Source organism: Branchiostoma belcheri, unplaced genomic scaffold (assembly GCF_001625305.1).
Source record: "Branchiostoma belcheri isolate BF01 breed outbred unplaced genomic scaffold, Haploidv18h27 scaffold1, whole genome shotgun sequence".
NCBI lineage: Eukaryota > Metazoa > Chordata > Leptocardii > Amphioxiformes > Branchiostomatidae > Branchiostoma > Branchiostoma belcheri.
Window position 1 is genome coordinate 5,844,497 of NW_017802379.1, and position 71,341 is coordinate 5,915,837.

Consider the following 71,341-nt stretch of genomic DNA (forward strand, 5'->3'; position numbering starts at 1 on the left):
CTATGGGAGAGAGTGAGTGAGTGAAGTTGAAAGTCTGAGAAAAGTCTCTGAGTCTGAACGTAAATTTTGCACACAGTTTCAGGAAGTGAAATAATAAGTTTCTACTCTGAGTCAGATTCAAGTTCTTCCAATCTTCTGCCTGCATCTTAATCTTTTGCTAGACAGTCACTTTAAAATTTGGAACTTTTGAACCCCCCGGGATCAAAGCAAGTAATTAGCTGCCGGATCTCTGGTCTCTGATGCGACATGGCTTCAGTCTGACTCCACGCGGCCAGGGGCTATCATGGAATAAAGGAATTAGAATGGTGTAGTGTGATCTTATTTATATATCAACTAAGATGTCAAATGTAATGAAATTTCAAGTTTAGGTTATTCCTAAATCTTGTTGTTTTCCAGGCCCTTTGCTGTCCTTTGACATTGACAACATGTCTGCATTTGAGATCCCGCTGGGTAACGTCTCCCACTGCGCCACGTCCAAGAACGAGGTCGCGCTAGAGTTCCACCAGAACGACGACGCTGACGTGTCACTCATGGAGATGAGGTTCTACGTCCCGCCCAATCAGGACAACCCAGACATAGACCCAGTCCAGGTGTTGTAGCTTGTTAATTGTATAGTCCTCACAATAGCATTTGTATTGTGTTGTATGCAAATTGACAAGTATGTGACGTAAAGTATTTTTGGCAACACCTCAGGGGTGGAGCTAATAGTATCCCATTCATTGTATAGATTTCATAGATGTCAAATGCTTTCTTAGCAGCAACATCTTTTGCTGGTTTTATGAATTTTTTTAATGATAAAAATATGGATTTATGAAATTTTTTATGATAAAAATATGGATTAGCAAGAAGACAGGTAAAGCAGTATGTTCAGATGTTGTTGTTAAGTCTACTTAATTATACACAAGACATTAGAGCAGATTTTTGAGATGTAACTTGTGTCTTGATCCTTAGGCTTTCCATGATAATGTGATGGACAAGGCAGACATCATCCAGGCCACTGGAGATGCCATCTGTATCTTTAAGGAACTCCAGTGTCTTACACCAAGGTAACTTCTTCTTCAAACCCTTGTATCTTGTTTTGAAATGTATTGTATTTTTTTTATGTTATGTGCTTATGGCATCTTAATATTCCCAAATAGATAAGTTTTTTTTTGTTTGTGTGAGTAAGGTTGATTACTTGAGGGTGGTAGAAAAACAGCTACTTCGAATTCAGTGTGCTTGAACTAGTGTAGAATGATGGTTGATATTTTGTTGGCTACAGAGGCAGATATGATGTGCGTATCTACCCCACCTTCCTCCATCTCCATGGAAAGACGTTTGACTACAAGCTGCCTTACACAACAGTCCTGCGTCTCTTCCTTCTCCCACACAAGGACCAGCGACAAATGTTCTTTGTGGTAAGTCCACGTAGAAAATAGGAGTTTTTTTTGCCCAAACTATGTTTTTCACACTTGGTCTCACTTTCACACTTCTCAAACTATGCCAACATTTCAGGAGAGAGATATCTAAATCTGCCATACATCAGCTCCAAATGCCCTGAGAACATTTCTGCATCTTTCTACTACAATTAAGAAAGTGTTAAATTAGAATTCTCACAATGTGACTTCTAAAGCCTGGGCCACGTACATGAACATTGTATGGTGTACTTAAAATGTATTTTCCACAGTACATGTATCATTCTATATTGTATGTTTGAGAAGAAACGATAGTTTAATTTTGCTCCTGTTTCTTATCAAATCTACTTTGTATGTGTACAGCACAATCATTGTGAAAACCCCTCCATCGTAGCTGTATCATATGATATGTGTTCCATAATCCATGTTATCCGTGTAGTCTATATTTACAGTGTAATCTCTCTTGATCCACAGGTTAGTCTGGATCCCCCCATCAAACAAGGCCAGACCAGATACCACTTCCTCATCCTGCAGTTCAGTAAGGATGAGGACATGACCTTGGAGCTCAGCCTGTCAGAGTGAGTCACCTTGAAGACCATGATTTTAAAAAAGTACCTGAAATGCTGCTTAGTGTAAAGTCAGCAGTATCAAAATACTGCTGTGTGGATATTTGGTCTCTCAAAGTTCTTTAGGCAAAGAGTCAAACCTGGTAATAATTATATATTAATGGTGATAATTTTGACCACTGTTTATATCAAATTTCTTGCAGTTTAAGAATATTCCATTTGTACATGAGGTATTGTATTACTGTATTAATCACTACAGTGCCTACAGTCTTGGTGCAAAAGTGCACTTTTACTGAAGTATTTGGTGCACTGTAGCAGAGAGAACTTGACTAAGGACTGTATCATTTTCTTGTAGAGAGGACTGTGCGGATAAGTTTGAGGGAAAGCTGCAGAAGGAGATGTCAGGCCCTGTGTACGAGATCGTCAGCAGAGTCATGAAGTCCATGGTCAACAGGAAGATCACAGTACCCGGGGGCTTCAAAGGGTAGGGAGATGTGGTGTTGTATTTAAAAATTGTGCTCCATTACAAGACATGCTCTCACTAATGTTTCAGTACCATGATGGTAACCTGCAGTTATAGGCAAAACTGCATGGTGGTGTCTTTTTTAAAAGAACATGGAAATCTTCTTATCCCTTGACAATTGTTCAACTCTAACAATCAAGTCAACTCCTGCTGTTTCAGTAACTGGTACTGGTTCCACTTTGGTAACCTGTAGTTATAGACAGTGCTGCAAGGTGGTGTCTTACACATTACAATTGTACTCCATTACAAGACATGCTGTCACTGCTGTTTCAGTGCCATTATGGTAACCTGCAGTTATAGACAAAACTGCATGGTGGGGCCTGCCTGAAAGGAACATGAAATCTCCTTATCTTCTTTGATAATTGTTCAACTCTGACAATCAAACCCATTCCTGATCTTTCAGTAACTCTGGTACTGGTAACCTGCAGTTATAGACAAGGCTGTAAGGTGGTGTTTTACACGAAAAAACATGTTGATCATTGTACTACTTGGAGTTTTATGCAGTTCACTTAAATCACCATTTCAGTAACTCTGGCACCAGTGCGGTCAGTTGTTCTCACAAGGCTGGTGCAGGGTTCTTATACCCTCTGGAGAGGGGTTTCATCTACGTGCACAAGCCGCCAATCCACCTCCGCTTCGACGAGATCTCGTGCGTGAACTTCGCTCGAGGCGTTGCCAGCAACAGGACGTTTGACTTCGAGATCGAGACCAAGTCTGGAACCACCTACACCTTCAGCAGTATTGAGAAGTGAGTTTCACGCAAGTTCTGTTTTGTCATTGAGAACCGTGTACACAGAATTCAGTCATGTCACTTTGTCACATTGTTTGACATTCTCATATTTTTCTGCTACAGGGAGGAGTATGGCAAACTGTTTGACTTCACCACCAATAAAAAACTGCGAGTCAAGAACAGAGGAAAGAACCTGGTGAGTAGACTGTCGATCGGGAAAAGTTTTAATTTTCTATCGTAAAAAGTTTCCATCATAGCTTCCCATTGTAATTACTTCAGGGTACAGAAGTATTGTTTTGGGTGGCTGAGCTATGGGTTTGTGTATCTCTTTTTAGTGAGTAGCTGTAGGTTGACAGCATGTGTGTGTGTGGTAAGATTGACAGGCAGAATGTTTTGAGGTGAATGGTCTCAGAATCTTACAAGCAGCAGGAGTCTGAGGTTTACATAAGTGAATTCAGGAAGTCTAAAGCAGAGGATGGGCAGGCACAAACGTAATGAAAATTTAATGATATAATCATATTTATAATATTTCTTATGTTTACTGGTATGACATGTCAAATTAAATGCATGTATTTTTTCTCTCATGCAAATTCACTAATCCAGCTCAACCAGTTGGTGAGTTGATGTTGATTTATTGAAATGCAGCTTGGCAAAAGGTGGCTTGCATTGTAGAAAACTGCCAGCAAATCCATAATGGCAAGTTACAATGTATACAGCATGATAGCTTTATAGATGCTACTAAATGATAAAACTCATAGTTAAATGTGCACATTGTGGTATGGCTGTATGCAACTGCACATCTAAACATGCCAAGATGTAACATGCTAACTAACATAGGTTACATGATGACTAAGATCTTCAAAAGATATTGTTAAATAAATCACTCTAATGAATTGTGTCAAAAAGACCAAGTTATGACTGGCATTTTAATAAACAAAAAATTGTAGGAACTCCAGGTATTACTTTGGCAAATGCTAACAAGTTACAGCTGTTTTAGAAATAAATCGGAATCTTCAAATTCAGATATTTGATTACAATCTACTTAAGAATAATACAAAGTACCCACTATGCTACTTTTTTCATAAAAATATTTTACCAAAGTGCTGTTTTTGCCATTTTTTGCAGGCTCCTTAAAACACTTGCTACTTACCAAAATCAGCACTTACAATTGTACCTTTCAAACCAATGAGTCCTCCAAATTCCCACAGCATCTAATACAACGTAAATAGTTGCTCATTGGCTGATGAAAATGTTTTCCACAGAAGGACAGTGTGAACTATGATGAGGACATGATGGGCAGTGATGATGAGGGTCAGCATGATGCCTACATGGAGAGGGTGAAGGCAGAGGCAGCCGAGGGCATCAGTGATGAGGACGAGTCTTCTGATGATGGTAGGATCAGCAAATATTTCCATAGATACTTTGATCCTTCTAACAGTGTGAGAACGGGTTTTCTGTGTGTGTAGAATTTAAATGTGAAGAACTTGTGAAGTTGTGTGTAAAAAGCCCAAGAAATAGGTCAGAAAAGGTGCAGTACAAATTCTTACAGAAAAATTTGATTATGTGATGTGATTTTTCATATGATAACCTGGATTTTTTGTGTGAAAAACTTGATTTTAGGTCCTTTGGGAATAGGTTGATTTGCATATCTTCCATGAAACCTTAATGTTTGAAATTCAGGTTGAATTAGTCATGAAAATGTGACTAGTATAGGGTTTTGTATTGTAAACTGTAGGCTTTTCTCCATTCTAGAACCTTGGTTTCATATTTTCTCAAACAGATTCTTTCACACGCACTTGTACATGAAAACCTTTGAAAATCACCTAAGATTACTGAAAAATTGACAAAACAAAACCCCTAACCTTCCTGTTATGTAGAAGAGGAGGATGCAGACTTTAACCCAGACGGCAGCGGGAGTGACATCGCGGAGGAGTACGACAGTAACGCCTCCATCTCCTCCAGCGATGATGATGAGGAGGATGAGGAGAAGAAGGAGCGCAGGAAGAAGAAACTGGAGAAGGCCAAGAACAAACCTGCTAAGAGAAGGAAGGCATCAGTGCGTAACGAAGATGTTTTTGTTACAAATGTATTTTGAAACAGCATACGGGATTTTGAGTTTGATTTTCAACAACTTTAAGTCTATCATAATGGAGAACAATTCATGATCTTGTATACTGTTTGTTACTTGAGATATCATTTTACTTCGATTGAAATCTGTTGGGCTCTATGTACAATGTTTACATTTTCTGAAGTTTTTTCTAACATAGCGAATTGAATCTCATGTTACCCAATACCACCATTTGCATATCAATCCATAGTTCTTGCTACTAAACCTTCTGCACAAGTTCTCTAGTGTCACTGACAAAAGGTAGTGGATGCTACATGAAACGTCTGACCGTTTCCAAAGTCATATCCAGTTGCTTGAGTAACTTTTTTTTGACACATGGTCTCAAAAGTTACGTACATTGATAAAATGCATGATTTTACAGGACGGAGGAAGGAAGCGTAAGAAGAGGCAGAAGAAAGACCCTAATGCCCCAAAGAAGGCCATGACGGCGTTCATGATCTGGCTCAACGCCACCAGGAGCGATCTGCGCAAGGAAAATCCCGACGCTAGCATCGGCGAGATCGGGAAAATCGCTGGAGAGAAATGGAGAGAGATGGGTCCATCAGACAAAGAGGTCAGTAGAATGTCTTGCATCAATCCTAAATTTAGGGAAAAAAACTGTAGGAAAAAAGTATGCAAAAAGAACGAATAAAAAAAATTGTTATTGCTTGCATGGTAGATGGGATTGTAATAATAGAAGATATGCAGTGCAATAAATACCTACCAAAAAAGTTTTTGAGATTGCAGAATAAAAATAAAAATTACTTTCATAAACAACTTGCAACTTTTCATTAACCCGAGAAAAATTTACCTTCAGTATTACCAATAACAGGTACTATACACCAGTATTTGAGTCTAGGTTTTGGCAGTATTTGGTGGAAACTGTTGCTGAACAAGCAGTATGACAATGTTGTGTACAGGAATGGGAGCAGAAGGCAAAGGAAGACAAGGAGCGCTACAAGGCAGCCATGGAGGAATACGAGGCCAGGAAGGCAGAGGAGGGCAGCAGTGGGGGGGAAGAGAGCGACCAGTCGGAGAAAAAGAAGAGGTGTGGAATATAATCATTTTAGTACATGTAGTAGCAGCAGTAGCAGTAGTAGTACTAGTAGTAGTAGTAATAGTAGTAGCAGTAACAGTCGCAGTAGCAGTAGTTAGTAGTAGTTACTGTAGTAGTAGTAGTAGTAGTAGTAGTAGCAGTAGTAGTAGTAGTAGTAGTTTAAGTAGCAGCAGTAGCAGTAGTAGAAGTAGTAGTAGTAGCATGCCTCTTAAACATCACAAGGTTGTGGTTTTAGGGCCACTGTTTTGGCGAACAATGTGCACATTTACCTATTTGAAGTGTGCTGTAATTTGATTGCATGCCATCAATTTCAATTGGCTCCATCAGTAAATTGCAGTGAATTAAATTACCGCGGAAGCTTTGTTCACAACCGAAAAGTGTCCAACAAATACATTTGTATGTTGTGAGGCAAGTCTGTCACCAGGCTAGTGTGCATGTGATTTATTGTGTCTTGTCAAAATGGTGTTCTGTCCATTATTATAGTACAGTCCTCAAATTCTTTACTATTTTTACCAACTTAGACTGTACAACCTGTTTGAACGTGACAATACAACATTCGTTTTTTATGTGAGGAGTGGAAGAGTACTACATGTATTAGACAAGACAAGAATAGATGTCAGTTTAAATTAATTGTCCAGTTGCACAATGAATGCCTCTGTTTTGTTGTTTTTCTCAGTCTCACAAACAAAATTTACACTCTTACACTGAGGCACCAAGTTTACAACATAAAATTACATGGTACAATATGTTTCCAATATATGTGTACAAACCTTTTCTTATTGTTCTCAGTAAAAAGAGCAGGTCCAGTCGACCCAAGCCCAGCCCCACCAAAAGCCCAAGTAAGGCCGGCTCAGGGGCTAACTACAAGAGTAAGGAGTACATCAGTAGTGACAGCGACAGTGACTCCAGTAACAGTGACAGTGACAGTGAGGAGAAGGAGAAGAAGTCAAAGAAGAAAGGAAAGAAGGCCAAGAAGGTATGTCTAGCTTTTTGTGTTATGGCCTAGGTTTTCATCTACTGAGAGAACCAGACCGGCAAGAAAACTTTGATCTGACTAAGGTATATTCACTCCCCCAAACTGGGCATAATAGTAAGATACAAAGTGTTCCCCTCAAACTGTGTTTTGAATTTGAACTTCCAGTTTAGCATTATTTAAGTTCATGTATGAGAAGTACCAAATTATATTGGCTTTACCTTAACCTCCTCCATGCTGAAATAGCCTTTTGGTACCAGATCATATTACAGGGTTAGGTAGCAGGGAGAAGGTTAAAAAAAGACTTAGTACTCTAGGTTAAAAAGGGACTTTGAAAAAACAATGTAGGCAGCTAGGACAAACTAATACAACTCTTTCATGTTTTATTTTACTGATGAAGATGTGCAGTCTTTTTTTTTTCAAAATTATTATATTTTTTTCATCTATAGAAGTCAGAAGATGAAGAAGAGGAGCCCATAGCCAGCACACCGCCGGAGTCAGAGGAGTCAGCATCTGGTGGAGAGGAGGAGGATGAAGATGATGACTGAAGTGATGCTTCCTGCACATTCCCAGAACCTAGAGGTTTGACTAAGTAGCCAGTTTCTTCAGTGTGGTATTTTTACTTTCAAAACTGATGTACAAACTAGTTAATGACACCATCAGCTAGCTGGTACTGGGTGGAGATGGAGATTTGAAAAATGTCCACATTTCAAAGTAATGGTGTCAGTTGGTACAGTCGTGTATGGTTTGGCAAACTGTTGGTCTCAATGAAATTGCTCAGACTTTTCCTCAGTATTCATGCTGTACAATGCTACAAAGTAGACATAAAAATGGGATTTAAGTAACAAAAAGCTATTTCTTTTCTCACTTGTCTGTGATGTCAGCGGCACACAAGAATGAGCATTTTCAATCGCATTGGTAAACAGAGAGGCTAAAGATATATTTGTCTATCTGTGTCTGGTGACAAAAAAGTAACACTTTTGTGTATAGATGTTTGCTTCCAAATCTGTTTTAGAATAATCATACAATTATGATCAATGTCAAGACTCAAACAAAACTAAAAGCCCTTACTTGTGTATGCTGAAGAGAAAGTAAGAAAACAAGTCTACGCCTCAGAAAAGTGAACAATGTCATGTATAGAGTGATCAACTTATCCATAGATAGTACGGAGATTGCTGTAACACCATGGTATGATTTTAATGACAGAATAAAGTAAGACTTTTGTCCAAAATCTGTCCTTGTCTGTCTCTTAAAAATGTAGGATATGAGTAAAAGTTGCAATCATAAGTTTTTGTCCCAGCCTTCTGTTCTAACCTAAACCTCTTAGTACTAAATTTCTATTTCACAATGTCAAACCAGGCAGATATTTTGGCCTGGCCTAATAGGTATTTTCTTGCCTTGGGCATGGAAATCTTCAGATATTCAGTTACCATGTAGAGTTAGGACAACATCCCAGTTTAAATCAGGTAACTTGTTAGTTTTAAAGAAAAATTGAGGGAAAACCATTGATAGATTTCTAGACTTCGATATGATGAGGGTTTTGGACCACACCCATTGCAGACAATGTTTTTCCCACGTGAGGTGACAGTTAATACCTGATAATTAGTGTGTGAATCACTCGATCTTTGGGTGTGGCCCCCCTGTATGGCCTAAATCTATATAGACAGGGCTGGCCTATATTTCTGATAAGGACTTAAAAAAGAAAAAGCAGACAGACATAAAAAAGGTTTGAACCATTTGATAAAGGAGAAGATGTAAATGGTCAAACAACACAACTGAAGCACACAAGTATCCATTTGGCTAGTACCATTTCTCAAATGGCATAGGCAGCACAGAGAAGACTAATGCAGTGTACAAGTATATCAGTCTATAGCTGATATCATCACTGTATAGACATGGGTAATACCCACTCGTGCCTATCTAGTCTTCCTAGTATTTGATTCAAGACACCTTTGAACTTATTCGAAATTCCACACGTTCCAAACATTCTATAGTTCTGACTGCCACTGTTTACACCAATCTTACTGGACTCTTTCTTCACTTTATTTTCATAACCCAAGGGTCAAATTCTTCCTGAGTGAAGAACTCTTCAGTCACAAGTGAGAATGAATAATTAGCTTGCTTGAAACATTGTGTAACAGCCTATCTTCCTTGCCTATTATGAGGATATGGTGTGAGTTAACCCAAAGAATCACTTCCTGTTACAGCAATACAATGGTTTTTAGATTTCTAGCCATGACACATAAAGGGTTAAAGAATACCTGTTGCATGTTTTGAGGTGAAACACCGAGATTTTTGAAGCAGATGCATGCAAGAATTTGTAAGAAATTTTAAGTATGTCTAGCAATGTAATGAAAGGTTAAGGTACTTTCACCACAGAATACCCATCCAAAGTACAAAGGAGACTTGGAGTAATGAAGGATTTTGTATTGATTCTTAAAGAAAATATAAGAGGATAAAAGAGATAGGCAACTCGGTACCTCTTCATCCTGACATTAGATTGACAACCAGTCCCTAACACTGCAACTTCTAATAGTAATACATGTACAAATGTGTTTGTGTGCAATGGTACATACATTGTGAGAATTATACTAGTACTAAGTACACAATGTTTTATACATGTATCTAGTTCTGTTGAACGCGTTTGGCAATACGCCCTTACAAGGGGCTTTAGGGAAACAACACAACACTGACTCTTGAAGATGTGCCAAGTGTTTTGATGCATTGTCAGCTCGGTCATGCGAATAGAATGTCTCTGGCATTTTACGGGTAGTAACTTGTCTTTGCTGTCTTCTGTACAGTCAACTTGAGGGTTATTTTTAGCTTGAAGTTGAAAGTCTAACACGGACACTAACCAATGTTGTTTTGAACACTCCTAGATGTATCTGATGTGAAAGCCATCAAATTTATCCCTCAAAATTTGTCGCAAGTAAAAGTCTTCTAGAAAGTGATTGCTGGTTATTATATGTTGCCAGTATTACAGTAATTATTGAAGGAAAGGGTAAACAAAATAGAATCTTTCAAAGAAAATCTCCTTTTCTACAGACAATTTCATAGGTACTGTTACTGTTAGAAGTTACTTTTTTTCCAATAATGTTCTACATGTGCTGATATTCACATCTTTCCTACAAGGAATTTTGGATGACATCTCCATGAAAGAAAGGTTGATGACTGTCATCTTGCTCCCCAGTGTGACACCCACTAATTGGATTAACCATCACTTCCTGCCCCTAAAATACCAGGTATTTTATACTTTAAAAAAAATTAGGACACACCATTCCATCATGATGCAGTCACACACACACATACACAGGTACAACACGCTAACCACGCCCTGTTTATTTTTCCAGAGTTCCACACGTCTGCTCATGTTGATGCTCCTGGGGTAGAAAAGAATTCCAGGACTCTGAGTTTTTACCTTGGGGCAGTTTGCCAATCATTCGTACCTTTGTGTTGACAAAGATGGGTCTCGAGATTTGAGGACATGTTGTCTTATCATGCTCCATTTTTATACTGCCTACAATGTTACTGCACTAGGATGTGTAGTTGCGATAGATTATTTTTCAACTGATCTTCACTTGCACACCGTTGGTTACTGTGATTGTGGTTGGAAACGAACAATTGTAGGGAGGATTCAGAACAGGTTCCCCCAGAAGAAGCTGACCCCAGGAATTACAAATGTTTGGAATTCCGCACGTATTGTGGTGTATGCAAATGAGGCGGTCTGACCACCTGTGCTTCCCTGTGCTGGGGCCATTTATGCACCAGTCTGTCAGTAAGGTGGGGTGTGTCCCTGCAAGCGGCCTTCCCCTGCGCAACCTGCACCTGTGTCGCCTGAACTTAAGCCTCAAACAGGTGAGTGAAACTTTTCTGTACTGTCAGCAGTTTGAAAATGATGTAAAAATTTGTCTGACATGGTTGTTGTAAGTTGAAAATGTAAGAATTGTCCAGTTTAGGACTTTTTGAAAAAAACCTGTTTGCCAATTTGGGTCACAGTTTATTAATAGACAGCTTCAAAACACATGTGCACGAAGAACCACCTGTCCAATAGATGTCTTCCTGAATTATGACAAAATGAATCCTGAATTATGGAAAGTAACTTTGAAATATATTTTTGAAGCTTTGTTAGAGATTGCTTTTCATTTTCTGTCAATATGGTAAAAGTTGAACGCATTGTTTTCATTATTTATGAACTTTAAAAGATAGTAAATTTTGATGAACTCAATTAGTCCAATGTCTCTTTGGTAAGAATTTTTGATGTTTTTGGTGAGAAAAAAGGTGGTAAGTTTAGAAGATTATACTTCTTGTGACTGATTGCTACTGTTTGCAATGTAGAACTGAAAGTTGTCTAACATCTCATTATCTTCTGCATTGATTATATGTCTTTGTTTTCTGAGTAGTGCTTGGCTTGTTTTCAATACAGCACTCACACGTAACCCAGTTTTGTGAGGATTTTTAGCTCAACAACTGAAACAATGTTATGGCAACTTTGTGTTAAAAAGTTTAAATCTTTGTGAAGATGAGTCCCATTTCAATCCTATTGGTATTTACTTTGGATTGCCCGAGAAAACAAGTGTATGTACTGTGGACCATCAGACCATAATTATCTGGTGTCAAAAAGACAGATTTGATCTGTCTGTTGTCTTTTCTTTTTTCACAAATCTCTTTATCTCTGAGGAATGTGTGCATTTTTGTAGGAAGTTCCAATCAATCAATCCCTTACTTTGTTTAGGAAAATTCCAGAAAAAATAGGTTGATGGGGAGATATACATGTACAGTAAAAAAGCTACATGTACATGTACAGGGCATTGTTACAATTATGGAAGTATCTCCTACATGTTGTTTTGTGTTTTGTAGAGCATAAAATGCACCTAGAGCCTTACTTTAAGTCAAGGACATTGTGGACAATGTTGATGTGTAAATACAAGATGACGCTTGAGTATGTGACTTTGTTTATGCACCCAGTCTGGTGACTTTGTTTTGAAGGAGCTCCAAGCTCTGACAAAAAGTGTAAATGATGAATTACCCTTTTTCTTTTAAATGGGTCACTTATTCCAAGTCCTATTTGCTGCATTTAAAGAATTTTATTTTCTATCAGAAATACTGATACTACTAGTAGTAGGTCCAATCTGTCATTTTCAATGCCTAAAGTTCTACAAACCAGTTCTATTTTAGTCATCATAGACATTATAGAGGACTGCACTCCCTGTAGGAAACTATTTTCATTTGTATGTCGTACAAGACTTTGTGACAGTAACTAGTCTTAAAAACATATTGTACCAAAAATGTACACTGTTCTAGCCTGGATGCATGTTTGGCAGTCGGTAATCGAGACCCAGTTGATCAGAAAAAAGAAACATTTTCTAACTTGATTCTAGGCTCTTGGGCCTGGCACCCAGGCTAAAGATGTCTCCACAGCACGTCGGCAGAATGTACTGCACCTGCGCGAAACCCGTAATGTATTGTACATAGCATTTCGGCAGAACGTCTCATATAAGGTTGTATTCCTTCATATAAGGTTAGCATTTTGACAGTAGTTTCCAAATTTTGTGTCGGAAAGAATATCCTCTGCAACAGGCAAAATTCTAATGCAACGTTGACCAAAAACCCAACGAAAAACGCGAAAATACGGGGTTCTGCGCAGGCGCAGTACGTCTGTCGACGTGCTTGTCTCCACAGGGAAGAAAAACCACTTGGATACAATGAAGGGCCGATGAACAGGTGGTTCTGAAGCATTCAGTTCCTAAATGTTATTGTAGTAGTAGATGACACACACTTTCTTCAAATACTCGCAGTGTAGTGAAATAGAGTTATGCCAAGTATTTAGACTCAACAGGATTTGAAGAATTCCAGAATTTCTCATGGTAATTATATTGCTCACCTTTACTGTGGAGTTATGCATTTATATAAACATAAAAGTATGGATAAAACTTGAGTCACGTCCGGTGTGTCCTAAAAACCAGAGGAAGTTATTCGATGTGCCTTTAGGACCCATTTCATGTCCTTTTGCCCAGCAGATGTTCTGGAAAGCGTGTTTTTGTGCTAAGCCTTGTGGCTATACAGGACAGGTCACTTTAAAACAATTCCCCAGAGGGGCCTTCATTCTAGCCAGCATAGCATGTCCGCATACCCCATGCCTTTGTCATGCCAGCCCAATGGTTACTCACCTATGCTTGTCAACAGTAACTATGCCCTTGCCCTAAAATTGTAGGTTTTTATGAAATGGAATGAAAGTTTTCTAGCTTAGAAGTTATGTAAAGTCAGCACTAGTGTTCCTGACCTTTTTTTATGTCAAACAAAAAGTTGTTTGCCAGCTTCTGTAGGGGCGAAACAAAGTTCTTTCTTTTGCTGAAAGCTTTTCGCTAAAAATCCTTTTCAAATCCCTACAAAAATATAACCTTGTTCACCTACAAACCAAGCAACGCTGACAACCAGCGGCACCAAGACAAAACATTCTCCTTTCTTAGAAGTCTGTATTCACAACAGCTGTGTAGTCCACGGCATAGTTCAGGAAACCATTACGTGTAGGACCAGGTATTTTTCTCTTTGAACTTCTCTGGCATCTCCACCTGTGTTTACATTCAAACATCCCAGATAACTGAACTGTCACCGTGAACATCTTTTCAGCTTGAGTCTTAAATATTTAGGAGACTCCTGTTACATTGTAATTGCCAATTTTGATGTTACACCTAAGTGTCTAGTACACTGTCTACATTTTAACAGTTGTGAATCATAAGCTAGAGTTTATCAGCTTTGAAATTTGGAGTAAATTTCAATCTTTACTATTAAGATAATTTTATTTTTTCTTCTGACAGTGATACAGAAGAGGGGCACTGTACAACTGGAGGGTTAAGATGAGTGTTTTCGGCATGGATGAACAGCTCCGAATAGAGCAACAGGTAAGGATCTACACTACTGTAACAGGTTTCCAAATTCTTGACCGATTGTTATGCATAGAAAATTGTTAGCAGACAGTATAACATTGCCAGGAAATTGTATATAGGTTTCAGCTTTGATATTGTCTTTTAAGCAAGCTGGTAATAAAGAAATTCTTCTTCCACTTTGAATGAGAGTGAGGAAAGGTGTTTTGCTATACCTCTAGAAAAATTAGATCACCATTACATGTCATTTTTACACCTTTCCTCTCTTGCCCCTCCAATTATGGTTGTTTGTCTCAGTGTAACAGTTGTCATTCATAACAATGGTTCTATCTGGTGTGGTCTGATAGACTTCTGCCACAGTGAGAGATTATACCACCTGTACATGTATATAATTTAGGTAGCAATCAAGTCGGCTCTAGGGCACTTTCAACACATATTTCTCACCATTAGTTTTGTAATTGGACAGTGAAATCGTTAATGTTTTTTTAATGGTTATGACCTTTTTGTTTTGTTATTTCAGAAGACAGACACAGGTGTAGTATCTTCAGTGAATGGTTGGATGAACAATGGCCTGCCAACGGGGGAGCAGGAGCCAGTAAAGTACAACAAGGATGGAAGGCTGGTGTTGGATGAGCAAGAAGTTGTCTGTGAGGATGGGCGAATGGTAGGTAACCTGTATGTAGTAGTAGTTTTAGTAGTACAGCTGAATGCATAAAAACTAGATTTAACACTTTTCTTGCATTGAAATTTACAAGTAAAAGAACTAACCACTAGAACTTTTTTTGAAGTACAGTGTACAGTGTACAAGTCAGGCAGTCATGACTTCCTGACTTGAACATAGTTGACATACTAAAAGCATATTTTAAACAGATTTGAATCTCATGATTTGCATAGATTTCAATACTTCTTTTCACCCAGTAAGTCTTGTATATTGCATTATATATGTTAAGAAATATGATAATGATATGAGATTAATGAAATATCTGCGCCACATGCAGGTACTGGAGAAATGTCTGCAGGATGAAGTTATGGAAGTGGAGGATTTGGGGCATTTACTGAAAAAGCCGCCCAAAGTACAGGTAAGATCCAATACATCAAATATATTGTGTATCAAATGCTGAGGAAACATGGGAGGAAACAAAGTAATTGAAAACATGTAGAAGTAAGAATATGTGTAATAAGAATGTGCATTATTGTATGCTGTGCAGTTAATGTAGCACTGTGATCATTTTGATGAGTGTGCTTTAGGTCATAATACACGTAGATGTAACAATGAGATCTCTATTTCATGTCACCTACATGTAACATCATTGTATATTTTTGTTTACTTCACAGAAGAAAGAAGAGCCTGTTATAAAACAAGAAGAGGTAAGCCTGATACTAAATCTTAAAGTTAAACTTTTAGCTACATTTTCAACTTGCATACTGATTTCTATGCACATATATCAGATGAGTCTGTTTCCATGGAATGTTTCAGCAAAATGATATACATTTATAGATGTAGACTGGCTGTTATATATATGATGGTGTATTTGTGAAACTAACAGTGGCCTTACCCTTTTTTCAGGAGGTCAAGCCAAGAGGAGGTGGTATGAGGATCATTATCAAGGGACCATTCAAGGTCAAGCACACTGCCCCATCCTTCATCAAGGAAAAGAAGCCAACAGTTCAAGAAGCTCCACCGGTAGAGACACTTGACTTGGATTTAAGACGCAAGTTGGTGTGGGAGGTGGATGGGCAACCTCTTGAGTTAGAGGTGCCAAAGGGGTCAGAGGTCAACGTGTCAGGGTCAGAGTTCAGACCACTGTGGGGAGGTCAGGAATCGGTGGAAGATGTCTCGGGATTGTCTCAGGCAAAATCAGGTGTTAGAGATGGTATTAGGTCCCAGTTTGAGGTGAGCCAGTAAAATTACTGGAAGTATTGCATGAGCAATAACATCATCACCATCATCTGCAGAGTGCCAGGGATGTTTCTGCATTCACCGACATTCACCCTGGCAAAAAACATGGCAACGCATTGAGAGCACTAATTTCTGCTCACATTGGCATGGCATTTTAGGCAGCATGGCATGATAAGAGCATGACCTTCTCAGCAAACCATCAGTGCTGTTATGTTACTACATGTACAATACTGGATCTACTGTCTGTAAGCTTTTCAGTAATTGGTGATGTAGCATTTACTGCATGTTACTGCATGCAGTAGCATTGTTACTGGGGAGTGTACCGTACTATACTCTCCCAAATAATTCTGTTAAATGTTTAACAGTTGTTACCGGCATGGTCACATTTGTTACATGTCTTGTTTTTTTGTAAGGATTTTCAGCAAGGCTATGGCAGTGCCCACCCTCGACATGGATCTACAGAAACCTTTTTTTCATCGCATGACAGCAAATTTTGTATGACACATCTGTGACTGATGCGAGAATGCCCTCAATTTGCTGTAACAGTTGTAAATCTATGACACCACAAATGTGGGCAGGCCCTTAAACGTACAATGTACACTGAAATGCTACTGTTCAATTACTAATTTGTACCGTCAGATGTACACTGCATGTGTTTTTCCCCTTTCTCTAATAATTGCAGTCTTCAATTTTTGTTAACTGCTTGATATAGTGTTTGATTACTGATTTGTTACTGATGCATTACTAGTAACTTAATGATTCATAACTGTGCAGTTACTGTTACAGTAACATGACACTGTTAATAACAGTACTGATGGTTTGTTCAGGAATTTGACTCCATGAAGCATGAGAGTCAAAGCATGAATTGTTACAGCCGTGCATGTACATGTGGAAATTTTCCATCAGCCATGCTTAAAAATGTAATGTAACAGTTACTAGTACATCAGCTTGTTGATCACTGACAATTTGCCTGCGATACTGAGACTTCTTGCACTGACACCTGAGATGCACAATGTGCATGTATAACACTATTTACTGCAGTAACCCATTTACAAAGCAAGTAAGCAAGCCATTTACAAAACCTGACAATATGCTGACCAAATCAATGTAAAGGGAGGATAGATGCCTATCCCATATTGCTTGTTGCCTGGTGTACAGAAGGAGAGTTTGGCTGTTCTGAAGTAAAAAGTCTGAATATGACATAAATGCTCAGTAATACCTCTTTGGAGGAAATGACTGAATCAACTGTAAAATTGTGGGATAGGCCCTTTCCACCTATGTCATCACAACCTTAACGCTGACCCCTAATTCTCACTTTCAAACCCTAACGCCAATCTTTCCTGACCAAAACATTATGATCAACAATCTCCATGTTCAATCTGTTTTCCCAGGTTGTGGAGGAAGCAGAAGACTCGGGTGTTGAGACCACCCCCACCCACCAGCCCAAAAAGCACAAGCTGACTCTCCTGAGTTATGAGCAGGAGGAGACGCTGAAGTGGGCCATGGGGACTGTGCGCATGCCGCCTTATGACATCGCAAGCTGGCAGCACACAGATCCGCTCCACAGGGCCACAGAATCTGTCACCAGGAGCGAAGAGGCTCAGCAGCAGGTCAGTAGAGCTGAAGAGAAAGTGGTAAAAACCCCACTGGAAGAAGTCAAGGGGGTACCAACTAACACGCCGTATTCAAAACCGTCTTATGATACCGTAGGACAAGACGGTTACAAAGCCCTAACACACGTGGTCCCCAGCATGCAAGCAGTGAAGCTCGATACAGCCGAAGAGAAAGAAGTAAAAACGCCATTGGAAGAAGTCAAGGGGGTACCAACTAGCACGACATATACAAAACCGTCTTACAATATGGTAGGACAAGACCGCTACAAAGCGCTAACTCGCACGGTCCCCAGCATGCAAGCAGTGAAACTCAATACCGCCGAAGAGAAAGAAGTAAAAACGCCATTGGAAGAAGTCAAGGGGGTACCAACTAACACAACGTATACAAAACCGTCTTACAATATGGTAGGACAAGACCGCTACAAAGCCCTAACTCGCATGGTCCCCAGCATGCAAGCAGTGAAACTCGATACCGCACAGGAGAAAGAAGTAAAGACGTCATTAGATGAAGTGCAGGGGTTAGTCCCAAAGATAGCATACTCAACACCATGTTATCATACAGTAAGGCAAGACCGCTACAAAGCCTATTCCAACCTGGTCCCCAGCGCAGAAGCACCTAGTATCAAGCTTAACAAGGGCAAAGAGCAAAAGGCACATCTGCGCCTAGTCATGAAAGGTGGCGACTTGGCTCCCATCAGTTGGCACAAGGCAGCAGTCGCTGCTGTAACACAAGAATACGTCAAAGCAAAATACTCCCAGGTCCCCAGTAACCAGCCCATTCATATTGCCAAAATACAAAGTGCCATCTCTGACCTCGAGTCCATAGAAACGCATGTTGAGATTGCTTGGAACACAGTAAAACCAGTGTCGACAAATCATCAATATTCGAAGGCAAAATTCTCCTTCACAAAAAGTAATTCCCCAGTATTCTTTGCTGACACTCAGACAGCTGAAACAAAACTCGAAAAATCAAAAGTTCAGGCTGATCTTGATTGGGTTAAACCAGAGTTGATTCCAGTAGCACCACATTACTACAAGACCAAATCACGGTCTGCTAAGAGTCAAGACCCCCTTTATTCTGGAATACAAGAAAGCATGATCACTGTTCCTCAGTCTGTTGATGACCTGGCCCCCATTCAAAAGGAAAAAGCAAACGTTGTTGATGTAAGCCACAAGTACGAAAAAGCAAAATCATCCCAAGTTTCAAGTAACTTGCCCTTGCACAATGCAAAATTGGGAAGTACAGATGCTGTGGCTGAATCTGTAAATGACGAAGTGAAGACGGCACAGTACAGCAAACCAGAATATGAAAAGGTGCAACAAGTAGTTTTGAAGCATAATACTAATGTTGTGGCCTCAAACACTGCTCAGTACCAACAAGGAAACCAGAAGACCCTTCATCTTGCCGAAGACGAAGTTGAGGGCATCATCGAACCGTTCAGAGCAAGAGGCTGCAAGTTCGAGACAGTTCCGCAACCATACGACGAGGCAGTGAAGTATGAAATTACTCCCTCACAGAAACCCACCTATCAAGCTAAGAGTCAGGACTTGATTCTTAAAACGGAGGTTGTGAAGGAAAACACAGATAAAGTTGAATTCCACAAGCCCGCCGTAGAGCTCACAGGACAAACATTGTTCAGCCATGACACAGCCATTACAAAGTCAGGGCAACCAAGTTACCATCAAGCAAAGAAGAGTCATTTGATTCTGACAACAGAGGTTGCAAAGGAAAGTACAGATGAAGTTGACTTCCACAAGCCTACTGTAGCACACACAGATCAGAAGTTGTTGAGCCATGACACAGCCGTCACAAAGTCAGGGAAACCAACTTACCATGAGGCCAAGAAGAATCATTCAATTCTCACAACAGAATATACAAAGGAAATCACAGATCGTGTTGAATTCCACAAGGCTGCTGTGGAGCTCTCTGTAGTGAAGCTGTTCCGCCACAACACAGCTATCACAAAGTCCAAATGGCGGTACTTTGGGGTCCGAGAGGGACGGATTACACTGCAAACTGAGGGTGTGCACGGTTTGGATACTAACGTTAAGTACGAAACTGCCAATGTACGGAAGGTAGAGCAAGAATTACACACAGCAAACAAGGACGAAGTCCTCGTGGAAACAGCAGACTACTTCCACACAAAACCCCACAGGGCTGCAGTACCGCCTTTAGAAACGCTGGGAGTTGTGGAACCTCTTACCTACGAGACAGCAAGTGTGCAGAATGTCGAGGCAGTTTTCGCAAAAGCTGACCAGGGAGAGGTGACTGTTGAAGCTCCTGAATACCATACTGCCATTACAAACTCAAAATTCCTGACTTTGTCAGAAACAAAGGAAGATGTCACTGAGATCAAATATGATACCGTTACCCCACAGACCGTAAGTGAAGAACCCTTGCACAACGTCATTGTTGGTGAAGGCAAAAGTGAGTGGCATTGGCTACATGCCGAAGAAGGTGAGTTAGAGGAACTGACGTTCGAGAAGACAAGAAAGCTGAAACCGCCAATCATTGAATCAGCTGTGCGAGAAATTGTCGACCCCCAACTGGAAATGCCGCGTCCAGTATTCATCACAAATCAGGCAGCGGTTCAAGCCCCTCTGCCTACCTTCACGGCCAAGGAGGTGAACTCGCTGCCTGAATGGGAGACCTGTGAGACCTTCACAGTCGAGGAGGTGACACCAGTTCGAGCCAAGGCATCAGTAGCCGTGATGAACGTCTGTAGAGCCCAGGCTAGTCAGCCAAGGGTCCAGCTGGCAGAAGAAATGCCAATTGTGAAGGTCGATGCGGTCCAAGCCTTGTCTCCACCTCCTAAAACTCGCCCTGGCTTGTTCTATGTGAAACCCAAAGAGGTCCAACAGCCCCCTCTCGAAGAAGTGGGGACTATTGATGACTTGAACACTGAGTCAGCTAAGGTGAGCGAAGAAGAAACCCCCACACTCCACAAGGTCACGGTCACTCCGGTCAGCAAGCTAAAGCTAGAGCTTCCCAAGCTGGAGATAAGAGAGGAGGAAGAAACCATAACAGTGGATGATCTGGATCTCAGTCCCGTCACAGTCGTCTCTCCAAAGCCAACGCAAATACATGCCAAAATCGAGATGGAAGAACAGACAGAGGTTCCGAGTCAGATGCATGTGTCGCTGCCAGTCCTGCCTCGACCTCTGCTCAAACAGGCCAATGAGGATAGCTTGGAGGAAATACCACTTGGCAGCACACTGGAGATCCCAGAGTTGCCTTACCACAAGGCCAGGACATCCATGTGTCCCCTACTTACATCTCACAGGGCTGGTGCCATGAAGCTTCCCATACAGAGGGCTCCTCTGGGTTATAACCAGGACTGGCGGACTCTGAAGCGGCTGGAAGGACTGAGGGCCAGTCTGATGGTGAATGGAGAGACTGAGGCACCCTACATCAGCAGAACAAGCAGTGTGCAGTCCCTAAACAGCCAGATGTCCAACGATCTTGCATGGACGTATGCAGATGACAAGAAGCCAACCGAAAAAGAAGAAAAGAAAGAGCCATCAGCATCTCCGGAGAAGCCTTCTCCACCAAGACCAGGTTCACGCAAGCCTCTAGATGATAACACTTTCAAGGCACCAGAGGAAGAGCCAGATGCTCCAGTGCCTCCCAAAGATGAGCCAAAAGCTGCACCACCCAAGAAAGGTACTGCCATCCAAATGGTTCGTGAACTGCTCGGATTGCCTCCTAAAGGGAAGACTCAACCTGAGGCAAAACCAGCTGCCCCTGTCACCAAGGAAACACCTCCAGAACCTGTCGTCAAGGAAACGCCTGCCCCAGAACCTGTCGTCAAGGAAACGCCTGCCCCAGAACCTGTCATCAAGGAAACGCCTGCCCCAGAACCTGTCGTCAAGGAAACGCCTCCAGAGACTGTCGTCAAGGAAAGACCTGCCCCAGTTGTAAGCAGAGCACCAAAACCTGTCGTCAAGGAAATGCCTGCCCCAGAACCTCTCGTCAAGGAAATGCCTGCCCCAGAACCTGTCGTCAAGGAAATGCCTGCCCCAGAACCTGTCGTCAAGGAAACGCCTGCCCCAGAACCTGTCGTCAAGGAAACGCCTGCTCCAGAACCTGTCGTCAAGGAAACGCCTGCCCCAGAACCTGTCGTCAAGGAAACGTCTGCCCCAGTGAAGAAAGCTCCAGAACCCATCACCATTGGACCACCCTCAGCAGAGCTGCCAGAGCCTGTTGATTTGCCGACGACTCCCATCCCCTCATCAATGGTCGTACCATCAGGTCCACAGAAGTCTCCACCAGCTGCCAGCGCACAGCCAGGTAAGGCTACATTCCTGTTCCTCCAGTCTCATGTAAGGGAGAAATTAACAAGGACATCACAGATAATTAATATTTACCAGTTGTTACTGGTAACCCTTTTGCACTTAATCTATCCTTAAGATCATGGATATTTGTGCTTTTGTTAGCATCTTAATGATAGTGTCAGTTAAGTTTGCCTTAAGTACAAGTACAGCACACCAGTATGCTTAGCTAAACAGCTATACCATCATGGCCATATTCCATCATACATTTGTACCTTCTCTTGACTTAATTAATTAGTATTTAACATTTGAATCAGTTAGTAGCTACTGTGGGTTGCTATTAATTCACCATACACCACTTAGGGTGCTAGTAGATGTGAGTGTTGAGAGATGAAACTAATTGTTTATGTTTGTTTGTTTTTCCACTTTGCTGTCATTGCTGCATCATTCTGTTGTGTCCTGACACCCACTGCCTGTACTAACGTCTGGTCATATCATTGCTTCAGAAGCTGCTGCTGCCTCCTCCTCTCCACTAGGAGAGGTTTCTCTGACCTTTCTTGTACCCACTTCCTCTGGGATCAAAATTATCAAAACGTCATAGATTCAATGTTACACAAATTTTACATCCACTCATAACAACAAACTAACACAGACCAGAATATACATGTGTCCATTCATCTTTTTATTAAACAAATTCAAGCCCTTTCAGGGGGTGTTGGTACTAGTTTTTTGTTTATTGATATCAAGTGCTAATATTATAACTCTTGAAATCTAGGTGCAGAGCAATTGACAGTCAATACATATTATGAAAGATAAGAAAGGCATTAAAGAAATTACAACTGGAATGCAGTGTATATATTATGTATACCTAACCCTGCCAACTTTCTTGTAAATAGCATTAAACTTAATTTTAGGTAACTGGCAATCTAAAACAAAGGTATCCAAACTTCTCTAACAAATTTGACATATGATTAGGTTTTTTTTCAATTCAGACTGGCTTTGGACAAGCTTTTTTTATTAGCTGAGATACTAGTAAGTATGAAAACAGTCCGATGGTTTTTCAGTTTTTTTCAGACATATTCAATCCAAACCTCAATTTTGGCAAATTTTCCCTCAATCGACTTCCCCAACAAGCCACTAGACTATTGATACAACTGCAGTTCCTATGCAGACTTTAAGCTGCTGCTGCACAGTATATGCTACAGCATACTAGTCTTGCCACGGTGGCTTCCATGCCTACGCACAATTTGCTCTCTAGCTGCGCATGCGTGAAGCTTTGCTCTCAAGTCACAGATTGATACAAAACCCCTCATCATTGCTACCGGTTCAGTCAAGGCTTTAGAAGCTGGGAGACAACTGGCAGTATCATCTGGTATGTCAGTGCTAGTTTGAAGTACATGTATGATTTACAATATGAAAACCAGAGTGTTAGAAAGGTTTGATAAAGATACTTTTCACACAAATATTGATTCACAATTTGACAAACAATGCCCTATAACCACATGTAATGTTATGACATTAGATTTGTTCTCATACGATAAAAAAGTTGCCTGTACATTGTTCTCCATGTTTACTGTATATTTCTCTGTATGGAATTGTCCTAAAAATACTGATATTTTTCCTTTTATTTGATAGTTTCCTACTAATCTTTACTTAAAGTGACAATTGTAGTGGACAATGTTGCATGCATGCATGCAATATGATTCAAAGACTACTTAAGCAAGGAGTCTGAAATATTATGACAAGAAATCAACAATGATTCAAAAAGCCCACAGATAGCACAGGCCTCAGAGCAGTTTGCAACAGCTGGAATTTTCTCTCACACATAATAAAAGCAAAGGTCAATAGATTACAATTACTGAGACAAACCTTGCTTACAGAGAAACTTGGGTTCTGGGATAGTCTGAGGAGGGATCTGAAGAAGCCTACAGCAGCTGCTGCAGTACCGGACGATTCAACTACCAAGCCAACCGTTTCTGACAAACAATCTGAGTCTGACCCTGACTCAAATACGGTGAGTAAAGCATAAACAATTGTGTTTTACTACATTGCACTTCAGTGAATGTTTCTGACTCATCTAAGCTCATGTTTTAGTATGTTAGGACATTTGCTGAACACTCAAATAGTAAGGACATAGGCTTTACTATGTACTGAGGAATTCTATGTAGTTTGTTGGAACATAAATTATGTACAAGGACAATACTTTTAAACAATCAATTTTTGAATTAATACAATCAACTGAAGATGTTAGCTAAAGGCTAACTACTTCCATGTTAATGCCAGGTTCAAGTTAACATTTTATTATGTTAAATTGCAATTTTATAGCAGGAGGGATTAGGACTCCTGTCTGACCATAATATATATGAATGTGTTTGAGTAAGAATTAACAAAGCAGACCACAGGTGAAGGTAAACATTATGCATTTGCTTTGCAAATATTACCTTTCTAGTTTCTTTTCTGACTTCTGTTCTTCTTTAAACCCTATAGGCAAGTAAGCTTGGTCGATACCTGGGATTTTTCAAGAGGGACAGTGAGAGAGGGAGAGAGGAGAAGAAGGATGAGAAGTCTCCGAAAAGGTCCAGTCTGTTCAGCAGGGCACCAGCAGGATCATCAGAGCCACAGTAGGGCAGGTAGGTAAGTACAGATTCTATCATGAGTCAGGTCCTAGGTTTACTCCTAACACATGTCAGTAGAAGCTATGTTAGGGTACGTTTTTCTGAGACTAATACATGTAACATTATATGTGTAAAATGTTTACTACCGGTAAGCACATTGTACTGTCACAGGTTAGTTTTTGTACATAGTGTACACTTGATAATTATAGTGATAATACATTGTGTGATATAGAAATATAATCAACTGTAATTATGAATTGCAGTTATTACGTTCTCCTTACAACTTTCAATATGGTTTGTTGAGTGTTACTATTATATAATTGATAGATGCTATTTTATATAATTTGTCTTCTTAGACTACATTTCAATGTCTGTGATTTTAACTGCAAATTAATTTTTCATTTCTAGACTTGTGAGCTGAGGAAAAGTGAAGGCAAATAGAAGGAGGACCAAGGAAGGAAGAATGAAGGTTGACATTATTTTAATGTAAATATTTAGTCACCGCTGTCCTTTCAGATTTAATTTTATGTTTTGATACCAGTGTTGGTCTTATCTGTGAAAAACCTTTAATTTTAATGAAAGGTACAATCAGTAAGTTAGATCCCATTCATTTGATTGGTTTACAAGTATGTAACTTATAGTAATTGGCACACTTGGACCAATGCTGTGTTAGCAGACTTCTCATCACCTGGTGAAAGACCACTCATGTGTTAATACAATTAACTACCTCAAATACTCAATACTAATATTGTTGGTGGATTGATGGACATATTTGATAATAAGCCATGTTACATTAGGTCAGGTGTAATAAACTGAATGGATATATACAAATCTTATGTAATTAGTACTTGGGATATCAACTACTTGGAATTTCTATCTATAGTATGTTTAAAACAGATACTTTAAACTTTTAAGTTAGAATTACTTATCAACCGGCATGCTACAGCCATCTGTCTCATCCATTCTAGCTGCATCTTAAGGGGCAAAACTTCTGCTGGATCAGTATGCAGCTCACAAGCTAATTCAAAAGTTCTGACAAAATGACATGGACATCATTGGCCTTGTTCTTGTCAGATACTGGCACAATCAATTTTGATTACAACTTGCACCTTGAAACTTAGATTTGTTTTAACCACACTGAAAGGCCGACACTTTTTCTTACCCTAAATGTATGTCAGGACATATGGCACTGTTTCACTGTAATGCACCTTGCCACAGATAACTTTTCTGTCTAAACTGTCTTTGATGTAATTGTAGTTTTATCAATCTTTGAATACACATTTACTTTTATAATTATACTGTTTGTACACGTATTAACAAGATGTAGCAAAATAAAGTATACTAAACCAAATGGCTCAATTGTTTGCTTTTTGGTATTCCTAAACCAAAAGCTGTATACATTGCACTAATTCTGTGCCATCAAGGCTAATATGTTATTAACGTTATACGTGACAGTCTGTATATAATTCCTGTAACCAACATAGATATCTTACATGTAATGTTATGTCTTTGCAAGGAGCTTCCTTAGCAGGCAAAAGATTAGTGTGCTAAATTATCTTGACCTGAGCAGCCTTTGAACAGTATTCCTATGCAGTTGTTTCATGTTGCATTTCTGAACAATGAATTTTGTCAAGTAATAACTGAGTTTATCCAAGGGATTTGTTTGGTTTGCTTGAACCAGTGAAAGACGAGATTGAAAGGATAACTGAACAAATCTGTAGGATATGACTTGAAAGCTTTTCCTTTGTCCAGCTCTGTGCTCTTTTGAAAAAGGTTTGATGAAGTGTAGTTGCATTCTGCATCCTCACAATAGGCAGTTACATCCCTTTTAAGAAAAAGCAGTTTCTCTAAGGCCAGTAGAATTTGATTACTTGTTTAGAGGTCCGCTTGGCCTGTTTTTTAAAACTTTGTCAAAATTATGATACCCAAAAGATTCACCATCATTCTGATAATCCATTTGATTGATTTTTGAAGAAGACTGTTTTATTGCTTTTATCATTATCTTGCGGTTTACAATGAAATCCATTGGACAATAATTATTTGATGATAGATATTAAGAGAAAGTCTTTATGAACCAATTGCTTTATTTAGATACCTGAGATTAAGATTCAGACTGAAAGAAAACGTGATAAAAGGCAGATCCATGCTAAATTGGATGAAAGCCGAGCATAATGTCAGTAATCCTCTACATTGAAAAAATCCAGAACCTAATAGTAAAAAAAGTCAACCACCCTCTTAGTTAATTTGTAGTGGAACAGTCCTCAGCTAATTTGAAGAAATGTCACAAAGACATTAGCCACAAGAATGGCACAGGTCAGTGAGCATTGACAGAAACAAGAGTAAACAATCAGGAGGATGTTGGGTAATATAGAGATGTGCCCAGCTTATCCCCTTTGGCAATCTACACCAAGTCACCCTCTTTGACAGAAAACGCATTATAATTTGACCAAAACTTTGTTGTTGCTCACTGACACAGATTACAAATATTTCTCCTTTCAGGTGTGTTAGAATCCACAAATTTCTTAGTGAAATGGTATTTTTTACCCTCGTTAACACAATCGCAGAGTCCAATCTCATGCTTAAGGCAAGAAAGCGATATTTTTAGTAAAAGTTTGCAGCAGGCCCTTTCAGAAGGTGTAGCCTGGAGTGCGGTATCTTGCCCGAGGGTGATGCACATCGTTAGCATGCCGATGTGCGCTGTCCGTATTGTCAGGATGCAAATGAAGTGGTTGTTCCACCTGTGAACTCCGAAGCAAGAAGGTGGCCTTTCAACTGTGTTACCGCACGCCTCAAGCACCCGGTGGACGAAAGGGGGGACGATTCTTCATGTCAACAAGTTCTTCTAGCATCGCGGGGCAACTCTTCGTACGCTTCTGTTCTCAAATGGGCCTCAAAATCGTGAGTAGACTGTCTGAAGTTTCTGAAATAACTTCCCAGTAGAGTCTCCTTCCACACAGATGCCTAAAACTTTCTTTTTTTTTACCTTTCCACAACCCTGAAATGTGACTTTTGTCTAGTTTATGATGAATCAATTCCACTGTTTGATTACATACAGTTGCTTGACCTTCTAATTCTTCTCTTTTTCGTCCAATGTTCACTTTAAAATGTCTGTGGTTATAAAGCTGACACTCAGTGGCTAAGTTGTAACTATCAAAGGAAAAATTATGAATAATAGTCAAAAAAAATATATTAGTACATGATTATAATGGTGATTAATCTCTTTAATGACCATTGATAGAGCACCAGTTCTGATTGTCATTTTTCACTGCCAGAAATGACTCTTAAAGACATAAGAGTCATAGTATGGAAGTACTAGTAATACATGTACTAGTACATACATGTAGATATTCCTAACAGTCAATGGTTTAAAGGAGATGAGAGCTAATTACAGGAAATTCAATTTTAGGATTACAGGAATTATTCCATAATGTCACAGTGTGTTGTTACCACATCTCAAATGTTCGGAAGACATTTGATCTGTTTGTTTTGTGTGAAAATTGCAAGGTCGATTCAGACTGGTCAGCCGAGGGCTTTAGATAGCTGTGCGTTCTTTTATCCGCTCAGTAACGCTAGCGTGTGACACACCTTGACCTTTTTTGGGGGGCACACCTACAGACATGCACAGCTGAAATCCACACGAAAAATCTGTGACTTTTAGTAGTACTGTCTTGTTAATTTACCACTTGATGATGTTCGGTCTCATTTCTGTTACATTGGCTTGAGGACTGTATACATATAATTATGCTAACTACAAGATAAAGGCATTCCAGAATAGCCTATAATGGTTGACATAACATGTGACCTTGTACACATAATTGTTTTTATCATTCTCAAAACTTTCCATGACATCATGATACGGAATCATAACACATCATAAAGAAGAGACATCTTAGTCATACCTTCTCATCTGTAAGTTATGATTTTAGACAGGGATTTTAAATGAAAAGCTAACCTGCAATTTTGGCATAACTCTGTGATTTGTCATTTAAATTTGTAGGTGTGGCCATGTATACATTGTGGTACTTGACCCCTAAGTGTCAAACTCCTGCCATTTTTCTGTCAAATAACATGACATTAAGACTAAAGATGACACCCGTATGGGGCTTAACTTGCAGCAGGTAGTGCAAATGCTATGTTTGTACTTGTGATTAATAAGAAAAATGCAGTAAAATCCCTCAAAATCATTTTTACCCTGACCCCAAAAGGTGTCTTGAGTAAGGGTTGACCCTCCCCCCAGGACATAAAAGGAAGGACACCAGAAGGTCAAACTAATTTGTTTGTCATGTGCCTTCTGTAGATGTCAGAAGAGGATTATATCACATTTCTCTATAGATTATACTTCAGGCACATGATTATGTCATTGTTATTCCATTGTGTGATTATCAGATAACAGAAACTTCATTTTTTTAGGATATTGGAGTTTTCTTGTGCACATACATTTTTGCCTAGTACCAACATTTTGGAAGTGTACCTTCCTGATGATATCTTCCCTGTTTATTCTGTCCAAAATTATTAAGATTTACCTAAAATCTTGTATCTTTGTACTGTCATTAGCCATTATGTCATGAAGGTCAACATAGGCAGAGATGTTCTTTATAAAACTTCTTTGTTCTATAATATGTGAAATTGCTGAATTTTAAACTACCAGACTAAGCTATGAAGCATTAGATAGTGTACATCACTGAGATGTTAGTCCATTCCCCCATGGGGTGAGTACTGGTACCTCCCTCTTTGTCTAAACACGCTCCTAACATAGTTTATGGGTGAGTCACTCCTGTGTATAGTTGGATCAACTCAAGCATCTCAACATAAAAGAGTACAAGGCTGTATGGAAACATAGTCAAACTTCTTTTTGTTTGGTTGAAGGGTGGCAAACAGACACAGACAACCACCTGTTATCTAGTTTGATATATATGTAGGACCTCCTTTTAATAAACTGCCTATTACACGCATATCCTGGAACTTTGTACTTGAAGTTTTTTTAAAGAAATTTTTTAAGACTAATAAATCTGTTAGAATATATAAGAAATTCCTATTTCGATATTAATTGTGTATCACAAATACATTGTATGGTCAATCAAAAACACCTAAAATACTAAGTGTGCATTAGCTTAACAATATTCAAACAAAGCAGAACATATCTCTTGAACATTTAACTTGAAAAATGTCTTGTCAACAGCACTCCCAGAAAATGTCTCCTCTCCCTACATGTATCTCTCTCCTGATGCTGAGTTAGGACTTTCAAACTTTTTTTGATGCCTTCTTCTTTAAACAGAATTGAAAGCAATTAAGCACGATGTGGGACACAGATGAGCAGCTCGTCATTGAGCAACAGGTAAGCAATTCTTCCTGAACTCTGCCTATGCCAATAATGTTGCATAAAGTGACCCCCCTTTACAAGCTTTAGTAAAAATGAAACTTTTATACTTGGTGAAAAATCCCATGCAGAGCAGCCATTAATGAAAGGGACAATACTCTTTGCTGTTGTCACCCTTCTATCTACCCATGACAATGCCAGACTTTGGTCAGATTTGTAGGACCAAACAAAGAATTGGCTCTGTTGTAGTAGTTTGAATGCTTCGGAATAGGCAAACATGGCCATGGCTATTGGTATGCTATTGTATACAAAAGGTAGTACACATGTACGTTTCTAGCTTGATCTGTACAATAAGCAAGTCAACCTGCCATGGGAGCATCAAGACCTTGTAACAGTTGTCAAATTGTGTTGATGTACATTTCTTTGCATGTTGATTGTTGTATTATTGCAGCAATAATGTCTTCACAATCCCAATCATCTTTGATCAATTCTAATGTGCAATCATCATGATAATGAATTTCCTTACAGAGAGTTGGGAATGGGGTGCAGTCCACAGTGCAGGGCTGGATGAACGGTGGTCTGACAAACGGAACAGAGAAGTACACCAAGGATGGCAAGAGGATCGTGGCAGAGGAGGAATGGTTTTATGATGATGGAAAATGGGTGAGTGTTTTGTCTACAATGTTCTGGCAATATGCTAACAGGATGAAACACAATGATAGTTAAGATCCTAGACTATTAGACAGATATGATCTTAGTCATTGAAAAAGTCGAGCTAAAACTCTGCACTGCACCAACATTAAGTTAAATATCTAATCCTAGCAGACCTTAGGGCTCATAGTATCTATATTGTTGATGCATGGATTCGAAATTTGTAACGATGAAGATTGTGGAGGTGGAGACAGTTTGACTTTTGGAGGTCTTGTGTCTAAATTTGGTAGAAAGTCAACCACTAGTAGGTTTTAAGTCTTAAAATGTATAATTATCATCTTAGTGTAATATCATGTGTATATACAGGTTTGTATGTATGCAGTGTCTTGTAACATATATGTTTACAAAACTAGATTATAGTTGGTCATTTTTCCGCATCACTTGCAACTTGGAATCTTATTGTAACTTGTAAGTGAATGGGCTAGGGGGTGAAAACTAGATCAGTTTTGCCAATACAGGTTAATAACAGTTTTACAGTTGGCTAGTCAAATTGAATACATAACATTACATACACAACACAACCTGACACTGATTTGATATTTTTCCACAGGTGCACATCTGGATATATGAAGACCAGGTCTTTGAAGTGGAAGATGCCAAATCCAGGCTGGAGTTTGAAGCAGCTTCCAAGGAATTGAAGAAGACAACTAAAGTTATAGAGGAGACAGTGGTTAAGGAAAAGGAAGTTGAGGTAAGTAGTACAGAACTAAACATTTGGATTTGATGTACATGTATTTTACACTTTTCTGTTTTTCTTCCTTTGTGTGTGTACATTGAGACTGCTAGACAATATGGTACCTAAGGACACTTGTATTCTGTTGTTTTGATTTCTGTCAGAATAGAAGACATGGAGACTTTTCTGAATTGATATCATATATTTCTCTGGAGATAAGAAATAAGAAAGATACATGTATGACAACATAAGGCCACACCAAGTTTTTAACCTTATCCAGAATAAACAACTTTTATGTATGATGCTGTTGACACAGTTTTCTATCATCTTGAACACAAGATACAACTTTTTCCTCACATATCATGTATAGGAAGAGATTAAGGGTCCTGGCATGCGGATCATCATCAAAGGACCATTCCGACTGCAGCGAGCACCTCCCAAGCCTGGCATCAAATGGAAGAAGAAAGTAGAAGAGGTACTGGGCCTGGAGCCCAGGGTGTGGGAGGCAGTGGTAGCAGGAGCGTTAAAGCATGGGACAGAGAGTGATTTGGGGCCTTGTAGCTCGGCAGTGCTTGAACCAGAGGTGGTAGATGTAGATGCTTTAGTAGTTGAAAGTGACTCAGAGTCTGCAATCCCAGTGGTGTTGGAACAGGTGCAAGCTGGTAGTGGTGATGATGTAGATGAGGCAATGGTGTCAGCAGGACCAGTGGAGGATTCTGTGATGCCATTGCCAGAGGGGAAAGTCAAGGTGCCAACATGGCTAGAGAGCGTTTGGAGCAGTGGGTATGGGCAGCTTGCAGAGGTGAGCAACTGGTAGTGGTACGTTATTTGTCTATGTATAAAATAGTCTTAAATGTTCCTCTTGGAAAATCCCACCTTGCCTGTGAACTATAAGACCATGCATACAGTATTTCGCAACGTTTTTAGAATAGCCAAATAATGTGCCATTGAATGGCCAATTAAAATGAATTGACTTTTTACAGGATACCAATTAGATCATGGTTACTGTATGTCTGTATCCCTCAAGCTTTCGATACCAAAAGTTATCAAACCATGTTTTGTTTTTTTACCTTTTGGCATGTAACATAATTTACAGTTTAAGTTAATCCTTATAAAATCTTGCAACAGTTCAATCATGGCATATTACACAGTGACATTGAATGAAAATCTTGACATGCATTGAGATGTGTACGTGCAAACCTTGATTCATTCAATAACTGCACATAAGGGAGGGTCGCTAGGCTAACCTGGATATTCATCACCACTAGGTCAAAAAGGAACTGAAAACAATAGAGGTCCTGGAAGAGTCAGACTCAGGCATTGAGAGCACACCTACGCATGAGGTCAGGAAACTCAAACAGATCCAATATGGCATCGGTCGCGAGGAAAAGCAACTGGGCAACACAAAGATTGCCGCAGCACAATTTGAGAAGGCCATCCCGGTTTCCCAAACGACGGAAGAGAAGTTCGTCAGACCGTCAGTACAGCAAGTCCAGACAGAAGACGCAGTATACAACCAGGGCACAGAGGAGACGCTGAAGCTAGCATTAGAAAGTACCCGCACAAGTGTGGACTCCTCTACTGCCAACTTTACCCGGCCACAGTACAGCAATGTCGTCCAACAGCTCTTTCAACCTAAGAAGACGACTACAGAGAGCCAAGATCCCAGCTATAACAGGGGAGTCGCGGGAACTGTCTCCACACAAGAGGAGAAGATCACAGGAGACATAGAGAGCTTCGAGTTTCAGAAGGTGAATTATGAGTACATAGACGTGACGAAAAACAGGGCACAAGAATCCATAACAAGAAGTCTAGACCCCAATTACAACAACGGAGTGGAGGAGGAGATCAAAATAGCGCTGGGTGAACTGCAAGGAGTCATCCCAGGTCTTGTGTACACAAAACCCTGCTACGAAGTGCTCAAACAGGACCAGAGCAAGGCATTTGTTAGTCAAGTGCGCAGCGAATCTCCTGTGTTCATAGAAGCTGGCGAGGGGCAGACAAAGATACGTGCAGTCGGTAACGTCTCCGAAATACCCCCGATCAAATGGCACCAAGCAGCGGTGGGAAAACCTGGCCCAGCGCTGTCAACGGCGAAGACATCCGTGGTCAAAACCGAGAGGGCGTATCACAAGGGGAAACAAGAGGAGACATTTGTTGAGGCGGAAGAAGTGAAAGACAACATTAAGAAGTTGTCGTACTCGAAAGCAGCTGTGGAAGAAACAAAGAAGCTACCTTCAGTCAAGCCGGAGGTGTTCCAAGCAGAGATAATTAGTGCGAAATACCTGGAAGCCAAAGAGGCAAAAACGGAATTGAAGCTGGGAGAGGTTAAAGATAACATTGAAAAGTTCACTTACTCAAAAGCTACCATCAAACAAACAGAAAAGCTGAGATCGATTAAGCCGGAGGTGTTTCAACAGACCAGTCAGGAGCCACAATTCATACAAGCCAAGGAGACGAAACGAGAGTTGAAACTGAAGGCCACACTTGAGGAAATACCAGCCTTTAAGTATCAAAATTCACCCATAACAAAAGTCCCGAAGGTGCCATTCCATATGGTGGTGAAGAGTTCTGTGGATGTTTGTGTACCTTTATACCGTGCAGAAGAAGGAAACGTCACAGTTGAACCTGAAGAAGTTGACGGTGAGCTGGAGCCTTTAGACTTCAAGAAGACCACATTTGAACCGCTTAAACAAGTGGTCTGGAAGCACAACACAGATCAGGTGTCGTCCGTCGATGCGAAATACCTCAGTGGCGAAGAGAAGGAAATCACTCTGGAAAAAGAAGAACTTGGTGCAGCAATTGAGCCATACAAGATCGAATCCTGCACCTACTCTACAGTTTCCCAGGAGATGCACACGCCCAACTCAGAGGAAGTTGAGACGGCAGCTCCCAGTTACCACCAGGCCACGGAAGAAGAGGTCGTGGTGACTGCAGAGCAGACTAGGAAGGGCGAACCACCTATTCCATGGGACAAGACGGCAATAGAGAACATAGAAGTGGTGCTGTCGTCTGCCACCTCAGATATAGCAGAATCAAACGAATCAGCGTATCTCGAAGCAGAAGAGGCCGAAGAGCACGTCACTTCCGAGGAAGCAGGAACCTTTGAAGGTGTCGCCATGCAAACGCCAACTTACGAAGTGATAGAGAATCTTGGAGGCAAGGTTGAGAACGTGACACTCCAGAAGACAGAAGCTCCACAGTACAACCAAGCAGTTGAGAACACACTGGAAAAGCTGGAATTGGAGAGAGTTCATAGAACTCAGCCCCCAATCATCGAACGGGCGGAAGTCGACATTATAGAGGTAGACAAAGCTGCTCACGTATACGTCAATCAGCCAGAGGTTATACAGGTCCCTGTGCCTATACATACTGCCGTAGAGGGGGATCTGCCGAAATGGGAGGTTTGTGAAGATGTTGAGTTCGAAGAATTGAAGCTCTTGAAAGCGACGCCAAAGATTGCCCTGGGACAGGTATCCAAGGCAAAGGGAAGTCAGCCAGACGTACAGTTTGCAGACGAACCATCCCCCGTCATAACGGATGAGGTGTACCAAGTAAAGAGACCCATCTCTCCAACTCCAAGAGGAAACTTCAAAGTCAATGAAAAGTTACTAGAGCTGGTGCTGGGAGAGACAGAGGAAATTCCACAGATAGAGATGAATTCATTAGAGGAGAGCCTAGTCCCAGAAGCCGAGGAAGCTAAGGCCGACAGCACCGAGTTACAGACCCTGTACATGGACATCAAGTTCGCAGACGAAAATCAGTATGATCTTCAACTCGACGAAGTCGTGGATCTAGAGGAGTCATACACCATGGACACGGCTGACATCAGTCTGGCTGACATGGACGCTTTCGGAAAGGTAGAGGTGGCGGTTCTCCAAATGAAGAAAATAGATCTCCCCATGCTTGAATTCCACGAAGAGCTGGAGCAGATCACAGTGGCAGACGTTAATCTTTCTCCTATCGTGATTTCTCCAAAGCCAAAACAGTTACGTGCTGAGTACCACGTAGAGGAGGCAGAAGATTACCCTGACTATGCACTGTCCCTACAAGCGGTCCCACGGTCTCTGCTGAAAGAAGCGCATGAAGATAGCATCCAGGTGACCCCGGAAGGCGTGCTTGAAGTGCCAGAATTAAGTTACAGTGATTCCAAGGAAGTGGCAGTGCCTGAGATGGAAACTCAAGTCGCAGAAAAAACAGTTGTTGACACGTTCAAGGCACCTAAAATTCACCACGGGCAAGAGTACGTGGAGACTGTTCGGCCCGAGGAGTCAGAGCCACTTGCCGAGGTGACAAACACCTCCGCAACGTCTGGGGAGGTGGATATATTGGAAATGTGGAAGGCACTTGTCCAAGAATCTAAGGTAGAGCTACATACCTTACAGGCACAGGAGACTAACATCAACATGATAGGGTTGGAAGTGATCTCTGATATCACTCCACTGTCACCGGATATTGCAAAGGAATTTGATGTACCTGTTGAGTCTTTCATTCATGTTGAGGAGGCTCCTAAAACAGAAACGTCAGTCGACGTTCCCCTACCAGAGCTGAAGCACTCCCAAGAGGCTATTCTTTTACTAAAAGAACATGAAATCGTCAACGTACCCCGCAAGAAGGAGACTGAAGGAAAGGCCACGGTTCTCGCTGTGCCGACGCAACGCCTAGAAAACGTTCAGTCGTCAAAGCCTGAGATTATGCAAGCTCAGAACTTTGCAGAGGAGCATATCATCGACACAAGACAGGAGTACATCTACATCATTCCACCTTCTGGTAACGAGGACGCGCAAGTCACAACGCTTCCAAGAATTGACATGGACAAAGCTCATGCACAGTCGTCCAGAATGGAGCAGTTTCCCGAAGAGCACACCATCGACCTGCAAGAGGAGGTCGTCCTTACAATTGATCCCTCCTCTCGGACCGACATTGCAAGCTCCTCCATGCTACCGCAGGATCAAATGGACCGTGCAAACGCGCAACGCTACAGGATTCATCAACTAGCCACTGAACAGGTGATTGACATGAAAGAACAAAGGGTAATCGTGATAGAACCTCCCGAGCATACGACAGCGGACACGTCCTCTCTCCCACACCTAGAGATGGACCGTGCCCGGGCAGAGCGGTACAGGATCCAACAGTTAGCACAAGAAGGGGTGGATAATTTGGAGGAACAGGAGGTTGACACAATTCAGCCCCACACATCGGATGCAGCCAGGAGATCCACGCTTCCACACGTGGATATGGATAAGGCTCGTGCAGAACGATATAGAACGCATCAGATGGCTCAAGAGGCGTCGGTCGATTTTAAAGAGCTCCAACTTGACACAATACAGCCGCATTCGTCGGACGCGGCCAGGGAGTCCACGCTTCCAAACATGGAAATGGACCGTGCTCGTGCGGAGCGCTACAGAATCCAACAGATGGCCCAAGAGGGGTCGGTTGATTTGAAGGAGCGAAGCGTTACTTGGATAGATCACCACACATCGGATGCGGCGAGACGTTCCACACTTCCACACGTGGAGATGGATCAAGCTCACACAGAACGCTACAGGATCCAGCAACTGGCCAGTGAACACGTCATTGACATCAAAGAGCAAAGGGTAATCGTGATAGAACCACCTGAGCCTACGACAGCTGGCACGTCCTCTCTCCCACACTTAGAAATGGACCGTGCCCTGGCAGAGCGCTACAGGATCCAACAGTTAGCACAAGAAGGTGTGGAGGATTTGGAGGAGCAGAGGGTTGACACAATACATCCCCACACATCGGATGCGGCAAGGAGATCCACGCTTCCACACGTGGAGATGGACCAGGCCCGGGCAGAACGCTACAGGATCCAGCAGTTAGCCCAAGAAGGAAGTGTCGATATCAAAGAGCAACAGGTCACCTGGATAGATCCACACACATCAGATGAAGCCAGAAGATCCACACTACCACACTTGGAACTGGATCAAGCTAGGGCAGAACGCTACAGGATCCAGCAGTTAGCCCAAGAGGGAAGTGTTGATGTAAAAGAGCATTCACTCGGCACAATACAACCCCACACATCGGATGCAGCCAGAAGGTCCACACTTCCACACTTGGAAATGGATCACGCCCGAGCAGAGCATTACAGGATTCACCAGTTAGCCCAAGAGGGAAGTTACGATATCAGGAACATTCACTCGGTACAATACAACCCCACACATCGGATGCAGCCAGGAGGTCCACACTTCCGCACTTGGAAATGGATCAAGCTAGAACAGAACGCTACAGGATCCAGCAGTTAGCCCAAGAGGGAAGTTATGATATCAAAGAGCAACATGTCAACTGGATAGATCCCCACACATCGGATGCAGCCAGAAGGTCCACACTTCCACATGTGGAGATGGATCAAGCTAGGGCAGAACGCTACAGGATCCAGCAGTTAGCCCAAGAAGGAAGTTACGATATCAAAGAACATTCACTCGGCACAATACAGCCCCACACATCGGATGCAGCCAGGAGATCCACACTTCCACATGTGGAGATGGACCAGGCTCAGGCTGAACACTACAGGATCCAGCAGTTAGCTCGGGAAGGAAGTTATGATATCAGAGAACATTCAGTCGGCACAATACAGCCCCACACATCAGATGCAGCCAGGAGGTCCACACTTCCATACTTAGAGCTGGATAGAGCCCGTGCTGAGCGATACAGAATTCACCAATTAGGGCGTGAAGAAGTACTCCATACTAGGGAGGCATATGTCGATAGTATTCCATCAACATCTCACCATCATCATGGGAGGGTCATCATGGTCGATGCATATCCCGTGCACATGATGAGACCAAAACCAACCGTGTGGACCGAGATTCCCGCGCCAAGGGTCCGGAACCCACCACGGGAGACTGTCGTCAATTCTTCCGCGAGGAACGTCATCGGGGTTATTCCACCTCTGGCCACGGACGCCGCCAGGCAAGGTTCTATACCTGCTGAGGTTTTGGAGAAGGTACAGGAGCAACTCGTGGAGAGTCACCAAGCGCCCGCTGACGAGGGAAGCATCCATGAAAGGGTGGAAATAACATCGGTCATCCCTCCTCTCCCGGCGGATATTGCTCACAAAGCGGAGACGCCAGCAGAGGTCTTCCGCAGGGTACACTCGCACCATGTTCACAGTCATCACGCGTACACAGGCCAGGAGACGAACCTGGCTGAGGTAGTGGAGGCACAAGAGCCGCTTCCTCCCTTGGAGACCCGCACGTCTATGTGGCGACTTGTCCCGGGGCACGAAACAGCGAGGGCCAGTTCGACAAGCAAGGAGTCTCACTACATGCCGGAGACGGAGGTTGCCAACGGGCTCATCCCCGCTGTCGAGCGAAGGGTGCCCGCCCAACACGTTGTCACCTCCGATGAGTTCCACAGGGCAGACGCCTCCACGCTACACAGCAGCTGGGTTCCGGCGGAGATCCAGGTTGTGGGAGAGCTGGACACCCTGATGCAGCAGGGCATCATCCGGTTCAACCCTCTCAGTCAGCTAGTCGAAAACGGTGTCGATGTACCCGACTTGCATGATTACGACGAAATGTTCAAGGTCAAACAGCATAGTGGGATAAGGAGATCGTCTTCGTTACAACATCCAGTCAACACCAGGCCTCTTCGGCAGATAGAAAGCTTCAAGGTTGGCCATATCCCTCTAGTTGGCTATCCGACCAAGCAGTGGCCTTCAGCGCAACAGCTTGCTTCGGGAGCGGTGGAAGACAGAGGTGATGACGACTTCGACTACGAGAAGATAATCAGGATGACAACAGGTGGCAAACACGAAGTCAGTGAAGACCAGCTGCCCAAATCAGGATGGTCTACCGTTGAGGTGAAAGGGCAGGACAACGTGGCCGAAATACAGCAAAGATCCATGGAAAGCATCTACAGCCGCCAAGATTCCGTTTTCATAGATCACAGAAAGCCACAACCTAAGAGCGACAAACCACCTTTTGCCTTCGACTTCAGTCGTCTGATTCACTGGACGGTTGGTCAGCAGAATGAGATAGAGAAGCTGCCGACACATCCCGGCGCTAACCCACCTCATCTCGTCCCCGTCAACTTTGACAAGACCACCACATGGGTTGTTGGGAGCGGAGGAACAGCACCGGAGAAAACATACGTCAGCGTTGCTGTCCCAGTCAGGGTCAGGAACACCTACTTTGTCGAGGGGCCCGAGGACAGGTCTGACATTGTCAAGTCACCAGAGGCCACCGTTCTCCACGACCTGCAGGACTGGAAGACTTTGACACGACAGGGAGGAAGGACGGTCTTCTCAGCGATGAGCGACGAGCAGCAGTACTCCTCTGCTCCGCCATTCCAAGATTATCATCAGCCCTATAACGGTGCGTACGGAGACAGCCGTCAGTACAAAAGGCAAGTGTCAGCCGACAGCAGTGCGTCTGGACGTGTCAAACGAAGGGCACCGCAGCCACCCGTTCAGAGGGCAACCAGCCCTGTACAACCTGCGTACGTGTCACCACCACAGTCACCTGTCCAGAGGACAACCAGTCCTGTACAACGTGCGTACACGTCACCGCCGCAGTCACCTGTTCAGAGGACAACCAGCCCTGTGCAACATGTGTACACGTCACCTCGAGCACGGCCATCTAGTCTACCAGTGTCCCAAGGTTGGTCCAATATCTACATTGTATTCCCGATTGCAAAGCAAATATAGCAGGTTGCAAAAAAATGTATTCCCGATTGCAAAGCAAATTCCATGCAATGGTATTAAAAACATAACTGAAAATCCCGAGTTTTACACAACAGATTCGCCACAGAAGCCAGCAACTGCATGAGTATATTCTAATGCTATTTTGAATTTCACAAAAATTATATTCACTGACAATTGAACTGTACAATTGCGGTTTTGAGGCAATACACTGTATTAGCAGTATATACTTCACTTGCCATGGATGACTTCAGAGTATGTCATAAGCTGTGTTACGATGTAATTCATAACCATCCTGTGGATACATGGCCTAATAGCACCTTTTAACAACTTGTTTCAGGTGATCCAACAGAATGCCCAGCATGATCGGCAACTTTCCTTAAAACCCTCTTATATGAAGTCCATGTAGTTACAGTGTTGTAGTTGCATTAACTTAGAACATGGCGGAAGTGTATATATCATCAATAGGGAAGATAAAAAAATGCTTAGGCCCCATCCTCTATTTCAGTCCATGTATAAAGTACAGTATATTGAATTGAATAGAGGAATGTACGTTACGTACAGAATTGAATTGATGAGATGTTTGCTTAGAGTTGAGGCTTGTAAAGTCATTGTCCCGAAAAACAGAAATATACTTCATTATGATCGCAAATGGTGGCAATTATACGTTCGAACTAGTACTTAGCTATGTAATTCTAAAGATAAGTCTGGAAAAATGCGTTTTAAATCGATTCAATGGGCCCAGCCTATCTCCTCTCAGGTTTCTTTCGTGATTATTTGTTAACTAATATAACTGTTGTTTTCCTAACAGCTCTTAAGTCACTTACTTAGTCAAGGTTGATATCATAAACATCACATCTCAACTCACTAACATTCCTCCCCATGACTCTAGGTTTCTTTGCATTTCTAATTCATGATAACATCAGAGGTTACTACTTTTTGTTGTATGTTTTTCAACATTATTTCTTTTCCATGATAACATTGTGGTTACACCACTTTATTTTATGACCAGTTGTTTCTAACACTACTTACTCCTTTCTCGCTGCTATCTGCACCAGCTTCTGCGCATGCTAGGCACGTTCAATCAGTGCAAAGTGGCTACGCCTCCCCGCCAGAACTTTCCCCTTCCCGTGAGTCTAGATCCCCGTCCATACCCCGTCCTCCCAAAGGACCCGCTCCCCAGCCCCCAGCTGCAGCGCCGCTTACCCCGCCTCCAGGTACTGCAGGCACCACGGTACCCAAGGCGCCGATGGTCAATGGGAGGCACTCTCCATCGGAACTAGTCAGTGAGTACCAAATTTATGTTCCGTCTAAACGTGTATTGAAAAGACCTTTGAATGCCAAGGGATGGGAAAACTTTGCTATTTTCAGGTTAAAGTCATTGTGGACAATATCATAGCATTTGGAGGCCATTTGTGAACTTGACAGAACGTGTAGATATGTATAATGTATTCCATTTTGTTTGCACCATTGTAAATACCAGCAATGGTACCAGCATACCAATCTAAATCCTGAAGAACTACATCTTTAATGCATTCCTCCTGTCTATGCCTACAGATGGGGATGGGGATGACTATATAGACCTACGACGTGACAGCGAGGTCAGCTCTGTATCATCCTATGGGAGTCAGAAAGCACTGAAGGTAGCCTATCTATTTTACACAGACAATGTGTAATGGTACTAAAAGAACTGGGTTAGTCACAACATCACTAGTACTGATAGGATGTTAAATGGAGTGAAATGGAGAGCTGTAATCTTAAACTTTCCAAGGCTTTGGATACCAAAAGTAGAAGGAAGCAAAGGGAAAGATAAACATTCACTAGAAAGGTAACAGTTGCAAAGCAAATGCATAATGTTTACCTTCGCATATGGTCTTCTTTGTTAATTCTTACACAAACACATACACATATGGCGACAGGAGTCTAAATCCCTTCTACTATAAAATTGCAACATTATGTAACCCAACACCAGTTACCATGGTGACAGACGGTCTGGTTCAGGTCATTGACCAGGTCAGAAGTTGGAACGGAAGAAGAAGGAATAGAGCAAAAACAGTATGTTTCCTTCGGTAAACATAATAAACGACATTCTGTTATTGAAAAGATGAAAGAACATCTCTATGACACCTTTACTTCCGAACTTTCCAGGGACACAAGTCTTCAAAGGGATATTTCCCCATCTTCAGAAGATCCAGTAGTAAGGAAAGTTTTGGGAAGCGTCCGAGTATCACTGATGACAGGTCACCAACTGAACCCAAGAGGAGGTGGCCAAAGATACAGATATAAAAAGATGATGTAAAAAGTGAGTTATCCATTTATACACAATGTTTCGATAAAATAAGCTCCTTTGGTCTTATTTTTCATGCTAAAAATCTTCATCAAACTTACTCCTGATGTTTCTCTGTTCTAGGAATGGAAGCGTGAAAGAAGGACTTGACTAGATGATGTAGTATCCCAGATCCAGTATAGAAGTTGGAAAGGGATATGTCAAACAGCATATATTTTAACGTTGATACTGACAATAGACTGGGGAATAAAGAGTAACTGAAGGTTGAACATGAAAAGAGAAATTTTGTATAGATATGTCGAAGCGGAACGAAATATGATGCGACCTGTAACGATTACTAACCTGTAAGTACTTGGTGTGGAACTGGGATTGTATATGTAACTACACATGGGGTTATTGTCACTCGGATATTATACATAGCGATATACATGTATTCCCTGGTGATGGGACATGTAATCAAAATATTACTATGGGCTGAAGTATATAATATATATGGAAATTAACCTTGCATATTATAAGTTTCCAACTGGGGATATGATATGATGACGCAGCCATTGAAAATACTGCCATATTAGCTGACTCCACATAGCAGCTTTTCCTACTGACACGGATTCTCGGTAGAAAGATATTGAATATTCACATATTGAATGATTGACAATGGTTACTTCGTACCCTGAGTAAATGTAGGTCCCTGGAGTAGTAAAAAATACATGCAATGTTGTAAATACATCTAGAATACTCTGAAATGGATAAATACTGGACACGGACAGTTACGTCAATATGGTTAGTCTAAGTTACCTTGTTTTGTTCAACACATTCAAACAGTACCGCAAACCTTATTGTTAATTATAAAAATAATGTTCGTCAATGTTACCCAACAACACAGCTTTTATGCTTACTATATAATACTGTCATTGAAACCTATAAATATAGTCTAAGTGTTGTCATGTTAAGATAACAACTGCATGGGACATTTAAGGTGCTTTGATATCATATACTGGGTGACATGAAGTTAAAATCTAGCATATACACAGTATACCTCACAACCTATTATATGTCAGGCCACCGTTTGTTATATAGAGGTGGCTTGTTATAATTAGTCACGAATACATGTATCTTAAGATGACAAAATATTAAAAGTAATCTAACCTTTTGTACAACCTTATAAGCAGACCATACGGTGGGACGTTACAAGTCATGTTACAGGGTTGTATTATAATATAACAATTGAACTACTATCACAGCTTGACGTATTTATTATGTCTGATTTCTAATTACATTTAAGGTATGCTTGCCTGGGACAAAATTACTGCTTGTATCTAATTTTAGAGAAATACAGTAGGAAGCAATTATGAAACGATGTAATGCTGTTCCAGTTTTTATATTTCTTTATTCTGCTTCCTTTTTTAAAAGACTTCTGTTTCACCTTTAATCCAAGTAGCTTATTTTACAGCCATTTGCATGAAAGCATGTTCCTTTTTTGTTCCACATGGAACTGGCTATCCTACACTTTATTCTTCAGCCAGCAACATAAACAATTTAGAACGTGACCAGACTAAAACCGACAAATTTGATTCTATGTCAAATGCTAATATGTCATTCACCGGTCTGCATTTAACCGGTTCACACCGGTAATGCTTGTACATTTGTATAAAGTTAGCTCTGTCTTGCCTGTTGTCAGGTCATCGACGTTGTCACTAAATCTGTAACCCGTCGACGCCCATGTTACGTTGGGTGTAACCATTTCTAAATCCCCGCATACCTGCCTAGGAACATAAACACCTTCTGTAGTCACCTTTTCAGGTCGTAGACTTAAAAAGCCTTTCTGACAAGGACGCGGCCTTCGACTGTCCCTTTGCAACAATTCTTTAGTTCGGCAAAACGTCATATATAATTACGAATAGCACGTCTATTGTAACATTCAGCTTGGCTGTATGATGTGGTAAAGAGTCATGATTTGACCTAGTAGTGTTGAACTCTAGGGCACACCCATTGACGACTTCTTCAACCAATCAGATTCTGTCGAAGTTGCCATTAATTCCAGGTGACTAGCCGATGATCAACAGATCAGGCGATGCGCAGGTTAGTCAGAGGTTTGGAATATTCAAATGAGGCGGTTGTACTGGCTGTGAACTAGAGCCTTCGCCGTGGTCCGCCATTTTACCGTAGTCGTATAGTTGATGGTGGTTGGTGATCTCTCTCGGTATGCTCGGATTTAGGAGGGTGCATTCTTCGGACATTTTCGGCTCTGATCGTCTGTCACTGACTAACTCGGTGAGTACCAGTCTTTTCTGCATTGATTTATGCTTTATTGATCTACGGATTTAATTAATAAGTAAGTTGTTTTGGGTAGTTTTACCTTGGGTCTAAATACACGAGTCATAACACAATCCTATCTTCACTTGTAGTTGGCCCGTACAATTGTGTAGTAATTGGTTAAACTCATCATGTAACATTTTCGTTTGTTGTTTCTTGCGTGCCCTGATTGTGTGCTGTAAATGGACAACACATGCCGTTATCTTGTCACACATTGTCTCCCCAACAAAACAATAGTGAACGCATACCATAGCGTTGTACAGCATTCGTAGAAAAGATTTAATACTGTTTTAACGAAACATGTTGAGCCACTATCTCTGTACATATATTTATGACAACCCTGTACCTGTGTACCTTGTATATACAGAAATACCTTTCATGGATACCATTGCGACCTTGGCGATGACACAGATTTTATCAGACGGTTACCGAACGAACAAAGGTTTGCTAACAAAGCCTAGGATACACGTATCGTGTAACAATTCCGTCTCTTCTTCACACCTGTCTTGGTCTGTCTCGTGAACATCCTCTGATAACAAAACTTCAATTTAGTAATACGTTTTTCATGTATACTACAATGTAGTTTCCAAATGGATATTGTAGAGTAGGCCTTTCAGGCATCAAAAGTTCTCTCAGTTGAAATGAATATATTTTACTGGCGGGTATGTTATCACTTGACAACATATCGATAAATTGTCAAGTAACATACGGAAAAGAAGCGTATTTTTGTCATGACGCTTGCTATAGGGAAGGGGATAAATCACTTCCAAGGACCTTATGCTTGATGTGGGTGGGAGTGGTGTGGCATCCAAAATACAGTACAGTGCATCACAGCTACTAAAGAGCTTATTTTACAAGCAACTCTGCCGTTTGTATTCGGCATGTCTACCCAAAACGCTTCTTGTAAAAGTGGTGGCCTCTACGACCAGTTACCAGTACACCGATATTTCTCCTTGTTGACCCTCCAAAAATGTTGTATACTGGTCGGTCCCTGGACCTTGGATTAGAATCCGGACAATAGATTCTTGTTCATGAGGATAAAATCACAGGGTGTGCTCTCATTCCCACAGGCGTGGTCACATACCTGCCTTGTGGCTTCTGACCTCTCCTCACATGGCGTATATATTACAACGAGATCGATCTTTTGACAATGATCAAGGTGTAATGACTTCCTGTAGTCCTCAAATACATGGAGTTTTTCCACGGTGACTCATACACTTACATGTCATATGTCATGATCAAAAATACACAACAATACTGTGCATTGGGAGATAGATAACACCTATCCTCTTGTTGTTGTTTATCAGTAATATTTTAGGGGTTTCAGCGATTACATGGCGATTTGCTTGTCTAGATTGCAGCCTGTCCGGAAGATGCTTTTTTGACTTATTCACTACTGTACTGGCATCTTTGATAGACATAGGTCTTCCTGGTTATTCTATTTGTCCATCTTTTTTACGTGATTAAGGAGTTTGTTTTGGCCTATGTCGTGTTAGCAGGGGTGGAAATCTTGTTGTTGTTTATCAGTAATATTTTAGGGGTTTCAGCGATTACATGGCGATTTGCTTGTCTAGATTGCAGCCTGTCCGGAAGATGCTTCTTTGACTTATTCACTGGCATCTTTGATAGACATAGGTCTTCCTGGTTATTCTATTTGTCCATCTTTTCACATGATAAGGGGGGTTGTTTTGGCCTATGTCTTGTTAGCAGTGGCGGAAATCTTGTGTGTAATACAGTCTAAAGCCGGAGGCTTAGTGCTTTTGTACAGTTCCACATTCCTGCGAACATCACAACAATGGTGTGAGCTATGTTTGGGTATGTCTGTAGTGGACAAGCGTCCATTTTTCACCTTTTCTGGCTCATCGGCAGAAGACAGATCAGTGCAGTATGATAGTGAATGACAATTTAGCAGTAGGACTGGGTTATCATGGTCTACTGCGTTCTTTCAGTATTCATGACAATACTTGGACTGTCTCTCTGTCATATTCTAGCCACTTCAACACAACGGAGTGAGATTCTCTCTCTCTCTCTATATATATATATCTTATCTCTCTGTGTGTTAGAATGCGTATGTGTGTATTTCTGTATGCTCTGTCAGATGTTGCTTACAGATAGGGTAAACTATGACCTTTAGAGACCTTGGACATGCCGTAGACACAGTCGTAGCGATATCTTGATTCTTCATCCTAGTGTTTTCCGTGTCTCACATCATAGGCTTGAGAAGAGGAACTTAAGATGTGGCAGGACGACGATAAACTTCTTATAGAACAACAGGTAAGTCAGACGTCATTTCTGATATTAGAATAACAACGTGATAAACATGTGACACTGTACAACATGTATAAGGCTAATGATATGATAGATGAAGTTGTCATTATTGCTATGCTTGAATGAATATCACTGTCTGAGATACCAGGCCCCTCAAAATCAAAGTATTCATGCTATATATATATAAAAATTTAACGGTTCTCAGTGGCCAATATGAGATGTTGTCACATCGGCGCACCAAATCCGTAAGGTGTTTTTGGCACCTTGACAGACAGATTAGCATAAGAGGCTCGGTGGGCGTCATTCCACCGTATAGGTGGGGAAGTCGTGTAAAGTGCCTTTCCCAATGACACAACGTCGGGCCACGGTGAATATCGAACCCGGGACCTCTCGGTTCCGAGTCCAACGCTCTAACCGTTGCGCCACCGACGCCACCTTATGCTATATAGATCAGCGCAATGCCGTATATTAGTTATTGTAATATTCCTTTTTCATCAATCATTACAGAAAACCGAAGATGGTGTTCAGTCCACGGTTCAAGGCTGGATGACGGACGACAGCCCACTGATCGACTTTGGGGACAAACCCCTGGTCGACTTCGGTAACGGACCGATGACTGACTACGGCCAAAGACCGCTGACCGACTCCGGCCAGACACCACTGACCGACTTCGGCCAGGGACCTCTGGTCGACTTCGGTGATGACAAACAACTGGCCCACCCCGGCCAAACGTCACATTACAACTTCAACCAAAATTCACTGGCCGGCGTCAGTCAAACATCACTGACCGAATTCGGCCAGACATCACTGACCGACTCCGGCCAAACTACACTGACAGGCTTCAACGAAACGTCACAGACCGGCGTTAGCCAATCATCAGTGGCCGGCTCCAGGGAAACAGTACAGACCGACTCTGGCTACATATCAGTGACGGACGTCAGCAGAACGTCACAGAGCGACTTTGCTCACAAATCGGTGACCGACGTCAGGCAAACTACGGTGAAGGACGTCACCCAGAGGAGACCACTGACAGACTCCGGCGACACCCGCTACACAAAAGATGGCAAAAGGATCGTCCATGAGGAAGAATGGTTCTACAAAGATGGGCGATGGGTGAGTGACATTCCATCTCGAAGCTCATACATATAACATAAACGTTGACCTGCCAATCAAAATATTTTTATAGGGATAGCTATTAGAACTTTCTAGAGGTTTTACGAATAAAAGAATGTTTGCCATACACTTTGCTTACATATACATGTAAAACAGTTCAGTAGTTCTATACCAGGGAACTAGTCATCTGATTTATGGTAATAGATATTATTCGGTCAAATTTCAAACTAAGGTCGACTGTACATGTACAACACAGGGGGTTACATGAATACTAAAAGGACAGTTGTCATTAAGTTTATAGTTTGCATTCACCAAAAAGCTATAGTTTAATGAGAATGCTTATGTTAGAAAATATTCCTTTTTGTATGGGGGCTAATTGGACCCTTGTCTTAGAATTTGATACTTTTGATTGCAGCTAAGTGTCTGGATATACGAGGACCAGATCCTTGAAGTGGAGGACATCAGGGCAAGGCTGGAGACAGAGGCGTACGAGAGGTCACGTAGTGCGGCGAGAGAGGTCGTGAAAGAAGAAGTGGTGAAAGAGGAAAAAGTCGAGGTAATTCATTCACATGTTGTACAATTGCAGTTGAATGGGATATATGTAGATTCCTTTTTGTACACGAAGAATATCTAAAGAAGCTTGGAAGTACTCTCAGACTGAATATGTTTACTAGATGCAAATAGATATGTGTACGGAAAAGTTATTAAACATTTCAAAATAGATGCCTTCTTGATCACAAGACGAATTTGTTTGTTTATTTGTTTATTTCTATTTACCTAATAGGAGCAGATTAAGGGGCCAGGCATGAGGATCACAATTAGAGGGCCCTTCAAGGTCAGACAAAGAATTCCTCCTGCAGTCAAATGGAAGAAGAAAGTACAGGAGGTGAGGAGATGGGATTTTCAAGCTTAATCTAATGGGTTTCTAGTAAAACGTCAAACATTATCAAACACCAATGCTATAATAATGCTATTAACAGACGTAATACTAGTGACAGAAGGCTACAGGGCTTGTCAATATAGTGTAATGCAGTATGACACTATGATATGGGGCTTGCCAGTTAATATTAACCATCTACACGCTACGCTCACACATCATTATGGTATATTGCGTTTTGCCTTCAACCGGTGATGGGAACCTACATAATAGTATGTTCAACACGCTTGTCCCTTGACCGAGGTTAGTTGTTAGGCGTCTCGCCTATAATGTCAAAGCATGAATAATGTATAACAGCTGTGATTCAAGTACAATAGCAACGGCCTCTGGTGGTGTCTTGGGCCCTGTAACTTGACAGAGGAGCGTTCTGTTTAATACCATCCATCCCTGCAGGTTAAGAAAATATCGCGGGTGTTGGAAGCCATGGAGGAGACGGATTCAGGAGTGGAGACCACGCCAACACACGAGGTCAAGAAACTCAGGCAGTACATTTATGGCTTCGGGGAGGAGTACAGAGAAAAACGGCCAGAAATTCCAGGGGTAAAGCTGTACCAAGCAAGCCTTGTATCATCAGAATCAGTCGACATGCACAGGGCAAGTGTAGAGACGGTGAAGATTGAGGAGCCATCCTTCCATCAAGGTATTCTGAGGAACGTCTACATGCCAACGGAGGAGGCTAAAGAGCTGGAGGAGAACATAGAGTATCAGCGCGAGTTTGGTCAGTACGTAGACATGGAGAGGCACAGAACAGAGGAGTCCATCTTCAGAAGTGAGGATCCGACCTACAACAGAGGTATAGAAGAAGAGTTGAGAATATCGCCAGAAGAGGTGAACGATGTTATCCCTGGCCTAGTCTACACAGCGCCATGTTACGAGACAACAAGACAGGACAAGTTTGACGCACATGCAAGACAAGTGCTCAGCGAGACTCCAGTGTACCTGGAAGCAACAGAAATGGAGACAGTGGTCCCCGTAGAAAGCACATCTGAAGACTACAACATCCCAAGCACAGATTACTCCACAGTGGAATACGACACCGTCACACAACAGCGGTTTCAGACCAAGGAGAAGTTCATGACCAGCGAGGATGCAGAGTACCACAAGGCGGTTGAAGGAAGCATCTATCTCTCAGCAGAAGAGATCAAGAAGTCAGGAAACCTGGAGAGCTTCGAATATGAGAACTTGGTCCCCAAGAACATTGACGTCTCAGTCAACAAGGCTGCTAAAGTGACAGTGCGAAGTCTGGACCCGACGTACCATAAAGCCACTGTTGGAGAAATAAAGGAATCCTTCAACGAACGGACGGACTCCATTCCAGGTTTTGAGTTAGAGAAATCGTCACAGGAAACGCTTACAGTGGAACGAAACAAAGCGTCCTCGGCGATTGTCACCAGCGAAACTCCACAATTCCTAGAAGCAGTCGAGATGGAGACAGTAACTCCAGTGGAAAGTGTACATGAAGATAAAGACATCCCTGATCTCAAATACTCCACACTGGAACAGAGCTTGGTGACACAGCAGCGTTTTCAGACGAAGCAGAACCGCATCACGAGTCAGGAACCATCCTACCACAAGGCTGTTGAAGCTCAGACGTTCGTAACACCAGAGGAAATCAAGGGCAAACTGGAGGGCTTCGAATATCTCAACTTACAATCTAAGAACATTGACGTGACCAACGATAGGGCAGTTGGAAGTACTGTCAGAAGCCTGGAGCCGACATACAATAAACATGAGGTGGAAGAAGTGAAGGATTCAGTTGATGAAGTGAAAGAGAAGATCCCAGGCATCGAGTATGAGACAGGCTCATGTAAAGTACTGGATGTGGAAGTAAATAAAGCTTACACGACCATGGTGACTACAAGAGCTCCACGGTACTTGGAAGCGGTGGAGGGAATGGCCATACAGCCGATAGTGGAGGCTGGGGCAGCTGTGGAGTGGTCGGTGATTGTTTTTGTTGAGCCACAGTATACCGTCGTCGCTGCGGATCAGTACAAGGCAAACCAGACATTCACGAAGACCCAAGACGCCGAGTTTCACCGAGGGATTGAGAGGAGCCTTTTCATCACAGCTGAGAATGTTGGAGAATTCTCTGACACCTTCGAGTACCACAATCTGAATTCCGAATATTTGGATGTGCAGAAGAACAGGGCAAACGAAACAAGAATAAAGAGTGAAGACCCGAGTTACGAGAAAGCTGAGGAGAAAACAGCCAAAATTACTCTGGATGAGCTGGAAGGGGTTGTCCCTCGTATTGTGTATGATAGGCCTTGCTACATAACTACGAAAAAAGAAGTCCACGAGGCTTTTGCTGGTCAGGTTCCCAGCGAGTCCCCATGCTTTTACAAAGCGGAAGAAGGCGAGGTAAGATTAAGGATGGTTTCTGAATCAAACGTCGTCGGTCTTTCGCCTATTGCATGGCATCAGGCAGCGGAATCAAGCGCAGATCAACAAGTATTCAAGCCAAAGTCTTCCGTGGTCAACACACAGATAGAATATCACAAAGGGAAAGTCGAGAAAGCATATCTTACCTTGGAAGAAGTCAAGCCCAACATCAAGAAACTAGACTACTTGAAATCAGCGATAGAACTCACCAAGACGCTCGACACAAATAGAGTCCATGCCTCGAAAGAGAGGAGCGAAAACCCGCAATACCTACAAGTAACGGAAGGCAAAGTAGACCTCAAAATTGTACCCGAAACACTCTCCAAACTTTCTCCCATACATTGGCACCAAGCAGCTCAAGGAACAGCCGACCAATCAAGCTTCAAAGCAAAATCAGAGAAAGTCAAGACCGAAATAGAATACAACAAGGTGAAAGAATCAGAGATAACACTTCAAGTGGAGGAGACAGACGACAAAGTAGAGAAGATAAGGTACTCAAAAGCCGCAGTGGAACAGACACGTCAGTTGGAAGTATCACAGGCACGGGCGTCTAAAGAAAGAAGCCAGCTTCCGATGTATTTAGAAGCAAAAGAGAGCAAACTAGACCTACAGCTGTTACCAAAGACCAGTCTAAAGAAAATGGCTCCGTTAGAGTTCGAAAAGCTACAGGCAGCAGACATCCAAAAGGCACCCTTCCATATGGTGAAGAAAGAGTCCGTGTCCGTTGGCGTTCCGATACATCGTGTCACGGAAAACAAGGTTGAGGATACGTCAGAGGAAATCAGTGATAAGATCAAAGGTCTGGAGTACGAACATGCGAACTTTAAAGATGTAAAACAGGACGTGGTGAAACACCACACGGACACGACGTTTGCCTCTGACGCGGAGTATCTGCAAGCAGAAAAGGACACGGTGGAACTTGAAGTGGAAGAGGTTGATTCCAAAATACCTGCGGTAGGTTACGAGCAGGCACAGGAGATGAGCATCCCCATCATACCCGAACACATGGTGAAGGAAGAGGCAGTGTTCGCCAATGTACCCATACATCGTGCAACAGAAGCCGACGTTAAACTCGAGTCAGAGGAAGTCGGTACAGTCAAGGTACAGGAATACGAAAAAGCAAACGAAGAGGAGGTGAAGCAAGACGTTTTGGAGCACCAGACAGATTTGTCGTCCTCCTCTGATGCAGAATATCATCACGCCGATTTGGAGGAGGACACATTTCAAGAAGAGACACTCGGCCCTGCCATCAAACCTTATGAGCTCGACGCCTGCACTGAGTCTACAGTGGCCTCCAACAGTTCAAGGCGAACACAGAGGAGACTCTTGCGGCTGAACCGAGATTCCTCCATGCTGTACAAAAGGAGATCCTGACGCCTTCCGAAGCAGACCAGGAGAGGAGAACCTCCCATTCCATGGAACAAGGTAGATGTCGGTCTTATTAACGTCGAAGTTCAGAAATCCGAGTCAACATTTTCGAAGTCATCTAGCCCCCGTTACCAAGCAGCTGAGAGGGGAGTAGAACTGGAGATAGAAGAAGTGAGAAACATTAAAAGCCTTAGCTACGAAGCTGCAGAACAAGGCAGTGTTGACCAGGTGCTTTATACGCCGATAGCAGAGAAGACAGACTCAGCCAAGGCAGAATATCTCCATGCAGAGGCAGCAAAGGATGAAGTTACTCCGGAAAGTACAGGCACATTTGATGGATTTACAATGCAGGAGCCGACATACATGCTGATAGAAAAGACTGAACGTAAAGTAGACAACGCTGCACTTCAGAAGACAGAAAGCCCGCACTATCACAAGGGAGTGGAAAACTCGGTGTCCACAGATGCTTTTGAGATTGATGGAGAATTTAAAGCAATTCAATATGATGCACCCGTGTTCAATGCCATCCCCAGTGAAGCCCCTTGCAATGTGGAAGTCGGTCTACAGAAGGCATCTGTCAATCTAATCACTCCAACAGAAGACGAGTTCAATCTTGAGCTCGACAAGGCGAAAGAGGGTGTTGAGCCATTTGGTTGTGGAAAGAGCAACGATCGACGTAGAGCCGTTACAAGAGGTATCCAGACCTTTGTACGTATCTCAACAGGATGCAATCATGAATCCCTTGCCAATCCACGAAGCAGAGGAAGAGGAAGCGCCCACGTGGGAGAAGGGGAAGAAACGATGTTCGAAGAGATGAAACTGACAAAGGCCAAACCAACAGTTGCCCTCGGACAGCTATACAAGCCAGACGCGAGACAGCCAAAGGTAGAATTTTGCGCCGGAGCCACCTCCAGTCATAGCAAGCGAGGTCAGTCAAACACAGAGACCCATCGAACCCCCACCGAGACGCAGGTTTCGATTAAAAGAAAAGGTACTGGACCAGCCACTGGAAGAGACAGAGGAGATACCTGAGATAGAGAAAGATACAGTCGAGACCAAATTGGTACCAGAAGAAACACCCGTAACTGCCATCAGCATCCAGATACAGACATACCTCATGGACATCAAGTTTGGAAAAGAGCAGGATGAAGAGTTAGAATTGGACGAACTCGGTGAGATACTTGTATATCTCCTGAATAACGCTAACGAAGACATGGAACAATCGGTGACCTTTGGCAAGGTGGACGTTATCGAACAGAAGTTGGGGAAGTTGGACCTTCCAAAGTTGGAGTTCCACGAAGAAGAGCAGATATTCACCGCTCCAGACCTTGAACTTGCTCCAGTTCCCCGAACTCTCTTCAAACAGTCAGTTGAAAATACTATCAAAGATGTTGACATGGGTACCGTCTATGAAATCCCAGACGCCGCATATGAAAACCAGGAGGAAGAAATCGTATTTCAGGACCCAGTCCATACAGCAGATGAAAATACTGTGGACGTTCAGAAAGCGATATACTACGGAGAAGAGAACGTCTCCAATGTTGAAACCGGGGAGTTCGAAGTGTTCGCAGAGCCATTCAAGACCTCAGCAGAAACGAGTGATGTAGACGCTCTGGAGACTATGGAAAGCTTTGGTTGAAGAGTCCATTCTCAACATGGACACGCTGGAAGCAGAGGAAGGGAACGTTGAGGAAGTCGGTCTGGAGATCATCTCTGACATTGCCCCGATGTCTCCCGAAGAAGCAAAGGAGTTCAAACTGCCGGAGGAACTTTACCTTGAAGCTGAGCATCATTCCTTGAGAAGTTCGGCGCCAGTGTATCAGCCTGAAGAGGGTGTTATCGAGATCAAAGAACAGACTGTGGATACCATACCGCCAAAGGTGACTGGAGAAAGTGCACAGATCATTGCGGTGCCTACTCAAAGACTAGAAATGTAACGTCGTCTACGGCAGAGATTCTGCAAGCACAGCACTTTGGAGATGAAGGAGTGATAGAGGCCAGAGAAGAATACATCTACATCATTCCACCGTACGAGGAAGATGATGCAGAATTAAGTACGTTGCCCAGTACTGAGATGAGCCGAGCTTATTCAGTCGCCTCTCGGACCGAACAGTTACCTGAAGAACACAGTATTTATCTGAAGGAGCAATATGTTAACACCATCGCACCGTCGGTTTCTGACACAGCAAGCACGTCAACTCTTCCTCATCTACACCTGGACCAGGCACACGTAGGGTCCTCCCGAATGGAGAGATTCCCAGAAGAACACTCACTGGATCTTAAGGAGCAATATGTTGACAACATTCCTCCGGAGAGGGGGGACACTGCAAATGTTTCCTCACTCCCTCACTTGGAAATGAGCCGTGCTCAAGCGGAAGCCTACAGGATTCAGCAGCTGGCCAGAGAAGACACAGACGACTTTGAAGACGGCAGCGTTCACGGATTGGCATCCGATGAATCTGACAAGGCAGAAGAATCAAATCTTCCTTATCTGGAGATGGACCGTGCCAGAATTGAAGCCTATAGGGTACACCAACTAGCCAGAGAGGACACAGACGACTTTGAAGACCACAGCGTTCACGGTTTGGCATCTGATGAGTCTGACAAGGCAGAGGAATCGAATTTGCCTCATCTGGAACTGGACCGAGCAAGAATCGAAGCCTACAGGGTTCAACAACTTGCCAGGGAGGACACTGATGACTTCGAAGAACACAGTGTTCATGGGTTTGATTCGGACGAGACTCAAAGGGCCAGAGGATCGAGCCTTCCTCATCTGGAAATGGACCGTGCTAGAATCGAAGCCTATAGGGTTCACCAACTTGCCAGAGAAGACACAGACGACTTTGCGGAACACACCGTTGGTTCCTTGGAACCACATGATACATTCCGAGCAAGGGAGTCCAGTCTCCCACGCGAGAGAATGGACCGTGCTCGCTCCAGCACTCACAGAGTTCGTCAGATGGCGAGGGAGGATGTCATTGCTGACAGAGAGCAACAAATCGTCTTGATAAAACCATCTTCTTCCGAAAGAGCGCGAACTTCCTCCTTGCCACGTTTGCGATTAGACAGAGCTCGTGCAGAGTCCCACCGCATCCAACAGCTGGGAAGGGAGCAAATAATCGGCACCAGAGAGCGGTATGTGGGCACCATCCAACCATCCTCATCATATAGGGCAAGATCGACAAAGGTTCCCTCTCAACGTTATGGGTACGTTGTTCCTGCTCCGCGAAGACGGACTACAACTTTGGTAAAAGTGAGGGATGTTAGATGGCAGCCGCTGGAAGTGTATGTCCCACCAGTGCGTAATCTTCACCAAGATCGCGTGATAGCTGTCCAAGGCGCACGGACAGAGTATCCAAAGAGAATGAAGATGGATACATTGGAAGCACCATTGGTGGAAACTGAAATCATCAATGTCATCCCACCGCTTCCAGCAAACGCCGCCAGAATGGGCCGCATTCCTGAAGATGTTTTGCAGAAGGTGCAAGTCGGAAGTGTGCAGAGTTACCAAGCACCCGCCGAGAGGGTCATCGGAGAAAGGGTCGAAATCGCTTCAGTTATTCCCCCACTTCCACCTAGCGTCTTCCAGGAGAGCGACACGCCGGTTGACGTCTTCCGAAAGACTCACGCGCAACATTTTTCCAGTCACGGGGCGGACAGAACACGAGAAACCATCCCGGCAACTCTACCCGAAGCGCAGTTACCCCAGCTGCAGCACCGGACGTCTATGTGGCGGCTTGTGCCCGCGGAAGGCCCCTCCTCTGACGGACCCCTCTCTCCAGTAGAACAGAGGGCACAGCACGTGGTCACTTCTGATGACTTCCACCGAACAGATTCCTCGACCCTACACAGTAACTGGGTACCGGCTGAGATACAAGTTGTAGGAGAACTGGACTCTCTCATGCAGCAAGGGATCATCAGGTATAACCCGCTGAGGAAGGCTGAAGGTGGCGTCGATGCTCACGGACACAACGAAGTCTTCAGGAGCAAAGAAGTCAGTGAGCAACCGCCACAAGCTTGGTCAGTCTACCGGCCTCCCTCGGTTCAGCAAGCTAGCAATGCGAAGGTTGGGAACATTCCTAGAGTTGGATATCCCACCAGACAGTGGCCATCAACCCACTCGTTAGCCACAGACACGGTGGCAGACAGAGGTGATGATGACTTCGACTACGACAAAATCATCAAGATGACTACCGGAGGAAAACATGAGTTGGGAGGTCATGGCGAACCAAGGACTGGCTGGTCAACTGTGTCCGTAGAAGGCAGTGAGATGAGTCCTGTACCACCAGCGGATCCGCATAGTATGTTTTTCAAAAGGATTCCTAGCAGCCAAGAGTCCATCTACGTAGAGCAACCTCAACAGCCCGGAATGGTACAACAGGCCTATACGTCACAGCAGTACCAACAGCCACGCGTGGCGCGGCAATCTTCACAAGTGCACAGCCCACAGGGAAGACAGGCATTTGCCTTCGACTTCGGTCAGTTGGTTCACTGGACGGTTGGTCGGAACAACAAGATTCAGCAGCTCCAACCGGAACGGAGCGCCGTACCGCAGCATCTTGTGCCGTTCGATTTTGACAAGACCACGACTTGGACCGTGTCGGAGAAATCCCCTGACGGCAGAACGGCCGAGGAGAAGACGTACGTTAGCGTGGGAGTTCCGGTCCGGGTCAGAAACAGCTACTTCGTCAACGACACCAACGCTCGTCAGCAGACATCACAGACTCATCACTCCGCTCCACCTCGGGATAACACCGTCCATCCCAGGAAGCTTTCTGAAAATCTGCACTGGACGCATGCGGATGGTGGTGGACATTCCTTCAGCAGAGACAGACCGTTCTTCGTCCAATTCTTACCAAGGTACATTTCGTTTTGTTTGTTTAGAGTATTCGTTACATAGTATTTATTTATTTACATACACCTGTACATGATGGTTGTAAAACAGCATCCATCAATTCATTCATTCTTTTTACGCTATTTTCAGCACACGCGAGTCAGCGGCGTGAATCCCAGCCTCCTCCTCCTGCATACCCCGGCCCACCATCACCAGGTATCGATGCTTCAGCTCAAAGGAGACGGTCTTCTCAACGTGAATCTCAGGATCCTTACTCGATAGGTTAGTGAACATTTTCCCACACTATCACAAGTACATAACCATGATAACTGTCATGTTCATCAGTAAGGCCCATTCACTCATATCATGCTTAGGCATACTGATATGGATGCTTGATGTAAAATATGGTATATTTCGTCTTAATTTAAGTTCTTACTGCGACGCTACACGATGTCTTTTTCAGGATACCTTGAAAGACGAAGACGCTCCAGCCAGGCCAGCTCCATCAGTGACCGGTGGCTGAACCGTCACGACCAGGACGGATCAGACGATGACAACGCGTCTCTACACTCCTGGTCCAGCTACGATAGTTCACAGGTAAGTGGGAATGTTCTACATAAGTCTACCGACGAACGAAAACAACAGCATCCTCATAAAAATCAACATGTGTGTGTGTGTGTGTGTGTGTGTGTGTGTGTGTGTGTGTGTGTGTGTGTGTGTGTGTGTGTGAGGGGGGCGTCATGGAAGGCAGAGAAGCTAACCCCCCATACGAAATGGTCTTGCATACAGGGACAACTGTTATATTGTGATGATAAAGGAACTTGTCTCCTTTCAGCACTGAGAAAGTCGACATTTTCCATCTTTTGTATGATAATATGATAAGGCTACATGCTGTTCTTCTGTGGTGTTTACAATCAACGCTTGAACATTAACTGATATTTGCCTACCTTCTTCCATTCAGGTGAGAAAACTGGACCCCAGTCGGCTACAGATGTTCGAGAAGTACAAGGCAAAGAAGAGAGCAAAGCAGTCCAGGCCAGTAGTAAACGGACATATCTGATGCTCAAGACACGAAGCACCATGCAGAAGCAGCATTTGTACAGCAAACAATACTGTCGGTGGAAGGGATAGTTTAAGACAGTTTACTTTATTTCACCCGCTTTATAATGATTATTTTTGAATTGCTGACAACTTAGGATCAGTTCCATGTGCAGAAATACCAACGCTGTATTATGATCATAGTCCATGTTTGATATACATGTACGTTCATTCATTCTTAGCAGCTCACGGTAATCCAGCGCAGAATAATCATAATTCGACTTGATATATATGTTAAAGAAACAGCAACAAACCAAATGATTTAATGTACAATGCATAGTATTTGCTTTATTTTAATTTTAGTTTATACTATCTGTATAGTTGGCATCAAAATCTGCCCAGTAAAACATACATAAATTTAGTAATTCTAGTTCTTACTTAAAAGAACACTGGGCAGTTATAGCCTACAACGGTGACGGCATCAATGAAGCTAAAGATTAAACCGTTTATATTTTCATAATGTTTAAAGTAAGATAGCGTAAAAGAAGACTTTGCTATATGTATGCGAAATATCAAAGTTAGATATCAAAATGCTTTTACTTTGTATGCCATCAAGCTGTTAAAACGGAGGGCACACAGTTTAGTACATTTGTATTCTTGCGAAGTGACATTGCTGGATAAAATATTGTGATATCTAGATACCTGCAACCAGTGCTTCGGGGCATACTACATGTAGTATTGCATATGGAAAGTTACTGCAACACAGGACTTATCAATAAAGTTTTCATGAACATGTTCCAGTGTCTCTATCAAGTTCACTGGGTACCACGTGTTCAATATAGACTGCGTTGCAAAGTTGTAGCTTAAATACGACTATTGCGATTAAGGACAAATTACGTCAGTCATGGCCATGATGTAATTACATTAAGTAGTCACCGTCAGAACAGGTGTTTCTCTGAAACAGGAGGGCGTGCCACGTCACAACTGTCATGGCGGCGCCCGTGTGTCGAGCAGGCATGCTCCTGAAGTCGGTTATTTTAACGCTGTTTTTCAATGATCTGGTACTTTGTGTGGCAGAGACAGGTATGTGACCTTGTAGAAGTAATATTTAGAGGGTAAAATTGTATACAGAGCTGGTATATCTACCTTTTAATCGTGCGAAATTGTGACATACAAATGTAACTTATCGTTTCTACAAACTGTTATCTTCTTCTTGTCAATTAACGTTGCTGGAATAAAGCTTCTATGCTAAGATTTTTGATAAAGTGACTCGTGTACTAGTGATTGAGCTCGAAACTTAGGTTGCATTTGAGATTGAGGCTCACCGCTCACTGAGTAATTGAATCATCATGCATGCAATTTCTGCCTGATGTAAAAAAAAAATGCAAGAAACCGTATTGAAACCTAGCCATTTATTACCACGTTTAGCATTTAAAAGAGCCAAAAAGTGTTTTTGACAGTACTAGTAACTGTTTAATAGTACTAGTAACCAATGGCTATCACACTATATATAACATACGACGATATGGTACTGCACTATATATGATATGTACATTTAGGGACAGTGCATTAAAGGCATCCTTCTACTACGACATCATTACTGGCCGTCCCTAAGATTGGATCTTTTCGTATTACTACAAGTGACTGTAGGAGTGGAGAAAGAGGAGCGACAATGTGTCAACGGACGATGCCGTTCAGTAGCCGATGGAGAGGGCAAAGAACCCGCCCAGTCTTCAGAAGGGCTCCTGAAACTTTTGAGGGACACGGCGGTCCATTCTAGATGGATGAGTAAACGTGCTAGGTTTGGCGAAGGGAGAAGGTTGTACTGCAATTTAGTACTTCAATATTTATCCTACATTTTCGTGGTTTAGCCAGACTGACTGACAGTAGTAGTAGTAGTAGTAGTAGTAGCAGTAGTAGCGAGACTGACTATCAGTAGTAGTAGTAGTAGTAATAGTAGTAGCGAGACTGACTAGTAGTAGTAGTAGTAGTAGAAGAGAGCAAAATAGGGAGGAAGGCGCTATGTACGAGTGTGTTTTATGTGTAATTTTTCGGTTCTTTCATGCACATGTCAGGTACTGGAAAAACGTCGTCTGTAACGACCGTGAGGTGGTGCCTTCTCTTTGGGTCTGTGACGGCACTGCGGACTGTATGAACTCTGAGGACGAGAGCGGGTGTCTGGGTACGAGAACAAGAGCGCATGCCTAGCTTGGCACTATATCATGGAATTCACATTTTCAGAAATTTCCCAGTGTTAGTAATAACTATGGTTATGGTACAAAATATCTAACTTTCAGTCAACTTTACGTCTTTGATTAGGTTACTGTGGAGATTACGGCTATCCAGTACCCGGATGTGAGTGTGACGTGGGATTCTGCATGAACGACAGACCTTCCCCCGTCTGCGCATGCGGATTCAGGGACTGTCTGTTCCCGCTACCGAGATCTTGCAGACGTGCGTATAACTTTGATGTATAGTTTGGACGCAAGATTTATTAATTCTTAGATAAAATTTGGATAGCGGTACCTCGGCATCTCTATTTGAATGGGACTTTTATCGTATCACAATGGTAAGCTTGGAAATGATGGTGCTTTTTGTAAAGCATTCCATCGGATATGTACAAAACCTGTGCAGCTAATAATAAAGTTCTCTCGGTATCAACGACGCCATTATACTACATTTACAAGAAAACATTTTACATATACAAGAAAGAATTTAGTTGTAGTACGCGGTCCCTGGTACAGTTAATAGATGTACAACACTTGTGCAGCTATGTCATATGACATATCAACAACACCATTATACTACCAGAAAACACTTTTTATTGGCGACTATATCTTAGGAATTTGATTGTAGTACATGGTCCCTGATACAGTAAATAGTTGTGACTTACTTTGTATTTCAAATCATGAATTCAAATATGAATGGATTTACAGGACCCACATTCCTGGAGCTACCAGCGTTCCACCCTTCCGCCATCGGACTGAAACAGTTCCAGGAGCCGGAGTGTCAGGTGGAGATGGACCTGATCTTCCTGCTGGACGGGTCAGCCAGTGTCGGGCACCTCAACTTCGAGAAGGAGAAGAAGTTTTGCCGACAACTGGTCAGCGATTTCGACATCGGGCCCAACAAGACGCGGGTTGCTACCATTCAGTACAGGTGTGTACAGGTTTTCCTAGAACTATCGCAGAGCTCACTGTCACCAAATACAGTAGGAGCATTGTCATTAGATAGCTTTAAGCAATCTTTAGAGTGAGATGTTCAAGGGTTAGGTGTAACAAGGCAGTAATGTAGCCAGCTGCCGCCGCGCCGTGTGCCTGCGAAGCAGGTGTGTTAGGGTGGTTATACCGGCTATACAGATACAGATACGTTCTACCTAGGAAACAAATACAGACACGTGCACGCCAATAAATTGGACACACCTATCTATTGCACAATGCGCCATTAAAATTCAGCCATTCTGAAAATGACCAATCTGTTGAAGAAATCCATATATATGAACCTGTAACCACGGGTAAAATTGTAAATATCTATGTGCTTGTTTTTGTTTTTCCGTTTTCTAGAGAACTATTCAAATCTAACGTACCGGTATTTCACATTCTAATCATTGTAAGACTTATATTGTAAGACCAATAAGTACTTTTAACATTCTTGTTTTTCTTTCAAGTGTCGTTGAAAAAGTCTGCCACGTGGTATGAGAACAAAGTCTGTAACACGGTATGAGAATAAAGTTCCAAAGTAAACACACTGATTATGTGATCACTGTTTACATATTACAGCATTGAGCAGCAGGACGAGTTCTGGTTTGACCTACCGGACGTTCACACCCTGAGGAATGCCCTGGGACAGATCGTGTACATGGACGGCCCTGGGACAGAGACCGGGAAGGCCATCATGTACATGGCCAGCAGGTTCCCTCAGAGGGAGGGTGCGAAAAAGGTCAGTAGTCACGTGACAAACACGTGATGAAGCGAGATTTCCCTTCAGTAGTTGCGTGAAAAACACGTGATAAAGCAAGACTGTCTTTCAATTAAGGGAATTAACGTTATAATTGTTTAACTATTGTACATTGGCGTGTTTTTGTTTTCATGCCAATGTTTGTGTCAAGTTTTCCTATTCGGGGTACGGCCGTGCATGCAAACACCCTATACAATGTACAGAATAGCCAATGGAAGGCATTCAGCACCAAGGACAGAGTAAAACCTTCGGTTCTTAAAACACCCTGTATAATGTACAGAAACACCCTATATAATGTACAGAATAACCAATGGAAGGCATTCAGCACCAAGGACAGAGTAAAACCTTCGGTTGCACAAACACCCTACATAATGTACAGAAATACCCTATATAATGTACAGAATAACCAATGGATGGCATTCAGCACCAAGGACAGAGTACAACCTTCGGTTGTTAAAACACCCTATATAATGTATAGAAACACCCTATCTAATGTACAGAATAGCCATTGGAAGGCATTCAGCACCAAGGACAGTACAATCTTCGCTACTGAAATAGCGTTAGGCAACATTTCAGAAACCGTTGTCCTTTCTACAGATTGCCATCGTGATCACAGACGGTAAGAACAACCCCGAGTCGCGGGTGAGTGTTCGCATGGCGGCAGACCGCGCGCGGGAGGACGGCATCACGCTGTACGCTGTGGGGGTGGGCACCGAGGTGGACCTCCGGGAACTTACCGACCTGGCGGGCGATCCAACCAGAGTCTACAAGTAAGGATGATTGGTCAAACTGCTAATTGCCCCTCTCTCATTGGTTGAACTTCTAATTGCAAGGAGAACCATATAGAGGTTGTGCTAGCAGAGGTTTAAAATAAGAGTGTTTCGACGCAATGGTCAACAAATCAAGTTCTCTCACTTGCTATCTTCCAGTGTTGAGGACTTTCAGTCGCTGTCGGCTTTTGCAGAGCAGGGTCCTTTGCAGACGGAGTTATGTCTGTCGGAGCCAACAACATCAACAGATAACCAAACATCCGGATCTTCAGGGTTCCCGGGGGTCAGTCGCTCGGGGCCTATTTCCTCAGAAGGTGAATTTTTTGGTGACGCCCCAGGAGCGGAGCCACTTTCGTCAAGAAGGATATACACTAGCTAACACAATTTTGTTTTCATGCGGTCACTGATCATATATCCATTCAGCATATATTTTATTAAGAGTTTTGACAGATCATTTTTTAAAGCATTGACTAAACCGCATTTGACATTATTGTGCCTTGTGCTTTTCAAAGCCTCTAAGGCCTTTAAAGAAATGCTTATATAGGTAGAAACAGTCCAATGCTACTTTTTTGTCATTCATTTGGGTTTTGTCACACATTTTTTTTCCAGATCTTCGTACATATGCGATCATATCCTGCTCCTCCTTCTCCATGCAAGTGGATTTCCCGCGAATGTATTTTCCACAAGTGTACGCACCGGCACTCCACCTAGCAGATCCGTCCTGTACTGCGCGGGGCAACAGCACCCACGTCAGCATCCTGGCACCACTGGTGGGATGTGGGACAACCAGCTCGGTATGTAGATTGAGAATATCACCAACGTGATATATCAAGCTGACATTAATACTTTTATGAATAGCAAAGCTATGGACATGAAAAAAGCAACATGGGAATCATTGAACCAGACAAAAAAGTGTTTTTTTTTTAGATTCTACTGTTGTTCTTTCAGCTTTTTACCAATAACTAGTACAATTGCAAGAGAAATGCTGAACTAAAAGTCAATTCTGATCATGAATTTGAAAAAAAAGACGAGAATCCACCTTATTACTATTTTTTCCTTCCCTTGTAATATTGCACATTTTGAAACACTTTTCTGTTATAAAAACATGCCAATAACTTGGAAAAGAGATAAAATACATATGTGTAACCCCTCCAAATGATGTTAAGTCTTCCCATCTCTCCCCCAGATGACAGCAGACTTCATCCTGTACCGTAACAAGGTGATAGAGGACGGAGGCAGTCTACCCAGGGCCTCCACCTCCCCCATCGTCCGAGCCTGCGGGTTTGAGCTGGACTTCACCTGTCAGATGCCGCGGCACAAGTCTGTCCTGACCGGCTACAACCCCGTACTTCAGCCCGACAGGTTCTACGAACAGGGCACGGGGAAACTACAGGCTGTTCTACGGTGAGAAATAACATATTTTGCATTGGGAGGTAGGAACAGCTAGTTTACAGTGAGAAGCATGGCGAAAGACAATATTTCGCGGTAAGAAGTAAGAGCACAATTTACTGTGAGAACTATTTGAAAATGTTTTACACATGTTATCCACAGTCATTAGAATATTGAATGTTTCTTGATCTTGACTTTCTTTCATGTTTTATCTGTATCCGTATAGTCGGGGCAGCAGCTGGCTACATTACACCGAACAACTTGTTACACCTAACCCTTGAACATCTAACTCTAGACATTGTTTAAAGCTATTTAATTATAATATGCCCCCACTGTACTTGATGACAGAGAGCTCCACTATGAGATAGTTCTAGGAAAGAATGAAATTTTATGGACTGTTACTCGTTTTTTTTTTGTTGATAAAACGCTTTAATCACTGAAAAACAAACACCCATCCCAGGTTCTGTCGCGATGCCAGTTGCCTGTCGTACAACACCGACTCTCCTCTCGTTGTGAAGATTGGTGGAGACGTGATAGTGGAGATCGAGCTCTTAACTTCTGACCCTGACCTCAGCATCATGGTGGAGGACTGTGTAACCACGGATGTGCCCACTTCCACTGGTGGGGGGTACCAGTATCAGATCATTCAGGAAGGGTGAGTTTTTATTTTAAACTCTCAGCATGCTAAAATATCCGGAAGGACATCAAGGAGTGTGGTCTGTCCAGCACAGACCCAAAGGACAGCCAGCTGAAGGCGAGGTGTGCAGAACAGCCGACTGCTGCCCACCCCTGGGACAGGGAAACTGGCAGCAGTATAACCAGGATAGTGAGTGAGTGATGCTAAAATATCTGTGAAAGTACTCTCCAAATAGAGGTTTTTGGTGTTTTAATATTGGGCTTTCTTTTTTGCACTGGTATACATATCTTTTTTTACGGCAGCACTTCTATTGGCAAATAGTAACTGCCTGGACAATGGGTACTGCCTGGCCAGTTCAATATTATCTAGCAGCAACTGAAACATCTGCTTACTAATCTGAAAGGGTATGGATCATTGCTTTTGACAATAATCTACCTCCGTGTTGGTTCCTAGGTGCGGTGCAGACCCAACCTACCACCAGCTGGCCGCCCCACGACACTCTGTGGACAGGTTCAAGTTCCAAGCCTTCAACTTTGTCAGTGACGTCACTAGGGTCTACTTGAGGTGCAGTGTCCTTGTCTGCAGGGCTTCTCAACCAGGAAACAGGTCAGGGACTACTATTATCTTTGAAGTAGGTATGGAAAGGGAATATTGTAATGTTCCACACTGACTTTTTGACAGGAGAGAATACTGATAATTTTTAGAACAGCGAAGGAATAGTCTAATATCTGCTTCGAGAGTGCTTCTATCAAATTATATTAGAGTTGTTGAGAGAATTAACCTTCCAAGCAAATGTACTTGGTAATTCTAAGCTAACTAAGAGTTCTACGATTGTGTAACCTTTGCCAAGTTATGTTAATGTTTATATCAAATCATGAATGTTTCTCATTGTTTTGCCACTAACTCTGGATCCTGCATGTCTAACAGGTGTGCCCATGGGTGTATGACACACTGGCTGGGGAAGAGGTCCGTTGTAAATCTTGATGACATCATGATCCACGTGATCTCTGGCCCTCTCGTTCTCCTTCTACCAACGACACCACGACCCTAAGGACAAGTGAGTCTAATATGGGAAAACACAGACAGACCAAAAGCAATTTTTCATGGAGGTACCAAACTTGCTAATAGTATGTACAGTCCTTGAAGGTACTGTTTGTTCTGCTTTAGGGGCATCACCAAAAACAAACCTGCATTTAATAGAAACAGCCACGTTTTTTTACTCTCCCCTGACAATACAATCCATGACACTGTATATTTGCCAGTTTATGGAAAGATTTTACTGCTCAACTCCTTTTTGTTTTTGCTGTTTGCAGAGTGGATTGCAGATTGGTGGCCGTGACTACTGATGCCTTTGATTCGCAATACTAGTACGACAAATACTCTCAGATTGAACAAAGACTGTAAGACTCTGAGTGGTATATTTGGACAAAGTCACAAGAGATCATGGTTCTATATGCATAAATGAAACAAGATTTATATGATGAAAAGATATCTGTGTAGATGATGACCTAAGTTTCATCTTGTAGAGTTATGAAAATGATTATATGAAGATTAATTTCTGAGTTTGTCTTTTATGTGTGTATGTTTTGTGTTTCACTTTCAACACAGACAAAGAGAGTACTTTTAAGCTTAGAAGTTCATGACATACACTGGTGTTACTTTTGCCCTCTCTCAGATGCTTCAGTTAGCTTTAACTCTTGTACAGCCCTTCTTCTATCAATCTGTGACAATTGCCAATGAGGTTCTTTTCACTGTTGTGCATCTTTTGAACATGACTCCTTTCCACAACATGACTTCAGTGCAAACTCTGCCAGGTTTTCCACATCTGGTTTTCTCTCAGTTCTACGTTCACACGAGCCAGTTGGGTTAGACTCCGGTGGATTTAACGTTGGCTTTGCTGAAACAGTTCTTTTCTGTCTGACGGGTCGTGACGGCCTGTGTTTCTCGTTGTTCACGGTCCAGGGCCCTAGACTGGAGTTAGCGTAGAAATCCATAGGATAGGTGTTCTGCCAGGCTACAGCATCAAGCACAACTGAGGCCTGAGACATAAAAAAAAAAACAGGATCAAAACAAAATGAACAAATGGCTACATGTACAACAAGACAATTAGAGATAGAATACTTCAGTCACAAATACAGTGAAACACATACACACATTCAAACACACAAATTCACACACATTTACATTACAGAATAGCCAACGGAAGACATTCAGCACCAAGGACAGAGTACAGCCTTCAGTGAAAACTACATTGCCATGTACAACAAGGCAATCAGAGATAGAAGACTTCACTCACAAATACAGTACCTCACAAATGCACTGAAACACATACATTCAAACACACACATTCACATTATACAAACTCACAGCATATGGACAATGCATACACACAAAAACACATGCAAGCAGAAACACACATAATTTCACGCATATTCACAAACACACACACACATGTACATCTATTAATGTATATTTTCAAACCTCATAAGGTGTGAGCAGAGGCTTAGTGAATGCTGTTCCCCAGTCTATGGACAGCCGTGGACAGGCTACCTGGATCCACCTACACAACATGGACATCCAAACTTTTAGTTTTAAAGGAGACAACCAGAAGCAGACAGAAAGTTCTGTATTATGACATTAAATAATTTTCCAGGCTTATGTAGTTAAAGACATACAAGATACTAAGATTACTCACGCGTCTATGTCTGAGAACATGTTGAGTTTGTCTGGGAAGACTTCTGACAGTAAGACTGTGACATACTCCTTACCACACTGCTGGAGCTTCTCTGCAAGGTGCTGTAATACAGTACATGTACACAAATCCAGGTCAAGTCTTTGGTGGTACAGTAGTAGTCTTAATCATTTGCAAGGTTTTGGCATCAGCTCTTCACCGCAAATTCATAACACCACAGATATTTGTTTCCAATGTATTACTACTTTTCTACAGAGTGGTTTCAACCCTGAATTCTAACATTGCAAAAATCTCCTTTTCCCTCCAACTACAAAATAAAACAACTACAAAAGTAAACAAATTTACATGTGCAAATCTGCACAGTCAACCTTGACCAGTAGCAGAAAGAACTAAAGAACCTCATACATTTATCTTAGCCTCCATAATTCTAAGATTTCAAGACCTTATGGTTACTGAATAATCACTTCAGGATGTGTTTCAAAGAGTCACACACCACCCTCACACATCCTGATTTCTTACCTCTAAGACCTTAGGAGACCCCTGTCTGCCCAGGGTACCCAGGATGAGTCCAAACTTGTTCCCCTGAGCGGCCGTCTGGATGGCCTGGTGTCTGTTGTGGTGCATCAGCTCAATGTCATAGTACTCACGGGAGAACACCTTACTGTACGGGTCATACCTTAACATGGGGATATACACAGTAAAACATAGGTGAACAGTGTAGTATAGAGAGATCAACATAGAGACTTGCTTGTACAGGCTCGGAATACAGGGTACAAGATGGTGAACTTTGAAATTGGGGCTGTGCAGGTATTTCAGATGTCCTGCAGCTGTACTAGTTTTTCATATATGTTCATTTCTACTGTTTGAGCCCAGCTTGTAGTTCTTTCACTCCAGGGTATTCACAAAGCAGTAAGACACTTCCCTGAGTGTAGTGTTCTCGATCTACATAGAGACTCAGTCCTAACTCTTTCACTTAAGAGTATGTGTATTCATGCAGAGCTCAGATCACTTTTAATGCATCTGCATCTCAGGCTAACAAAGTTATCGACTGCAGAAACTATAGTATAAGTGTAATGACTTTGTTTGACTCTGACCTGTAAGCTGGAACTTCAGGGTTGGCGATCATGATAGCCTCCAGATGGAACCTGCCATCACCTAGGTAACTAAGGTGGGAGGCAAAGACATAAATACCAGTGCATCCAATCCCACTACTCCATTTATCAGTCAAGACAAAATACTCAATAGCAAAAGAGAAGTGAGCATCTTGTAATTATAGTAGTCTTTTCTTGTACACAATCTTACAACAGATGATTCAAGGTACAAGGAATTAAGTTGTTAATTGGTTTACCCATTGACAGATGATATACATCCAATGACATATGTGAAATTATCTTCTGCTGTTTCTGTTCAAGCTAGCACAACAGAACTCACATGATGGCATCAGTGTCCTGTAGTCTGGGAGCAGTACAGCCCAGGATCTCCCCCGGAGACAGGGGTTTGGACTGGGGAACATGAACCTTGTAGTCTGTACTCAGCTCTTGTTTAGCAGCCTGGAGAAAAACAACAAACTTGTTGTAAGCCTACAGCTGGAGTCTGTAAGGTACCAATCGCTCCACCCCTGAGGCATTGCCAAAAATGACCTGTTTCACCCCACTTTATACAGCAAACTGATTGCCCTTGTCCACAATCCACTGTTGGCAAACTTATGAAGAAATTTTGGAAGAAAACAACATTGCTCTCTTATATACTAGCAACACCTCCTAGCAGAACTTGCCTGAAGTGCAGCCACAAACTGTATGGTGCTGACCAGTGCCAGGGAGGAGGCAGGGCTGAAGTTGTGGTGTACAGTCTGGATGAAGTGCATGGTGTCGATCTTAATGTCCACAAACACGTACAGCATCTTCATCCCTGATGTCGCATCGATGGGGACTGTACAACACACAGGTGAAGAGAAGTTTTTTTTATAAATAAAAATGATAACAGGAATGATGAACATTGTTGAAAAGATGTCCAGAATAACTTGCTATGGATATCTATGAATTGAGCAAGAAAAACAAAAGACAAAACAAGTAGAAAGACTCAAAAGTAGAAGCTTACTAGCCTTCATTCTTCCAACTTTTTAGTCAGAAAGCTTATCATATGTTATTTCTCCAAACAACTGAACATATCAAAACTGCAATACAGTATACAGAAAGTTAATAACTACATAACTACAAGTACCTACAGTACTGAGTGGTCTATTATGCAAACTGGATGTGAATGAAGAAATGTTTGAATGACAAAAAATCAATCAATGAAAAGGATAAAGACAAGCTCAAGAAGAAATGAAGGGATGAATGAACAAATGGATGAAAGAAGGTAGGTGTGGTGTGTACGTTAGTATAAGACTAGTGTATTAGGACCTACTGAGGCAGCTGTGGCCATAGTGCACCATGAAGTCAGCACCCAGGGCCTTGGCAGTGAAGTCATCCACACAACAGGCACCGTACGTCACATCTCCCATGATCAGGGTGTCAGCTTCTGTAAACCTGTAACACAGAGAAAAAACAAACTCTAACTCAAGTCTGTCTAGCACATTAAAGGAGTGTCAAATGTTTTTGTTACCAAATTTTTCTTTAATGTTGAAACCTGAAAGGACATCTATTGACAATTGTTGTACCTTCTTTTTTTTACGCTCAGTTAAGTATTGACCTATATTTAAATAGGTTGTATAAGAAGGTTCTTTATTCAACAACCAGTGGGTTTTTACATCCAAAGTTTTGGTGACCGTCTGTTGCCTTCTTCATCGATCATGGCAACAATGACTGGTTCTGATTTGTACTGGAATTACACATCACTGCTGCCTGATTCAAGGTATGGAGTATCAAGTCTGTTTCCCATAAAATTCCCCATTTGCTGTATTCTGGAAAAGCCTGACACATAGTTTGAAACAAGAGGACAAACCTTTCTATAATGTCTGCAATTGTGGTCGCAAACATCAGGAGACCTTCTGGAAACTGTAAGGCCACTGGAAAATGAACAAAAGTTAAACTTCAAAATTGTTAAGTTCAATAGGTGAAAAGCTGATACCATTAGCCTGACTAATTGCGCTCCTGGCGGCCGGCCGCCCCGAAGTTGCAGAGGGCTTGTGTAACACAGGCTATGATACCATATGTTTAAAAATAAAAGCAACAATGTTCAACAAAATTCAGTTACCTCTTTTGGCTCCTGAAGATTTGACTCTCCATATTGTTTTGAAGACTTCAAAGTTGTAGTTTGAAGGCAACTGAAACAGGCAATGAAATTCAACAACTTTTATTAACTTTATTAAGACTACCTTAACTATACTATACTATACTATACTATACTATACTATA

General features: G+C 42.4%; 5 protein-coding genes and 1 pseudogene across 9 annotated transcripts in view; 5 read left to right on the forward strand and 1 right to left on the reverse strand.

Annotated features, from left to right (window-relative positions):
• Positions 1-8,581, forward strand: part of LOC109463873 (FACT complex subunit SSRP1-like) — a 10,544-nt gene extending 1,963 nt beyond the window's left edge. Inside the window, exons 4-16 of the mRNA XM_019760745.1 lie at positions 397-590; positions 952-1,046; positions 1,262-1,397; positions 1,869-1,972; positions 2,316-2,444; positions 3,010-3,231; positions 3,337-3,409; positions 4,476-4,605; positions 5,091-5,269; positions 5,703-5,894; positions 6,241-6,368; positions 7,167-7,353; positions 7,800-8,581. Of these exons, the coding sequence (XP_019616304.1) occupies positions 397-590; positions 952-1,046; positions 1,262-1,397; positions 1,869-1,972; positions 2,316-2,444; positions 3,010-3,231; positions 3,337-3,409; positions 4,476-4,605; positions 5,091-5,269; positions 5,703-5,894; positions 6,241-6,368; positions 7,167-7,353; positions 7,800-7,898 (1,868 nt within the window). The 3' untranslated portion in view covers positions 7,899-8,581. The remainder of the gene's footprint in view (positions 1-396; positions 591-951; positions 1,047-1,261; positions 1,398-1,868; positions 1,973-2,315; positions 2,445-3,009; positions 3,232-3,336; positions 3,410-4,475; positions 4,606-5,090; positions 5,270-5,702; positions 5,895-6,240; positions 6,369-7,166; positions 7,354-7,799) is intronic.
• A 2,401-nt stretch (positions 8,582-10,982) lies between these two features.
• On the forward strand, positions 10,983-25,560 carry LOC109463806 (titin-like). Of its 5 annotated transcripts, none has more exons than XM_019760700.1 (11): positions 10,983-11,205; positions 14,166-14,249; positions 14,752-14,895; positions 15,230-15,310; positions 15,567-15,599; positions 15,799-16,125; positions 17,523-17,741; positions 19,116-22,035; positions 23,897-24,030; positions 24,504-24,650; positions 25,040-25,560. In XM_019760700.1, exons 2-10 carry the CDS (start codon positions 14,205-14,207, stop codon positions 24,639-24,641), a joined length of 4,041 nt encoding a protein of 1,346 aa, XP_019616259.1. In that variant the 5' UTR covers positions 10,983-11,205; positions 14,166-14,204; the 3' UTR covers positions 24,642-24,650; positions 25,040-25,560. The 5 variants fall into 5 exon arrangements, with proteins under 5 accessions (XP_019616259.1, XP_019616267.1, XP_019616243.1 ...); XM_019760708.1 differs by having other exon boundaries at positions 10,990-11,205; positions 15,799-15,915; XM_019760684.1 differs by lacking the exons at positions 10,983-11,205; positions 14,166-14,249; positions 14,752-14,895; ... (2 more) ...; positions 15,799-16,125; positions 17,523-17,741 and having other exon boundaries at positions 17,928-22,035; positions 24,504-24,646.
• A 1,676-nt stretch (positions 25,561-27,236) lies between these two features.
• On the forward strand, positions 27,237-42,297 carry LOC109466834. Its single transcript, XM_019764684.1, is given in 10 exon segments — positions 27,237-27,529; positions 29,907-29,966; positions 30,477-30,611; positions 31,210-31,350; positions 31,703-32,134; positions 32,601-37,479; positions 37,482-39,841; positions 41,010-41,283; positions 41,555-41,640; positions 42,146-42,297. Coding segments are annotated over 9 exon segments (8,484 nt in total). The 5' UTR covers positions 27,237-27,529; positions 29,907-29,927; the 3' UTR covers positions 42,284-42,297.
• A 2,091-nt stretch (positions 42,298-44,388) lies between these two features.
• On the forward strand, positions 44,389-59,335 carry LOC109467006 (annotated as a pseudogene).
• A 180-nt stretch (positions 59,336-59,515) lies between these two features.
• Positions 59,516-66,682, forward strand: LOC109467934. The gene is made up of 14 exons (XM_019766099.1): positions 59,516-59,623; positions 60,182-60,359; positions 60,616-60,722; positions 60,860-60,994; positions 61,477-61,699; positions 62,320-62,479; positions 63,095-63,267; positions 63,427-63,581; positions 63,877-64,061; positions 64,454-64,671; positions 65,117-65,311; positions 65,747-65,899; positions 66,221-66,350; positions 66,607-66,682. The coding sequence occupies exons 1-13, from the start codon at positions 59,530-59,532 to the stop codon at positions 66,342-66,344; spliced, it is 2,100 nt and encodes a 699-aa protein (XP_019621658.1). The 5' UTR covers positions 59,516-59,529; the 3' UTR covers positions 66,345-66,350; positions 66,607-66,682.
• Positions 66,683-66,941: 259 nt separating this feature from the next.
• The window catches only part of LOC109467939 (diphthamide biosynthesis protein 1-like), a 4,916-nt gene continuing 516 nt past the window's right edge, over positions 66,942-71,341 (reverse strand). The window contains exons 3-12 of the mRNA XM_019766112.1: positions 71,181-71,250; positions 70,929-70,992; positions 70,392-70,513; positions 69,760-69,914; positions 69,417-69,535; positions 69,080-69,148; positions 68,505-68,661; positions 67,989-68,089; positions 67,775-67,853; positions 66,942-67,332 (exon numbers count right to left, since the gene is read on the reverse strand). Coding sequence (XP_019621671.1) covers positions 67,042-67,332; positions 67,775-67,853; positions 67,989-68,089; positions 68,505-68,661; positions 69,080-69,148; positions 69,417-69,535; positions 69,760-69,914; positions 70,392-70,513; positions 70,929-70,992; positions 71,181-71,250 — 1,227 coding nt within the window. The 3' untranslated portion in view covers positions 66,942-67,041. The remainder of the gene's footprint in view (positions 67,333-67,774; positions 67,854-67,988; positions 68,090-68,504; positions 68,662-69,079; positions 69,149-69,416; positions 69,536-69,759; positions 69,915-70,391; positions 70,514-70,928; positions 70,993-71,180; positions 71,251-71,341) is intronic.

Bases quoted from the DNA above. Each gene is read 5' to 3' on its own strand.
- LOC109463806 (XM_019760684.1), top strand. From the start codon at position 17,991: ATGGTAGGACAAGACCGCTACAAAGCGCTAACTCGCACGGTCCCCAGC. The intron at 22,036-23,896 runs GTAAGGCTACAT...CCTTGCTTACAG, and splicing joins AGCTGCCAGCGCACAGCCAG to AGAAACTTGGGTTCTGGGAT. The intron at 24,031-24,503 runs GTGAGTAAAGCA...TAAACCCTATAG, and splicing joins CTGACCCTGACTCAAATACG to GCAAGTAAGCTTGGTCGATA.
- LOC109467934 (XM_019766099.1), top strand. From the start codon at position 59,530: ATGGCGGCGCCCGTGTGTCGAGCAGGCATGCTCCTGAAGTCGGTTATT. The intron at 64,062-64,453 runs GTATGTAGATTG...TCTCTCCCCCAG, and splicing joins GATGTGGGACAACCAGCTCG to ATGACAGCAGACTTCATCCT. The intron at 65,900-66,220 runs GTCAGGGACTAC...CATGTCTAACAG, and splicing joins GCTTCTCAACCAGGAAACAG to GTGTGCCCATGGGTGTATGA.